At 35.3% G+C, this 72,089-nt stretch overlaps 3 protein-coding genes and 1 long non-coding RNA gene across 24 annotated transcripts in view; all 4 read left to right on the top strand.

The window, feature by feature from the left end:
* The first annotated feature begins 6,617 nt into the window (after positions 1 to 6,617).
* On the top strand, positions 6,618 to 50,306 carry LOC149987987 (uncharacterized). Its single transcript, XR_016505649.1, has 2 exons — positions 6,618 to 6,825; positions 50,097 to 50,306. It is a non-coding gene; the product is annotated as an uncharacterized LOC149987987 (long non-coding RNA).
* LOC112289656 (uncharacterized) lies at positions 16,709 to 21,496 on the top strand. Of its 4 annotated transcripts, none has more exons than XM_073537811.2 (3): positions 16,709 to 17,115; positions 17,989 to 18,069; positions 18,265 to 21,188. In XM_073537811.2, the coding sequence occupies exon 3, from the start codon at positions 18,363 to 18,365 to the stop codon at positions 20,460 to 20,462; it is 2,100 nt and encodes a 699-aa protein (XP_073393912.1). In that variant the 5' UTR covers positions 16,709 to 17,115; positions 17,989 to 18,069; positions 18,265 to 18,362; the 3' UTR covers positions 20,463 to 21,188. The 4 variants fall into 4 exon arrangements, 2 of the variants coding, with proteins under 2 accessions (XP_073393912.1, XP_024390805.1); XR_002971937.2 differs by lacking the exon at positions 17,989 to 18,069 and adding an exon at positions 21,246 to 21,496 and having other exon boundaries at positions 16,764 to 17,115; positions 18,265 to 20,937; XR_002971938.2 differs by lacking the exon at positions 17,989 to 18,069 and having other exon boundaries at positions 16,764 to 17,115; positions 18,265 to 20,937; positions 21,144 to 21,188.
* LOC112289518 (uncharacterized) lies at positions 24,321 to 34,801 on the top strand. Of its 18 annotated transcripts, XM_090254553.1 has the most exons (18): positions 24,737 to 24,876; positions 25,016 to 25,145; positions 25,341 to 25,453; positions 25,857 to 25,938; positions 26,210 to 26,274; positions 26,569 to 26,685; positions 26,925 to 26,972; positions 27,126 to 27,183; positions 27,335 to 27,535; positions 27,872 to 28,002; positions 28,192 to 31,247; positions 31,422 to 31,601; positions 31,710 to 31,790; positions 32,049 to 32,092; positions 32,258 to 32,550; positions 32,836 to 32,895; positions 33,027 to 33,537; positions 33,919 to 34,801. In XM_090254553.1, exons 1-11 carry the CDS (start codon positions 24,853 to 24,855, stop codon positions 28,291 to 28,293), a joined length of 1,071 nt encoding a protein of 356 aa, XP_090110679.1. In that variant the 5' UTR covers positions 24,737 to 24,852; the 3' UTR covers positions 28,294 to 31,247; positions 31,422 to 31,601; positions 31,710 to 31,790; positions 32,049 to 32,092; positions 32,258 to 32,550; positions 32,836 to 32,895; positions 33,027 to 33,537; positions 33,919 to 34,801. The 18 variants fall into 18 exon arrangements, with proteins under 18 accessions (XP_073393684.1, XP_090110679.1, XP_090110673.1 ...); XM_090254547.1 differs by having other exon boundaries at positions 32,049 to 32,550; XM_090254549.1 differs by lacking the exon at positions 31,422 to 31,601 and having other exon boundaries at positions 32,049 to 32,550; positions 33,027 to 33,243; positions 33,474 to 33,537.
* A 19,278-nt stretch (positions 50,307 to 69,584) lies between the features above and the next one.
* The window catches only part of LOC112289965 (protein HOMOLOG OF MAMMALIAN LYST-INTERACTING PROTEIN 5), a 3,427-nt gene continuing 922 nt past the window's right edge, over positions 69,585 to 72,089 (top strand). Inside the window, exons 1-6 of the mRNA XM_024535755.3 lie at positions 69,585 to 69,925; positions 70,179 to 70,279; positions 70,751 to 70,860; positions 71,291 to 71,366; positions 71,617 to 71,757; positions 71,900 to 72,089. The exon at positions 71,900 to 72,089 is cut by the window's right edge and continues 922 nt beyond it. Coding sequence (XP_024391523.2) covers positions 69,832 to 69,925; positions 70,179 to 70,279; positions 70,751 to 70,860; positions 71,291 to 71,366; positions 71,617 to 71,757; positions 71,900 to 72,089 — 712 coding nt within the window. The 5' untranslated portion in view covers positions 69,585 to 69,831. The remainder of the gene's footprint in view (positions 69,926 to 70,178; positions 70,280 to 70,750; positions 70,861 to 71,290; positions 71,367 to 71,616; positions 71,758 to 71,899) is intronic.

Below are 72,089 nucleotides of genomic sequence, written 5' to 3' on the forward strand. Positions count from 1 at the left end.
AGTTCCCCTATCAGATATGATATCTTTAGGTAATCCATGATAACGATAGATATTATCAATGAAAAGCTTAGTTGTTTCTTCACCTGTGATAGATTTTGTACATGGCACAAAATGTGCCATCTTGGTGAAATGATCTACTATCACAAATATAGAATCATAAGATCTTGAGCTTGGAAGATCTGTGATGAAATCCATAGAAACAGAAGACCATGGTTGTTCTGGTATAGGTAATGGCTAAAGAAGTCCATAAGGTCGATGACGAGGAATTTTTGATCTTGAACAAATATCACATGATTGTACAAAGTCTTTGACTGACTTCCACATTTGTGCCCACCAAAAATCTCTTGATATGAGTTCCAAAGTCTTATTATATCCAAAGTGCCCTGTTGTTGGAAAGTCATGACGTGCTTGAAGAACATGTAAACGTTGTCGTGTTGTAACACGAGTATACAGTGAAAATAAAAAGAAAAGGGAATTTTATTAATATTCAGTTACCTCGAATATTGGGAGCATCGACCAACTCCTGTACAAATACTGAGTGGTGAGGTTCAGTCACCCCGTTACAGTCATTCGGGACATACTGAAATGCTCCATTCAATTCCAATAACGGGAGTCAGCAGGAAGAAAAGGACCAATTCACACGACGGGTTCGAAGAGCCAATTGGATCCAATTTCGAGAATCCAATCCGGGTCCTCTTATCCAATATGAGACCTGAATTGGCCGGGCAACCCAATGCAGACCCAATTACGGGAACATCCAGGTTATTACGGGCATCTTATCCAATATGGGACCTGAATTGGTCGGGCGACTCAATGTGGTCCCGATTACGGGGTTTCGATTATGTTTCGGGCTGTCCTGTTCTCTGTGCCATTTCAGGGAACGTTGTTTTCGGTAAATGGATTTCTTAAAGGTAAAAACAGAGGAGAAAGCTCTGACATCGAGAGCCAATTTCGGATCCAAGCTTGACGGTGGGAGCCAATTCCGGATCTAAGACGGAAGATTGAAGAAATTCAAAGGATAAGGTTAGGGGGGATATAGTTTTGAAGAGGGGGTTTTTTTTTCCTCTAGGAATCGGGGGGAGCTTGTTTCAAGCTTTTGCAAGGTTACTAGTTTGGTTTTTATTGGAGGTTTTTGAAGATCTAGGGGATTAGAGAAGAAGAGCTTCATGCTTCGGGTCGGGAAAGGAAAGACAGAGAATTTGGATTTTTCTTCTTCGTAGAGTTTTGGGAAGACTGAGGCAATCGCTGCTGAAGTCAGTAATGTAATGGTGAATCGGGATTTTTAATGAAGTGGGTTTGAATACTCTTGACTGTTTTGTGAAATTGAGTTACGTCTGTGATTGAAGGATTATAGGGTGTCTATAGGATTGAGTATGCGGAGTGAATGAAATTTATTGGGTTAATCTAACAAGACAGTCAGTGGATACAAGATCGTAAGTACAAAGCGGTATTGAAGATTAACAGTTTGGGTTGTTCGGGGTTCTCTGTAACGTCTAGAGACCTACCGGCTGGGGCAAAAAGGACTTCGACAAGCAGTCGAAGAGCATCTGTATAGATTTACGATACATTGATTCAGTCATTTATATTCCAGCAGTCAAAACTGATGGCTTGCTTGACTATCGGCAAATCTCCATACTAACTTCTACAGCGAGACGTCCGGCACGTGCTCGAGTAGGAAAGCATGTAATACGACAAAAGTGGTGAACCCGACGTTGTCGTGTTGTAACACGAGTACACAGTGAAAATAAAAAGAAAGGAGAATTTTATTAATATTCAGTTACCTCGAATATTGGGAGCATCGACCAACTCCAGTACAAATACTGAGTGGTCAGGTTCAGTCACTCCGTTACAGTCAGCCTGGGCATACTGAAATGCTCCGTTTGATTCCAATAACGAGAGTCAGCAGGAAGAGAAGGACCAATTCACACGACGGGTTCGAAGAGCCAATTGGATCCAATTTCGAGAATCCAATCCGGGTCCTCTTATCCAATATGAGACCTGAATTGGCCGGTCAACCCAATGCAGTCTAATTACGAGAAATCCAGGTCTTACTACGGGTCTTAGCCAATCTGACGCGAGGACCAATTTGACCCAATTACGGGAACATCCAAGTTACTACGGGCATCTTTGCCAATATGGGACCTGAATTGGTCGGGCAACTCAATGTGGTCCCGATTATGGGGTTCGATTCTATTTCAGGCTGTCATGTTCTCTGTGCCGTTTAAATTACGTTGTTTTCGGTAAATGGATTTCTTAAAGGTAAAAACGGAGGAGAAAGATCGAACGGCGAGAGCCAATTTTGGATCCAAGCTTGACGGCGAGAGCCAATTTCGGATCCAAGCTTGACTATGGGAGCCAATTTCGGATCTAAGATGGAAGATTGAAGAAATTCAGAGGATAAGGTTAGTGGGGATATAGTTTTGAAGAGGGGGTTTTTTTTTCCTCTAGGAATCGGAGGGAGCTAATTTCAAGCTTTTGCAAGGTTACTAGTTCGGTTTTTATTGGAGGTTTCTGAAGATCTAGTGGATTAGAAAAGAAGAGCTTCATGCTTCGGGTCGGGAAAGGAAAGATAGAGAATTTGGATTTTTCTTCTTCGTAGAGTTTTGGGAAGACTGAGGCAATCGCTGCTGAAGTCAATATTGTAATGGTGAATCGGGATTTTTAATGAAGTAGGTTTGAATTTTCTTGACTGTTTTGTGAAATTGAGTTACGTTTGTGATTGAAGGATTAAAAGGGTGTCTATAGGATTGAGTATGCGGAGTGAATGAAATTTATTGGGTTAATCTAACAAGACAGTCAGTGGATACAAGATCGTAAGTACAAAGCGGTATTGAAGATTAACAGTTTGGGTTGTTCGGGGTTCTCTGTAACGTCTAGAGACCTATCGGCCGGGGTAAAAAGGACTTTGACAAGCAGTCGAAGAGCATCCGTATAAATTTACGGTACATTATTGCAGTCGTTTATATTCTAGCAGTCAAACCTGATCGACTGCTTGACTATCAACGAAACTCCATACTACCTTCTACAGCCAGCCGCCCGACGCGTTCTCCAGCAGAAAAGCACGTAATACGACAACGTGAAAGCTCGAGGTAGAAGGTATTGGATTTCGGTTGATTTTATATTTATTTTTATGGAAAACGAAAATAAAAATTTTAAAGGATTTTTGGGAGGAGTTTCTGGTGGAGAGACTTCTAAAGGACAAGGTATGCACAAGGATCCATCTATTGCTAGTTTGTTTCAAGCCTTCTCATTGTCAATGCAGCAACAGTAAAGCAATGATCGAAAGGAAGCTTTGGCAACCAAACCATTTCAAAGCAGTGGTCATTAAATTGATCAATTTGATGGAAGTAATATTTCAAAGTATTTAAGATGTTATGTTCGTGAAATGGAATTAAATCGGGTTTCTGAGAAGAAAATGGTTGCACTATTTGGACTTGTCACGATACCGGAGATAAGGGACCACATTACATCGATTACGGATCGTTGTGGGAATTCATGGGAGGATTTTTCACATGCATTGAAAGACGAATATTTCTTGGAAGATGCTGATCGCGTTACTAAGAAGCTGTTTCTGGGATGGATTGAACGGCCCAATAAGAATTTGCAAGCAACAGAGCTACTAAGGAAATTTGAGAGGCAGTACTCTCAATTATGGAATGTAGAAAAATTGACATTGGAGCCGAACAAAGTTGATCTATTTCTTCAAGCTGCTGATGGAGAGTTGCAAGGAAAATTTGAACCCCTTCTTGAAGACAAAGAAGAAGATGAAGGATTGACAACGAAGTGGAAGAATGTTGAAGATGCAGTGAAGTTGCTTACAAAAAAAGAAAGGAGGAAGGATAGGAGCAATATTCCGAAAACAGTACAAGCACCCAAAGCTCGAGTACGTACAACACCACCAACAATGCCTACAGTTCAACCTTCGACATCCTTGTGAAAGAAAGCAGATATGGGTATGGAAGAAATTATACGAGGAATGCGAGATCTTCAAATCAAATTGGCAAGACTTAAAGAGAATACTTCTATAAACAATTCAAAGAATGTTTCAAAACAAGGATATGTACAAAGATGCATTTGGTGTGATGATGCTTCACACACTAGAAAAGATTGCAATGAATTTAATAATATGATACGACAGGGAATTATTTGCTGAAAAGATGGGAAGATAGCATTGAAAAATAGAGAGGATCTTCTTCAAACCAATTTTGGCAAGGGAGGAATGAGAGCATTGGTTCAAGATTACTTAAAAGAGCATGAAACAGTAGCACGAGAAAGTCCAAGTTATGGTGCTAGAGTAGAAGATGAAATTGGTAGAAGTAACGAAACTAGTGAGTTTTGGGCTTCTGCCGTTTCTACAATGCAAGAAGGAAAATTACCTCGAGAAGCATTATTGAGAACTGCAGCTACAATACGAGGAAGAACAGGTTGGGAGGATCCTGTTGAGTCTCTTTCAGTTCATGCATATATTGCTAAGAGCCAACATGAAGCTTTGATGGAAGAAAAAAGACGAGGAAATTTTGATGATACTAGAGAAGGAAATTCTTTTAAGAGGTAAACTCGAGGAGACAAGGCTCAAGAGGCAGCTTCACAAGAATTGCCTATAAAGGATACTTCATCATCATTGGGAGAAAAAACAATGGAGACAAAAGATAAGGGCAAATCAATTGCTTATAAGCTACTTTCTGACATTGAAGCGGCAACAAATTTGAAAGGGGTGTTGGAAGAACGTATATTAAACGCTAAGGTGGAATTCACATTGAAAGAAGTCTTGGGAATTGCAAAGAAGGAGTTTCATGATGTTATCATTGACAGCATTAAGTGAAAGAGGCAATTAATGGGCGAAACTGGAATGAGTCATGCTATTGATGCAAAAATATGTAGAGATGAAGAAGAGGTTGATATTGGTTACAAGAAACCAACAAATGAAAAGAATGGCTATAATCAGCGAATACGTTTCGAAGATTCTAGTGATAAGGAAATAGATACTTTGAGCCATTATACTCGAAAGCATTGGGCAAGGGCAACTACTAAGGTATTGGTGAAGGTAGGAAATATAGAAGAACCAATAATTGCTTTCGTCGACCATGGTTCTGAAAAAAATCTCATGTCTAAAGATCTTTATAAGAAGCAAAAATGGCCAATTGATATGGAACATGGATGGGCAATACGAGCAGCTAATAACACACGAGGCGAATTATATGGAGCTTGTCCAGATGTCAAAATTCGGATTGGGGATGTTGCGACGGAGCAACATTTCTTCGTTCAAGATACAACGTCTTATCCGTTGATTTTATCACAACCTTATATCACGGCAATACGGATGGAAACAAAAGTACTTGACGATGGTTCTGCTTATGCAAGGGTACGGAGCGAAGATGGCAGGAAAGCTGTACAATTTCTAACAGTACCTCCTAACCATGAACGAAATCGAGATAGGTTGAGGGAGAAACCATTGCCAAAGATTGTTGAAGGATTTAAGGATTTTGGGGAGGTACCACTGTAAAGCGAGATTATGGAGGTACAAAAGAGGAGGTACTCTCGCAAGATGAAGGTGCCTTTGATGCGAGTTTTATTGGTATATTGGAGAATAGAAATATTATGTATAAGAAAGTTGATGATTTTAAAAGAAAAGAAAGAAAAAGATTATATAATATTGAAGGACAATTACGTAAGATAGGTACATTGCAAGATGATGAGAGGATTTTGGGTGTTTATGAAGAAAATGGACTGGAAGATTCATTGGAATTGATTACATCTATTGGGTTAGGGGATAATAATAAGATTGTTGAGATTCATTCGAGAGAGGTTTATACCATGCTTGAATCTTTTCAAGCACCAAAAGTCACAGTAGAGACGAGATATAAAACGGCAGATAAGAAGGTAAAGCTTGTTGCCGGACCATTACTAGAGGATTCTAAAGAACAAATGGGAGAAGCATCAAACAAGCAAGTTTAAGAGATCCAATGAGTGTTAGACATCAGTTTACTGAAGAGACTTTTGAAGAATTGAAGATTGGTTCTGATGGTTCTTTATTGCCGGAGGAAATTACTTGCTTCAAAAAGATGTTGGCTAAACAAGGTAGATCGTTTGCCTTCGGATCTCATGAAATTGGGTGTGTGGATCCAAATATTATAACACCTATGGTTATCTTCACTGTACCGCATGTACCTTGGAATCTAAGACCAATTCCAATACCGAGGACACATTTACCTAAATTGGTGGAACTATTGAAAGAAAAGATAAAGATGAAAATATTGGAACCTTCATTTGCGCCGTATTCTAGTCCATGGTTTACGGTACCTAAGAAGAATGGGTCACTACGGTTTATTCAAGATATGCAACCGATGAATGCAATAACTGTCAGGAATGCAGGAATTAGACCTATTGTGGATGAATTTACTGAGGCGTTTGTTGGAAGGGCGATCTATTCAATGGGTGACTTGTATTCAGGTTATGATCAATTTCAACTTACGGAAGAAAAAAGAGATATGACAACGATGAGGACACCGCTTGGATTGGTTAGAATGTACACTCTTCGTCAAGGCGCGATCAACTCAGTTGCGCATATGATGAATGGGATGAATAAGGTATTCAGAGATTTTATTCTGGAAAAGACTATGCCTTTTCTGGATGATGTTCCTATAAAAGGGTGCAGAGAAGGAGAAAAGGATGAAACTTTAGATACGAGGGGGTGTCGCAAATATGTTGTTGATCATATACAAGATTGTGAAAAGATTTTAACTCGGCTTGGAGAAGTTCATCTTACATTATCGGGTATGAAGTCCGTATTTGGAGTGCGAGAGGTTGTAATTGTTGGACATTTATGTGGATCTTATGGAAGAAAACCAGATCCGACTAAAGTTGATGCAATTGAAAGGATGAAAGAAGATTGTGATTCTTTAACAGAGGTTCGCAGGTTTTTGGATGCATGTGTATTTTATCGAATCTGGATCCCTCATTTTGCTCACATAGCGGATCTATTATATGAACTTTTACGCAAGGGTTACCGATTTAAATGGGAAGAAAGGCATATTTAGGCAATGCTTAGATTCAAGAAATTATTGATGTCACCTCCAATATTAAGGAAGGTTGATTATAAGTGCAATAGACCAGTGATTCTTACTGTAGACACTAGTTCAATTACCGTTGGATGGGCTGTGGATCAAGATGATTCATATGGGAGTAGATTTGCAGTTCGATTTGGGGCTAAAGTTTTAAGTATTCGTCAGCGTGCATATTCGCAAGTCAAAAGAGAACTTTGGAGAGTCGTTTCGGCTATGAAAGCTGAAAAGGACTATTTGATTGGGGCAGTAGTAGTAATTGAAACAGATTGCTTGCCATTGCTTGGAATGATTATTAACTGTTCAACACCAGATATTGCAATGTTGAGATGGATTGCTTATATTAAGTCACTAAATCCAGAATTTAAGCATATCACAGGGAAGGACAATTTAGTAGCAGACATGCTATCTCGAGCAAGATACGAGAGGGAGGACGAAATGGTTGAAGACATTGATGATGTCGGATTGAAATTCTATTCAATATCAAATCTCAACGGAGAAGACAAGCTATTTCTTGAAGAATCTTATGAAGGAGAATTATTGGATATTGGTCATTATTTGAATACCTTAACTAAGCAGGAGAATTGGCCTACAGAAAAATTCAAACAAATAAGAAAATAAGCATATGGATTTTTACTTCGAGATGGATTCTTATGGAAGAGACCAAAGAAAAGAATTGGGATGCCACAACGAGTGATAGGTAAAAGAGAAGAAAAACTAAAATTATTAAAGGAGTTTCATGATAGTTTATGGGCAGGGCATAGAGGAATCTGGGCTACTTTAGCTAAACTCAAGGAACGATATTGGTGGAAAAATATGTATCGAGATGTGCTCTCATTTGTAGAGTCATGTGAAATCTGTCAATCGTATTCTAATATCCGACACCGAGATGGTCTTCATCCTACGTATCCTCTGGCTATTCATTTTAAATGGGTTGTTGATTTGGTTATTATGCCGGTTGGGTTATGGCAGATGAGATATTTGGTTTTAGTTCGTGAAGATTTATCAAATCAAGTAGAAGGAAGAGCATTGAGGACAAAATCTACAGAGGGGATTTGTAGGTTTTTGCTTGAAGATGTCATTTGCCGTTACGGGTGCGTAGGAAAAATCACTGCAGATCGTGGAGAATTAAATGCACAAGAAGCTCGTAAGTTCTTTGAAAGATGTGGAGTTAAACTATCACTGACTACTGCTTATAGTCCAGAAGGGAATGCGAAAAGCGAACGTGGTCACCCACCGATTGTGAAAGCATTGGTTAAAGCTTGTAATGGGAAAGTTAAAGAGTGGCCACGGCTTTTGTCATTTGCATTATGGACTGATCGAACAACATATAGCTCGGTGACAGGATATATGCCAGTAGAACTTATGATAGGTCAAAAACCAATTATGCCGATTGAAGAAAAGGTACTTACTTGGAGTATGCTACCATGGGAAGATGGATTGACAAGAGAAGAACTTCTGGCTATAAGGATTCGACAATTGGAGCAGAAAACGGAAGATGTCCAGATAGCATTGGGAAGGTTAAAAAGAGCAAGGTTACAAAACAAGGCGCCATTCGATAAGCAACATCGATTGAGACCAAAAGCAATCGAGGAAGGTGACTGGATACTTGTTTATGACAATAGTCTGGATAATCAACATAGTACTTTGCGGAAATTTTCAAAACGTTGGTTTGGACCATATGTTGTAACAACTGTTCATGATTATGCGACTTACTCATTATGAGAGTTAGATGGTACAAAATTGAAAATACCAATTGCAGGGAAGCGAGTAAAAATATTTAAATGAAGACACATAGAGATGAATATGGAAGACCTTAATGAAGGTATAGAGATTCCACAGCAAGAAGATTAAAGTGATTTGGATAATGAAGGTGACGAAGACGAACTGAACAAAGTCGTAGAGGATATATTCTGAATCAAACAGCAATTGGGTAAATTGGTGCATACCGGAGGATGCACAGGTTCAGAGGGGGTGGATGTCGTGTTGTAACACGAGTACACAGTGAAAATAAAAAGAAAAGGGAATTTTATTAATATTCAGTTACCTCGAATATTGGGAGCATCGACCAACTCCTATACAAATACTGAGTGGCCAGGTTCAGTCACCCCGTTACAGTTATTCGGGGCATACTGAAATGCTCCATTCAATTCCAATAACAGGAGTGAGCAGGAAGAGAAGGACCAATTCACACGACGGGTTCGAAGAGCCAATTGGATCCAATTTCGAGAATCCAATCCGGGTCCTCTTATCCAATATGAGACCTGAATTGGCCGGGCAACCCAATGCAGACCCAATTACGGGAACATCCAGGTTATTACGGGCATCTTATCCAATATGGGACCTGAATTGGTCGGGCGACTCAATGTGGTCCCGATTACGGGGTTTCGATTATGTTTCGGGCTGTCCTGTTCTCTGTGCCATTTCAGGGAACGTTGTTTTCGGTAAATGGATTTCTTAAAGGTAAAAACAGAGGAGAAAGCTCTGACATCGAGAGCCAATTTCGGATCCAAGCTTGACGGTGGGAGCCAATTCCGGATCTAAGACGGAAGATTGAAGAAATTCAAAGGATAAGGTTAGGGGGGATATAGTTTTGAAGAGGGGGTTTTTTTTTCCTCTAGGAATCGGGGGGAGCTTGTTTCAAGCTTTTGCAAGGTTACTAGTTTGGTTTTTATTGGAGGTTTTTGAAGATCTAGGGGATTAGAGAAGAAGAGCTTCATGCTTCGGGTCGGGAAAGGAAAGACAGAGAATTTGGATTTTTCTTCTTCGTAGAGTTTTGGGAAGACTGAGGCAATCGCTGCTGAAGTCAGTAATGTAATGGTGAATCGGGATTTTTAATGAAGTGGGTTTGAATACTCTTGACTGTTTTGTGAAATTGAGTTACGTCTGTGATTGAAGGATTATAGGGTGTCTATAGGATTGAGTATGCGGAGTGAATGAAATTTATTGGGTTAATCTAACAAGACAGTCAGTGGATACAAGATCGTAAGTACAAAGCGGTATTGAAGATTAACAGTTTAGGTTGTTCGGGGTTCTCTGTAACGTCTAGAGACCTATCGGCCGGGGTAAAAAGGACTTTGACAAGCAGTCGAAGAGCATCTGTATAGATTTACGGTACATTATTGCAGTCGTTTATATTCCAGCAGTCAAAACTGATAGACTGCTTGACTATCAACGAATCTCTATACTACCTTCTACAGCCAGACGCCCGGCGCGTTCTCCAGCTGGAAAGCATGTAATACGACAACGTCCTTCTCCTTCTGGAACATATAGGCGTCCTTCATAATATAATAGATTATTCTTGAACTCGAACTTAGAAGGATCATGAGACTTGAAAGAATTATTCTCGATATCATAAACAAGAGGGTCTGAGGACATACTGGACTGGATTTGCTTGAAAAAAGTTGAATCAGCAGTCAATGTTGATTTCATTGCTCGGAGATGAAATTGCTCCGGTTTCAAGAGGACCGTTCTTTGTTGCTCAAAAGTTGCATCTCCTTCTTTTGGTGCAAAATAAGAACGTCTAGATAGGGCATCAGACAAACCTTGTTGTTTTCCTGGCAGATAAGTAATAATGAACTCGAATCTTGACAAAGACATACTCCAACAAGCTTGACGATGATTCAACACGCATGCTGACATGAAATACTCGAGGTTCTTGTGATCTGTATACACAGTGATTGGACTAGAAGCGCCTTCTAGATAATGACGCCATTCTTGAAAGGAATCCACGATCGTAAGAAGTTCTTTATCGTAGATCTCATAATTGATCTCGGCTGCTGAGAATTTTCTTGAATGAAAAGCTATCGGATGAAGTTTGTCATCTGATCCCATTTGTGATAAAACTGCACCCAAGGCAAAATCTGATGCATCTGTTTCCATAAAAAATGCCTTGGAAAAATCAACACGATATAAGACTGGTGCACAGACAAACGATCTCTTCAAGGCTTCAAATGCTGCTTCCGCTTCTTGATTCCATTGGAATTTATCTTTACTAGTCAAGCGTGTAAGTGGAGCTGCAACTCGTGAGAAATCTTTGATGAAGATCCGATAGTAATTGGCAAATCCCAAGAAACATTGGACATCTCTTACTGTCCTTGGAATCTTCCAATCCATGATTGTTTGGACTTTCTTAGAATCCATCATGAGACCATCATTTAAAATGATGTATCCTAAAAAGTCAACTTGAGTAGTGTGAAATACACACTTTTCCATCTTGGCGTACAATCCTGCATCTCTAAGTTTTTGTAATACTTGACGAACATGTATTTCATGTTCTTCGACATTCTTAGAATAGATCAGGATATCGTCTAGATAGCAGACGACAAAATTGTCTAAGAATTCACGAAATATATCATTCATGAGATGTTGAAAAGCAGCTGGTGCATTCGTGAGTCCAAAGGGCATGACATTATATTCGAAATGTCCATACCTGGTTCGAAATGCAATCTTCCATTCATCTCCTTCTTTGATCCGTACTAGATTATATGCTCCTCTTAGATCTATTTTTGTATAGATCTTAGCTTGATTCAACTGGTCAAGGAGTCATGATATCAAAGGTAATGGATACCTGTTCTTGATTGTGATCTTGTTGAGTCCTCGATAATCAACACACATTCGTAAAGATCCATCTTTTTTCTTTACGAATAGAATTGGAGCTCCTGTTGGAGATTTTGAATGGCGTATGAAATTCTTCGCTAATTTTTGTCAATATATGTCTTGAGATCAGCCATCTCATCTTGCGATAAACTGTAAATTGGTCCAAATAGTGGCTTAGTTCCTTCCTTGAGGTCGATTGAACAATCATATGGGCGATGCTCAGGAAGAATACCTACATTTTCTTTCTCAAAAATGTCTTGATACTCTTGATATTGACTTAGAATGCCACTTGAAGTCTTTACGTTTTCAGAAATAGGTGCAGCATAAATAGCAAAAGTTGATCATTCTTTTGCTGCGTGTATAAATGCTTTTGCACCTATCAGTACGGGTTTTACTATACTAGACTTATAATTTTTTACTTGGTTGGTAGAACTATTAATAATGCTCTGGAAAAAGTCAAGTTTACGCGAATTCCAATCTATTCGTGGGTTATATTTTTCTAGCCAGGATAAACCTAAAATAACTAGATTGGAGGGGGATTTAATTATGTTAAAAGCTATGTAGCTATCATGACCGTCTATTGTTACTTTTATAGGATGAGTTTCATGAGTGACATCTCCAGAAGACAAGGGACGACCATCTATGACTTCTACATGTATTGGTTTAGGTTTCTGTACAAGGGGTATTTTACGACTTTTAACAAATTGTTCATCTTAAAAACATGCTGAGGCTCCTGAATCTAATAAAGCAGAGGCTTTGTAATTCTTAGGTCTTAAATATAAGTCTATTATAAAACAAGGAGAGGGTTCTGAGGAGAGGATAGGACCTTCATTAGGAATTGTACAAGGTTCCAGCTGCATGGTCCCTATTGTAGCTGGACGAATCCATTTTCCGACATGTTGTTTTCTTTGACCGTCGTACCTCTCATTTTATAGTTGCGTCGTTTCTTTTGACAATGTTGAGCAGTGTGCTTAGATTCTCCGCAATATAAACATAATCCTTCTTGATGACGACGAATCTTTTCTTGCTAAGTTAGGAGTTTAAAACGTACCGCGTCAATTTACATGTCTTCTACTTTCGAATGTACGTTTGGCAAAGATGTTGATGTTGCCATTGAGTAATAACATTGAGGTTCCCGTGAATGATTCTCGGATCGAAATTTGAAAAGTCGATTATCACATTTTACCGCAAAATCGATTGCTTGACTCAAAGTTTGAGGATCAGGTAAGTTGAGCATCAATTTCTTTACTTCGTATTGCAATCCATAAAGAAATTGACTGATGAGTGCAGCATCATCCCACTTGATGTCAATTACAAGTTGTCAAAATTGTGAAGCATACACTGTTACTGAGCAATTTTTTTATCGCAGAATTCGGATCTTATTTGTTGCAACACAAGTTGCATCGTGTTCACCATACATAGATCAAAACTCCACCAAAAAAGCTTCCAAATTGTCCAATATTGGATTTCGTTGTTCAAAAAAAGACGAAAACCACGATAATGCAGAACCAGAAAGTAGAGTGTCAATAAACCTGACTTGTGATCCTGGAGTTGGATAGCTTTGTGGTTGAAGTTCAATTGCCAATTGTACTTGATTGATGAACCCTCGAAACTTAGATCTCGTACCATCAAATTTCTCGGGTAAGGCAATTCTTGGTTCTCTAGTGCTTACAGGGTGTTGTACAATTGGAGAAGGAACGTGATTTGTTGTAGATGTTGAAGCAGCTCCGATCATCTCTAAATTTCCATTTTGTGCTTTTTTTGTTCTTTCATGTGTTGGTGAATTGAGTTGATGCATTGCAAGCATTAACTCCCTCATTTGCTCTTGCATTTGTGCCATTGCACTCTTCATTTCAACAAGCTCTACCATAATGACACTAAGAAAAAAAAATTGTTTGATACTGCTCAAGACAAAAGAAAAGAAAGACTTAATAATAAAGAAGATACTAAGAACAATATCAATTTAGAAGTGGGTAATCCGCAAACTTCTAATATGCTTATGACTTGTCAAGAGAAAGGGGTAATCCACTTTCACTCAAGAAAAACAAAGCTCTGATATTGTAAGTGTACTCTTGTCAATCTGTCAAGGACAAAGACTCGATGAGGGAAAATATACACAAAAAGGCTATCTCGATATAATAAGTCAAAATATAAACAAGTAAGTATATTAAAAGGAAACTGGAATGGCTATTGCCACAAGACAAGAAACTAAAGACTCTTGAACCTAGGCTAGAAGCAAGAAAAGAGTTGACAAGAGTGAAGAAGCCTTCAATCTTGTCTCTATATATACTATGTAACTTGGAGCTACGTGGCGACGTTCTATAGGACCTCCAATATGTGTTGACTTTGTAGGACACATGCCTTGACTTATAAGGCAAGTTTTTCTACGTGTAGGCCACATAGTTAGCTTGATCTTCAAGTTAACAACATGTGTGGCACATGGCCAACTTGTTGACCACGTTTCTAATCCAAAAAGTCAATTAAAGACACCTATGAAGTCAAAGCAGTGTCTAGGAAGTTTCTAGGAAGCTTCTATATTAAATATTATAGAATTAACTTACTTTTATCTACTTTTACTTACTTCTACCTATTTCTATATGTAATTATTAGCTTACATGATTATGGCCGTGACATGGAGGCAAAAGTGAAGTCTTCTTCATTCTTGTTAACACCTTTCTAGTCTTTAGTTTTGTTTCAAGACTTTCTAGACTTCTTGTTTTTGGCAATAACCATTCTAGTTCAATATTATATCATCTTTGAGTGACTTTTTAGTTCTTTTCAATGACACAAGAGTATATTGAGGATTTTCTTTCTTCGAAATTCATATCTTTGATAAGTATAGTATTTTAAGTTTGAACTTTTTATCAACTCTTCTTTTTTTTCAAAGATATACATACATTTACATACACACATGTAAATTATTTTAACTATTCCATAGTTTAGATGTTTAAAACTATCAATCGTGAATAATTTGATAATACATTGTATATGTAATGATTAAATTTATATTATTCACACCTAAGTTATACATGTTTTTTTAATTTGATATGTATTTGTTAATTTTTGTAAATTTTTATATTATAATCCATATTCCATAAAAAGTATATTCATTGCTTAATCACTATTATATTATTGATTTTTTTATACCTATATTATTTTATAAATTTTATATAATTTTTGTTTTAATTTTAAAAAGTTATTTATTTTGACATTGAATTATATATATATATATATATATATATATATATATATATATATATATAATAAAATTAAAGTATACATTTTTATAGTTATTTATTATACATGCTTAAGATTTTTTTTGTAATTATCTTCTTATCTTGAATATATATATATATATATATATATATATATACATATAATTTGTAAGTCTATTATATTCTTTATATATTAAATTAATAATATTAATTTTTTATAAATTTATATTTATATTTAGTCAAAAGTATAGATTATTATATATGATAATTTATTTTTTGAATAATTGTGTATATATCCATTTCTAAATAACTTTATACTAATTAAGAATTATAATTTTTTAAAAGAAATTAAGAAAAAAATATAAAATTATTATATTAGTATAATTAATTTATTTCTTGGAACTAACCTTTTAATTCATCTTTAGTTTTTTTTTAACCATTTATGATCTATAGTAGTCTTTTTAGATGTTTTTATTGTACCAGTAAATATTATTAAAATTACATTTAGTTTTAAGGGTATTTTATACTTTTTTGAATCTATGTTGGAATTTTTTGTAAAATTTATTTGTTGTTGTATAAATAAGAAGATAAGATGATAAAATTATTAATCTTGTCAATATAGTTTTTAAAAAAATTTAAAAATTGGCTTGATCTCATTAATTTATTTTATCTTGATTCTAATTTAAAAACTTGTTACTCTTAAGCTTCTTGAATGATTGATTTATTTATCTCCTTGCAACCATGTCAAATATTGTAAATCCTAATTTTGTGACATTCATAAATTGGCTATATGAATAATAGCAATCTTATAATTTTTTTAAAGATCAAATACAAGAAGAAAGATTAATTTACCAATTACACATGTTGAAATGGTTTGAAAATTTTCAACAAATCTTTATTAAATTTTGGGAAATGATAAAGCAACCCAAAATTTTACTAATTCGACCCAAAATGTTTAAACCATCATTGTACATTTTTCCAATTATTCTTGTGTTTCCAACCATTGCCCTTGTCCTTAGCAACAATTAGAAACAAGGAACAATGGGAAGTTGCAAGGATGTAATGATGGTTAAGAGAGAGTAGGTTGCTTTATCATTCCTCTTAATTTTAGTCCTTAGATTATTAGAAAGTACATTTATTTTTATTGATATTAATATGGTTTATTTACAAAAGTTAGATTTGTATATAACTTTTATCTCTTTCATGATGGTCATGGTGTTGAAGTTTTTTTGGAACATCACAAAATTATTTTTGCTTTTAATTTTTTAAGAACTTCAATATATTGAGAAAAATAACAACGTGATACAATACGTTATACATGTACTGCAAGAAATAAGGTGCCAATCATAGAAGAGACATGTTATATTGCGAGGGTTTGCATTCAACAGCCACAAGTGCTTTTTAGTCTAATGGTATTTACATGTAAAAATATATTTGCATAAATTAGAACGATGACCTTAGAATATAAGGGGTCAGAATGGGATACGGAGAAAAGGCGAAGAGAAACGAGGGACTTGGGAGTGTAGAATGGAAGTGAGAATTGAGAAGTAAGAAAGGAGGAGGAGGAGCATGAGCAATGGATGATCGAGAAAGTGGCTCCCTCCCACCGCTGCATGCATCCATCTATCCAAAGTAGTGGTGACAGGTGTGCGCGTGGCCGTGAGGGTACGTTCCGTTCAGTTCAGTTTCAGGGGAGGAAGGCGGTCGGTGGGTGGCTGATTTAATGGTGCTCTGGGCTCGCTCGCTCGCAGGGAGGGGAGGGGAGATGAATTTTCGACCTCTCAAATACACTTGAGGACAGTACCTAATTTACCAACCCCCCTTTGACTCCCTCCCGCCACCAACAGAGTGAGAGGGCGGGGTCTTCCTCCAGGTTCGGCAGGTGCATCGCTGTTCCCTATCCCTCTCTTTGCTGCTCACAGGCCGTCCATCGCTTCGTCTGCTTCTGTCCTCATGGCCGCCTTCTTCTGGCCAGGTATTAGAAGAGATGGTGAAGGTATTAGGTCGAAGTGAGCTCTTTGGAATTGCATAACCTGAGGCGGTGGTTATGAGTGAGGAAGACGCATGTCTGTTGATTAGGGCTGGAGTGCGTAGTTAGGGGTTTTAAGTGGCTGATATGGCCTGTCGCAGTGTACCGTAAACAGTGGTCTGGGCTAGTTTGGCGTTTGAAGCGGAGGAAATTCACGTTGGAGAGAAGAGCTGGAATGTCCACAGAGATTTGGCGTGGTGGTGGAAGTCTGGTGCGTGGTAAAATAAAAAAATGAAATAAAAATAAAAATCTAGTCTAATGATAATCGGTGTGACTTTGACAAGGATAGGGATTGGTACATAAGTGTGTTCATTTTGTATCGCTATGTTTCTATGGGTGGATATCGCAGTCGATTGCAATTCTTGGGCATGGTAGCATTAGGGTTTGCGACGTTATTGGGTTAGGGTCCGTTCGCGGCCGAGGGAGTGTCGGGGTTTAATGGTTTTTGGTTTGACGTCGCACATCTCTCAGAGTCGTAGTTCTGTCTAATTTTCTTTCAACCCTTGAGATCGTCCTCCATCCTTTTGCAGTCTTCAGTACGAGATGGGCTGAAATAGTACTAGAATTCCCTGAACTCTTCATTGGATTTTTCTGCAAGGTCTCTCGTTGCTATGTAGTGTTCAGCTTTTGTGGGTCGAAAGCTGAAACAGTGAGTGGAAGGTGATGCCAAGGCCAGTTCGATTCATACGCTACTTGTGTTGATAACGGGTGTAGAAGTGGCCGGGCGTTATTTTCCCTGGTGTGCTTGCGAAGTGTGAGTTGTTGTTGTGTTTACATTTCGTCAACACTTGGGCATGTACATTGGGACAGTAGCAACTCGCGAGGCGGGGTTAGCTTCGCGTGTCTTCTTGAAAATCCTCCAAGAGGCATTATTCTCTCGTCAATTTTGCTCTTGAAGATTACTGACCTGCTCCTTGGGCTTATTGTTGAGTATCGTCTGCAACAATAGTTTTTTGGGGTCATTGGTCTCAGTAGATTGTGACCTTGTTTGTAACGTAGGGTTGATTTCTTGTGATGTCGCTGACGTTGCCCAGTACGTTACAAGGAGAATTGGCTATGTGGTCCTGTGGTCGTGGGTGTGCAGGCTTAACGGATGCGCTTGTCGTGTACTCACTCTTAGCCGTAGCAGGAGTTTCCTTTTCTTCCGTAGGCTGCAATGTGTCGGGTTCGGTTGAGATCCCTCCTGCATCTCGTTGTAGTGCTTATTATTGTTCGTGACTGGCACTGTAGGTTACATTTTGTTGGCTTGCTTTGGCAGTGAACAATCGGTGTTCTATTTTGGTGCGTGCTGTGAAATGTGTTTTGTTATACCTTTTGGCCGCCAACATAACTGTGTCACACCGTTGGTTCAAGTGTGCAGCGGCTGTATCAATATTAAATCAAGTGTTATAGACGGTTGACACAAACAAGGTGTGGCACATCTTCAAAGGGGGGGGGGGTGGGGCACAATCAGTTAAGATGCCGGGCACACAGGACCGGCTGTACATCACGTATTTTGCAGATGATATTCCTGAGGTGCTGCCAGAGTATGTTGCTTCGAATAGCAAATGCTATCCCCGGGTGGGACAGGAACCTGCAGGCATATGCTTCCATGAGGCGGCGAAGCGCGCTTTAGGTGTGGACAAAGAGTCCGTTGGGGCAGAGGAGGTTGTGCCAGAGAAAAAGGATAAGAGTGGAGAGTCCCCTGCGGTAGATTCTTACCAATTCAAGGGTAAGAAGAAGTCTAAAGACGGGGTTGAAAGTCAGGACCATTATGCCTTGTTAGGTCTGAGCCACCTGAGGTTTCTGGCTACTGAAGACCAGATTAGGAAGAGCTACCGAGAGTCCGCTTTGAAACATCATCCCGACAAGCAGGCCGCCCTACTTCTGACAGAAGAGACAGAGGAGAAAAAGGAGATTAAGAAGGAGGAGATTGACCGACACTTCAAAGCGATACAGTTGGCATATGAGGTTCTGATTGACCCTGTGAAGAGACGAGCTTACGATTCGATCGACGAATTCGATGACGAGATTCCTAGCGATTGCGCCCCTGGGGATTTCTTCAAGGTATTCGGGCCTGTCTTTGCTCGAAATGGTCGGTGGTCGACGATTCAGCCGGTTCCGTCCCTGGGTGACAATGAGACTGACATGGTTAGCGTGGATAGTTTCTATGTTTTTTGGTGGAGCTTCAAGAGTTGGAGGGAGTTCCCTCACGCTGATGAGTTCGATCTGGAGCAAGCCGAGAGTCGTGAGCACAAGCGGTGGATGGAGAGGCAGAATGCAAAGTTCCGCGAGAAGGCGAAAAAGGAGGAGAACGCTCGCATTAGGTTAATGACAGAGAACGCATACAAGAAAGACCCCAGGATTATACGCAGGAAGGAGGAGGAGAAAGCAGAGAAGTTGAGGAAGAAACAAGCGAAGTTCCAAGCGAGGCGCGACAAGGAGGAAGAGGCGGCACGAGCGCTGGAAGAAGAGAGGCTACGAAAAGAGGAAGAAGACAAGAGAGCCGCTGAGGAGGCTTTTGTGCAGAAGAAGTTGAAGGAGAAGGAGAAGAAACTGTTGAGAAAGGAAAAGGCAAGGTTACGGGGAGTGGCAGCAGGCGTGGTGGCGAAGGATGAGAGCGGGGTTTCTGATGACGACGTGGAGAAGTTGTGCACTTCGTTGGAGATATCTCTTTTACGAGGGCTGTGCGAGAAGCTGGAAGGAATATGTGAGGTGGAGGAACAGGCGGAGTACCTGAGAAAAGTGATAAGGGGTGCAGAGAGAATCATATCGTCAGATTCAGCTGCCTCAGGCACTCCCGTTCGAGTTGATTCGAGCTCATCTATCTCTAGCCTTGATGCTACTACATCAAAGACGCAAGACAAGTGTGGAGTGGAGGTACTCGGAGAAAAAGGCAAGAAGACTACTACTTCCGTGACGGAGGAGAGGCCCTGGTCGAAGCAAGAAGTGGACTTATTGAGGAAGGCCGTCCAGAAGTTTCCTAAGGGCACCTCGCAGCGTTGGGAAGTGGTTGCAAACTACATAGGAACCAACCGATCGGTGGAAGAAATCCTGAGAGGCGTGAAGACCGTGCTCCTACAGAAACCGGACTCTTCGAAAGCTTTCGACTCATTCTTGCAAAAGAGAAAGACAAGAAACGTGGTGATAGACTCACCTCTGTCGACGAGGGAGGACGGTGTTGGCAATGTTAATAGCGGGGAATTGCATGGCACGAAAGTAGCGGGCAATGGCACTGTAGGTGGTGAAAAGATCCACGAAAGTAACTCGAAGCAGACAACGGCAGCAGAACAGTTAGCGGGTGGGATGAAGAGCGAGAATGGAGCAGAGCCGACAAAGGCTTCTCTGCAGTCTGTCCAAAGCAATGGGGCAGCAGCGCATGGAGCCGCGGCGGAAGTAGAGGGATGGTCTGAGGCTCAAGAGGTGGCACTGGTGAAGGCCATCAAAGCTTTCCCAAAGGATACCGTCAACAGGTGGGACAGAATCGCAACGGCCGTTCCTGGGAAGAGTAAGGCCCAATGCTTCAAGAAGTTTGCGGAGTTGAGAGACAGTTTCAGGAACACGAAGAAGGCGGATTGATGCACAGTATCAGGAATCTTGTGAACTTGGTGAACCGCAGAAGCATGAGCGCGAGTAAGAAAGATTCTGGCAGTTTATTTTTTTTTTTTGTGTTCGACATTAGCCGTAGGAGTTGCATCAACAAGGACGTATGGATTGGGGGATGGGAGCGAAGGCCACAGTGTACAATCGCTCCCTTAAGGGTGGATGTCACGATGAAAGCAGTTACTCTTCCCATCTTGAAAGTTGCTACTCGGTACTACTGGGTGGTGAAGATTTATGCTGTTGCGAACAAACGCCCTAGTTTGAAAGCTGATAATTTTGTTAGGCGGTAGATTATTTCCACTCCACTTGGATCGAGGTGCAGAGAGTATATCGAAGTAGTCGTTATGCGATGCACCTTGTTCCTGTAATGCGTCGTCCTACCCTGCTCTCTAGATGGAACGAGGACGTGACTTCGCTTTTCTACGACCCGATGTCGGCTTATCTTATTCCTGTAAGTGTATTGGTATCTGGATGATACCTGATTCATTGGTAGACTGGAAAGAAGAGTTTACTCGAGCAGTTCACCCTTCAGCTTTTAGTAGATGGGTACTGTGGAAGGGATGTTGATAGTCGAGAATTGATGTGCTAGTGAAGAAAACTGAGGAGCCTGTTTATCATGGCTAGTAAGAGGGTTGATTGTACCATTATTTGCTGCAGGAGTGTGCACCTAATTTCAATTTTGGTGGGAGTACTGTTGATCCATTCTGCACTATGTTGCACTTTGTTTCTGTAAGTTTCTTTCATTTTTCTGTTTTACAGACCTGCGTCTGGAGCGTATTTCACGTTTTACAGGTGCTGGTTCTGGACTTCAAGGATACTGGTTTGCACTTTTCTTTTGACTTGCTTATTGCAGTGTAGATTCCGACTACTGTGATGTATCTAGCAATCATTTTTGATTGAAGGGCACAATTCAGATCGCCGAAATTGTGACTGCTAGATGTGGATGGTGGATCCAATTTCGACAGTTGCAAATGTAAACTACAAAGTTTGTTGTTGAATATTGGTAATGACACCATGTGCTAATGTGCTGTAATTGCAATTGGGATGTAGATCTTAAAACCAGTTCGTAGAAACTTGGCGCGTATTCGCATGGATCTTGGTGTGATGTGAAAATTGTATGCTTCCGAATGGTGGTGGCAACTAAATAAACAACGTGACAGATCCTGAAGTCCTAAGTCCAGTCAACAGTTCAGTTGTGGTAGACACTAGAGTTTTCATGACAAGTTTCTTGCTCGAACTCCAAGAAACTTGCACAATCAATCATTCAGGGCCTATTCACAAAAGGTCGTTCAAGCGATGACTTTGTTCCTTCGCCTCTTATTTTTTTTACAGTACAATAAGATTAGTTCGGGGTTAATACTCGTCTGAAAAATGTAGTAATTCATGAATAAGTTCAATCCTTGCACTGAAACTATCCTTATATACGTAAAGCAAAGTCTAATATTTATAAGAAGTCATAACCAATCAGAATTCCATTCCTCTATCTCGTCCTATTGAAAGTACCACATCAAATTCAATAAAATTAATGCTGGAATATTACTTTATTTAGTAAATGTCCTTTCTAATGACTCCTTTTTTTAATAGAATCATATGATTGGCTTTATTAACTTATATTTCAAAAAAAATTACATTAAGTTGATCTTGTTTTTATTAAGAAATTTCCTTACTGAAAAAAATTCCTTGGATTTAAGTGTAAATCACTTGATTCTATCTTTTTAACTTCATTAGATTTTTCATATTTTGCTTCTATTCATATATATGCATATATATATATATATATATATATATAATTTAGATGTACAATTAATTTTTATTCATACAATATAAGTCAAATTTTAATTCAAATCTAGCATATCCTTATTATATACATATATATATATATATATAGGGGAATGATAAAGCGATTCAAATTTTTACTAAAGCAACCTACTCTATCTTAACCATTATTGCACCCTTGCAATCCCCATCTATGTTTCCATTTGTTCTCTATTCTCAACCCTTACAAGCAATATCTAACTTATGGTCTTGAAGAACCCAATGAAGTCAAGGACTGCACTGAGACAATTCGTGTGTCTAATGATATCTTTGGGCAGTTCTTAAGTGCTAATGTTGAAAAGAGTAACAAGAGCATAGTTGCTATAAAGGAGCTATACGATACCTACAAGTACTGGTCAAAGGATATGTTTCCAACAATGAAAGTAAAAGATATATCATCTCTACGACAGTATCTAGTTAAAAACTCGTATACCATAGATGCTGTAGATCAGATTCAAGGATTATCTCTACTATAACTAACAGAAAAAAAAGTTTTTTTTTGAACTTACGCAGATTGTGGTACTACTTGTATGTTCAATGGAAAAAGTTGTTATTTTCTAATCTCTAGACCAGAGAACATACTGTTGCTGTGACAGTGCTTAGTTAAGAGCTTGTACATAAGCAGTATAGCTAAAGATAGAGGTGGGGAGTTGGAAACATCGGGAATGGAGTGATGGTTGGGAACAAGGGAACGATTGGGAATGAGGATAGGGTTGAAAAGGTACAATGATGGTTAAAACATGTGGATTGATTTTGTAAAAAATTTGGTTGCTTTATCATTGCCTTATATATAATTGTACTTTTACTATTGATATGTGTAAAATAAAATCATTATATTATTATTGAAATTATTATTAGATTTAAAACATCAAATGCATAAAAAACTTATTTAAAAACATCACGATTACTTTTCATTACCTAGTTTAAAATTGGATTTTTTAATTAAAATATTTAATGAAAAAAGATTATGTAAGTAAAAATTAATTACAATATTTGTATTCACCAAATTACAAGACTATTATAGTTGAGAAGAAACTTTAGTTTTTATAGAAAGTATAAATAATTTTATAACTTATATAATAAATTAAAAGGTGTAGGTTTATGTACAAGACAATCTCATGTTAGAAAACAGTATTATGATTATAAATAGACAATACTAGCACAATTGACGTTGATGTTGAATGTCCCTAATTGTTGCAAATACAAGCAGTTACATTGTCATTGCTAGTTGCCAATAATTGCCATTGCTGCAAATCCAAATATCTTTGTTGTTTCTGTTATTAAGCAATAAGTGATGCAACAAAACATGTGTGGATTATGTCAAAAATGAGTATTATGTCTTTATAACTACAAACAATTAGTGTTTTAATTTTTATTTTATAATTCAAATTTAAATATAAGAAATTATAAAAGATTCCTGAATTTTACCTTCATAATTCAAATTTGACATTAAAACTATTTACAAAAATCTGATTTATAATGAGAATTAAAAAAACAATGACATGTTATATTACAAATTATTGTAATCATTTAAAAATATGTGCTTTTATGTTAAACTTACTTATGAAATAATTAATAGATTTTGAGTTTTAAATTTGACATATATATTATGCAATAGTTTACAGTATTTTATATGTTAAAATTATTTTATTTTATAAAATATATAATTTTAATTTACATCACAAAATATTATTAATTGATTAATTTTCTTTGTAGTATTTATTTATATATTATTCAGACATTTAATATATTTAGAGTCTAATAATTTGTCATAAAATATATGACAAATTATAAAATTATTTATCGTATGATTAAATATTGTAAAAACTTAATAAAATTTTAAACTATGGAATATAATAACATTTTTATATATTCTTTTATTTTTGTGTGGAATGTTTACTAATTTTCTAAAACTTCATGTATGTGTGCTTTTAGTATTATTATTATTATTATTATTATTATTGTAAATTTTTTATGTAATACTAATCAAAAATGTTTGTGTGATTTTTAGCTACATTGTTTGCATTGCAAACCGAATAGCCTACAAAAAATAAAAATCAATGTTATGAGCACGATATATAGTTTTTGTTCTATGTTTTAAATCAGCAAGGTATGAAATGTTTTACACATAAACAAAACTGTAAAAGTTAAGAACAATTACTTTTATTTTTAATTGTCTTCTTAAAGATCTGTGGACTAAATTCATCTATGAAAAATAATAAATATTTTTTTTGGTTCTAAGAGTTATATTAAAATTTGAAAATAACTCTTCTGCTTGCTTCGTCTCTCACATGAATGTCAGTCCACCAGTGAGTGGGGTTGCTCCTTCTGCTTTGCCAACTCGCTTCACTTGACAAGTTTGCCCTCATTTTTGGTTTCAACCTTTCCTTTACTCCATAGACAAGGAATCCATCCCAATACAGTGCAGGCATCTCCTTCATATTCAGTTGCTCTCTTGGACCCAGTTGGGATCACTCTCCTGTGCACAGTTAGTGTTCCTTGATCATTTTGTGGAGTTCGAGTTCCACCTTCAGAAATATTTGCAACAAGAATGTCCAACGCACAAAGTGCACATGTAGATCCTAAAACAGGAACCTTGTACACAGCACAACATTGGATATATATATATATATATATATATAAATGAATTGATTATTCTCTTACTCCTGCCAATTTTACTGTGGCTCAGTGTGAAATGGTTCTGTGTGACACAGGCTACACTTCAAAAGCTGTCTGTGGCAAGTTGGTTGCGAGCACATGGCAAATTTGTTCGTCCTGAGTTGACAAGGCAGCAGAAACAGGAGTTGAAGGAGTGCTTTGAACTTATTGATGCTGATGGATCTGGTATAGATAGACCTCCTCCTCTACTTTGTTGTTAGTCCTCCATTCAAGGAATCTATATACAAAGTTAACTAGAATGGGTTCACGAGGAGGAGGAAGAGGAGGAGGTTAGGGTTCAGACAAAAGAAACAATTCAAACAAATTATGAATTGGGAAAATGTGGGAACCCTTTGGAATGGCTGGCTGGCTGGCTGGCAGGGGCAATTGATGCATCCGAGATGTTGACGGCATTCAATGTATTGGGGATGCATGCAAAGAAAGCAGAGGTGGAAGCCATGCTGGCTGAGGTGGATGCTGACGGTTCTGGCGAGGTGAGGTGAAAGGATAAGGAAGGGAAGGGATGGGAAGGAAGTAAAACTCCCACCATGCCCACTCTACAAACAAACAAGCATTACTTACTTACTTATTAAAACTAAAAACTATTCTTCATTTACTTTTTGTTGATTATGTTGGATGATTTTGTCACCTGGTGGAGCAAGAAACAGTATTCATAAGTTGCATCACGCTCCTCCTTCTGGATATCACCCCTTTCCAATCAAAACAAATGAATGAGCTGCATCACATTCATGTCCTGATGTGTCATTCACAGTGATGCCTACACTCGTATCTGGGATGATGATAGTACCAATTTCAACTTTTGAAGGGTCTTTGTGGGTTGGAGATTTCATTTCACAATTTGTCTTTCAATTTATTTGAAAGTGGTTCAACTTGTAGGTAGAATATCCAGAATTTGTGCAAATCATGACCACCAAATTAGATCAAAGAGTGGATCAATCTGTATATTCAACTTTACCAGGTTACTTTTATATCAATATAGAAGTCCTTTTGATGCTCAATTTGTCTTTAAAAAATTATAGAATTAAAGAACCTTTCTCCCTGGTTAAACGTTAAAATGTGGAATAAGAAGAAATTGACATCTTTATAAACATTCTACAAGTTTTTTTTTTTTTTTTTTTTTTTTTTTTTTTGTGTGTGTCTGTACATATTATTATTATTATAATGACACAATCTTCAAGAAATTAGTTATGTTTTTAACAAAGGCTATAAGCAACAATGTTGAGCTGCAGAAAAACCTGCTAAACAACAAACACTTCCCTTCCCACTTTTGGCAAGAGCATACAGAAGAAAAAAGGTTACTTATTTAAGATTAATGAATATTAAAAATTAAACAATATTGAATTTTATTATTTTATTATTTTCCTTCAACTTGTGAGTATGACTAAGAAGACAAAAGATGTACAGAGTACAAATTGGTTGTAACATAAGATATCCAAAAATGATGACAGACAAATTTTGAGATATATCTAATCAATCCATGTAGGAGTGTTGTATCATCCTGTTTGTGTTCTGTTGTTGTTATGTTGATGTGTGCATAAACAAATCACCCAATTTTCCAGTAATTTTCAAAGACATCGGGTGGATGTAGTTAATGGAAGCAGTGATGGGAGGAGATAAAGCAAGCCAAGAGAGGCTTCAAGCACGAGCTGATGCTGCCGAGCTGGAGCGCCAGGCTTTGAGGAAAGAAGCAGCAAGCCAAAAAGAAGTGATTTTATTCTCTAATCCTACACACACAGTTCATCATTTTGGTTTGATTCCAACATTGTTACATTAGTGCATGTCTCATCTCACAATCTACAAACTGATATCCATATCAATGATTGATTGATTGATTGACTGAATACACATTGTAAAGAGCACCTGAAAACATATTGATTTTATATTTCTAACATGATGAATTACATGACACGGCAATCTTCCTGATCACATGTATGAATGATTCAGATTCTCAAAAACATTCAACAGAAAGCCTTCACAAATCTTGCCAGTCAGGTTTGAAAAGAGTTGTGCAATTGTTCTTCCTCTCTCTCTCTCTCTCTCTCTCATTCTTACAGAAGTGATTTTACACAAAATGTGATTCTAAAAATGACAGTACTAAATATCAATTCTATTAAATTGTGTATTTGATGACAACAATTTTTGCAGAGAATTAGGAAAATTGCAGGGCTTAACAGAAGAGATTTTGCCAAGATAAAAGCATCTAGTAGCTTTCATGTTGTCATCTAAAATGATGAAGAATAATTATGTTGAAAAAATATATATTTCAAAATTAATTATTAAGCTTCTGAATCTAAAAAATATAACATAAATCAACAGCTATTTTTTCAGATTATTTTAAATTTTGTTTGTATTAGGTACATTGCTACCTTCAAATGTTGTGGAACATATCAATGATAATGTTGAAAACATGTTAAATGATATTCATCAGCAATCATCTCAACCTGGTTCAACCATGCAAGCTTCTACTGGCACAAAAGTTGATGCATTATCCATGGCCAGATCTACCAAATTGGTGAAGTTCAAAACAATTCCACAAAAAGATGCTAATGTACAAGGTATACAATAGTCTTTTAATCAATCAAGAATAGTTTTTATGAGTATGTAACTTATTTGGATTATTATGTTGATATTTTAAATCACATGACTCATATCAATACTTAGTATTTATTATTTAAACTTAATATAAACATGTTTCCAATTGTATTGAATTTTACATCTTATGGGATTAAAAAATGTTTTCAAACTACATCAATATTCAAAAAGATGTATTTGAATGCATAAAGAATGTAGAACATTTTCAATACAATAATTATTAGCACAAAGCAAAATCTTGTATTATGTAATACATTGTAGTCTGAAAAATGTTTTAATATATTACTGAATTTGTGTAGATGAAGTGAAAGAGATATTGAAATGCATTAAAATAAATGAAAAAGATAATTTAACAAATTCAATGAATAAAATTAATGCCAATGTAAGTAATAACCTTGATAAGAAAGAGCCTCATGCATTCCGGAACAAGGTGAGCATTTTATTCTGAGAGTTTTTGTAATTTATTGATGTGTGATAGCTGATAAATTATAGTTTTTTGGTTAATGTGTAATTTATTATCAGAAATCATCTTCAAAGATATAATTTTTAATCACAAAATTATTTTTATTGCTTTACATGAATTTGCATTTTAAGATTGTAACCAGTGAACAAAAAACAGGTTCAGCATAAGCCTGTAATGGAACAACAACTTCTCCATCTCCAAGCATTACAATCACTTCATAAGTACTTTAAAGAAAAGAATGGAATACAGAAGTTCTGAAGGAGATGTTTCAAATGGATCTACAAAAGATTTGAGTCATTGAAACACACAATGGTTCAGAATAAAGTGTTCCAGTATCATATTAATCTATATTTACAACAAAGGAATAATAGACAAATAAAATATGATATAATTAATTTTCTTTTCTTTCTTAATAAATTTACTGCAATATTATTACTGAATATTCAGTAATATTATTGTATTTCTAAATATTTATTACATATATGTACAATATTAAAGTTAGAGATTTGTTAATGCTATATCCCCAATTGATATTGCTACACCCATGTGACCTCTTTGTAAACAAATATCTAATTATATACCTCTTTCTTTTGTACATTTGTTTCTTTCTTTGCTTTAAGAAAGGAAGGTGATTGAGAAAGATATAGTGAATATTTTAAGAGTTATATATGTATGTATGTATGTATGTATGTATGTATATATATATATATATATATATATATGCCTCCAAAATTATTTAACTAAAAAAAATTGTTTTGTTTTGTTTTGTTTTGTTTTGTTTTTTTTTTTTGTTTTATTTGTTTATTTGTTTTTTTTTATTTTATATTTCTGCTAAAAACAAATAAAAAAAACATTTTTAACTTTATTTTATTTTTGAGCCAACATTGGAGTTAAATGTTGGACTACCTAATGCATCCTAAGCATAAAAGAGCCTTTTTTAGTAAATTTAAGTTGTGTAAAGGTGACATGGGATGTAGCAATATAAATTGGAGATGTAGCATTAATAATTCTCTAAAATTATAGATATATGTTTATGTATTTTTCTATCCATCCAAAAGTTTGTTCATCTATTTATGAGTTCATTCAACCATTCTTGTACATATCTATGTAGCAGCTTTTTGAGGATGGCAACTACTTGCATCATAATTTTTTAACTATTTAAGTACAAGAAGTAAATTAAATCAAAAATATGAATTTACAATCTAAATTTTAGTATTGCCATAAATTTAGTATTGTAAAAAGTCTTACATAAATATTTCGAAATTGAAAAAAAGAATTAATTTATTAGAAATCTAAATTTTATTACCATATATTTATAATTAATAATTATAAATTTATATTATTATAAAATATGTATGAATTCTTAAACTACCAAAATTTTAATTAAATATGATAGTCTAGAAGAAATAATTATAAATTTAAAAGCATAATAGAGTATTTTATTAACTAATATAAGAAGATTTTTGTTTCTATTTGTTTATCATTCTAAACATCTATTAATTTATCTATATATATATATATATATATATATATATTTTGTTTTTTATTATTTTTTGAAAGCTTTTTATTTTTATTTATTTTTAAAGCAAGATAAGATGTTATAATTTTAGAATATATATCTATGTATATAGATGTGAAAGTTTTACAAATAATATATGTATGCATTTAAAAATTAGAATTAGTTTATGGATTACAATATTAAGATTAATATAATATTTTTAATTTATAAAATCAAGTACTTTTTTTATAATATAAGATTAAATTAACTAAAACTCTTGAGTATTTTCTTTTTATTCTTACAAAATATTTTTTATATTCCAAAAATTTAGATGAAATAGAAACGTATCAAATTATTAAAAAATAATTACAATCATTATAATTTTCATATTTATGTTTTAATATTCTGAGTATTTAGCTTATAAAACTGAAGCATCAAAAATTGCTTAGTTTAGTGGCAACAAAGTGCTAAAGTAAAGAGTTTTACTAATCTTGCAAAATAGATGCATGAGATTTGAGTTCTTATGTTTTAGAAACCGTTTTCAATATCTTTTTCAAATCTAAGGTTCTCTATAAATATAAATTAATTATTTATTTTAAAATTAAAAAAATAAAAGTGTTATATATTATAAATTATCATCAGTAAAGCAATTGTAAGTATAAAACAATGAGCTAAATGTAAAAAATCCACTATGGTAATTCTTTTACTATTGCTTATCAATAGGTCTTTTAAACATAATTTTTTTTGTGGTGATGTTTTTAAGGTATTTTTACCATTGTAAAAAATTTTGAAAGCTTAATATTGATTTCAAATCTATATTAGATTTGAAGAAAAAATATAATAAAATAGATATAATCTAAGATTTTAAATAAAAAGAAATTCAATTTGGATAGTGATTTAAGGATCAAAAAAGAATTATAGTTAGATTTGAGATTAGAAATTGAATAAATTTTATGTTATTATACATCTATAATTTTTGTAATTAATGTAAGTTATATTACTATGTCATTACATAAATAAAATTTGGATTTTGTAGTTTTATAATTTTTTTGAGCAATTAGTGGCAATAAAATTCCAATATTTTTTTAAACCAATTCTTTTTATTTTAAAAATGTGATTTTAAATAATAATAAAAATAATATTTAGAAATGCTAGTAAGATATGTTTGTGAAATACATGGTTTGTTACAAAGTATTATTTAATAATTTCTTAAATATTCTATGTAAAGATAATTCAATGTATAGAGTTTTAAAATTTTATGTTATATTTTTACTATTATTTAATTTTTTAAAAAATAAATAAACCAAAAATATATTAAACATTTTTTTATGTTCATAGACAAAAATCTAATGTAAAAAAATTTAAATTAAAAAACATTGTCTTATTTTGCAAACTAAAATTAATAAGTATTTATCATAGAAGAATTGTTTTTTAAAAATACATTTAAAAAAGTTTTATTCAAATAAACCATGTTGCTATGTTAGAAATAATGATAAGATACTTGTTTAAATAAACTATAGTAATTTTATTCTTAACATAAACAGATATATATATATATATATATATAACAGCATAGATATAAAATAAAGGAACAAAAATGTATTGGCTGTTGGCTGTTGAGTTAGCGATGGACCATTTTTTGTTATCTGACATCTTACAACCTACGGAGCTCTTTCCATTCTTTACTTCTTTTACAACACGTTGGCGAACCTTGGTACGTTTAATTTGTTCAGACAAGTCTGAAGGTTATTTTTTATAACTGAAGTAAGATCACCAATTAGGAGTTTTGGTTCTCTCATGATAATTAATATTTAAGCGTTGATTATTTATTGCCATCTCAGGCGATGAACCTCGGCTTATAATCAGAGTTATCTATTTGCTATTGTAGATACCTCAAAAACGGTAATGGGGATTACATCCGCCTCAACAGTCTATAACAACTGTAATAGAAAGTGGGTTATGGGTCGTGCAAAGTGGTAAAGCTCTACGTGTATTACGGAATCCAAGTTTGATGTTTAAAAGTCAGGTTTCAGGATCTCAACGAGCTTCTATGCAACAAGATCTGAAGGTTTCACCTTCATATGACATGTTTCACGTCATAACTGTTCAAGTATTTGTGCATCGATTTCCAGTCATGTTTTAGGGGCTGATTGATTGGCTGTCGTTGTTGGTACAGAAAGCCCCAGACTTTCAAAATCTCACGTTCGAGCGAGCAGTTGATTCTATTCGGTCTGCAGCAACAATTCATCTATGGAAGGTAAATAGAGTCTTGATGGCTGTTTCTGATGGCATGTATAAACTGAAAGGGTAGAATGTTTTTTTGACTACTCAAAAGAGAGGTTGATGTCAATGGGTTTTCACTGTGTACTCAATGGTTTATTTGGGCGAGGAGAAGACTTCGTATCAACTTTGTAGAACATATACCATAAAGAGAGACGGAGAAAATAGAACACCCACAGTAATGCTATCAGTTTCATGTTGGTACACAACATTTGGGTTCTCTGTGTCAATGCAGATTGTGACAAAAGAACCTAAAGCAGCATCAATCGAGCGAATGAGGTCAGAAGTTATAGAAGCTTATCGACAATGAAAATGAACGAAATCAGGGCTTGGGAGAGGGTTTCCTGTATTGGTGCCAAATGCTGATGAAAAAGATTAATAAAGTTTTGATTGTTCTCTCATTCACCGTCTATAGTGCCTTCTTAATTTGACTTATTGTTCCAGAATCACGGAATTTGGTAACTTTTATTTGTCATTAGAAGAGTTACCAGCAAACCAGGTGTGCTTATTCTTCGTAGTCATGTGCTACATCCTGCCGCATATATGCTCAAATGTAAATTGAATGCTCGCCCACTGTGCATTCTTATTAATTATTTAATTTTGTTGAAACCTCTCTATGAGAATGCAAAAATTTGAATCGGAATTTTACACCCGGCTTAACAGTGGGTTGACTTTGTGTTGTATAGATGACTGTAAAAGTATAACCATGTGAGCAGCTCAAACATGTTTCTGTTCAGGTAAGGATTGAATCGATCTTGCACAATTTCATGTCTGTTTTCGTATCTTTCGAAATGACTGAGATAGCACAGATTGAGATCGTCACAATCCCTGGCAACTGTGAAATTCAACTGTGACCTTGAGTAACTAGGAAATTGTTGAAAACATGGCTAATTCTATTCTTGCACTGTACATTTGCACTCTTGACATTTTGACATTTGTGATTAAGTGTACGTTCTGCTATGCAAACATCTATACATTCTTCTTGCATCTCTAAGAAGTGAGGTTTGGCAACTGAGATTCAGGCAGTTGAGTTTGATCTCCGAGATGAAAGGGTTGTTTTGTGAGCGAGCAATATTGTCAAGGTATGTTGCATTCCTAATCTGTCTATTCTTGCGCTCAATCTGATTCAGATGTTGCGTGTTATGGCATTGCTTTCGTTGCTTGCTTTCGTTGACATAGTCTTCTGTAACTACGAAAAAAACACGCATTGTAGCTGATGTAGCTGATGGTTAACACGTCAGTCCAAGCCCACGCCTGCGTGAACAAGCAGAGCAGGGCGACTGTAGCGTAGGAGTGACCACGCGAGCGAGTGTTTGCTGCAGTCGGCGATAGCGTTGGGGTGCGCTGCTGGCGGGGATCGCTACGAAGAACCTGCCACCTTGCCACTTCGCAAATTGTTACTCACAGCTCTTGTTTTTGCTGAGACGAGGGTGTGTTTCATCGAAGTTGGACCATTTTGAGAATTTTTCTTTCTTTCTCGCGCCTCCTATTCCTGACCTTTTTACTCTGAAGTTCGCATGTTGCTCGGAAGAAGTTTTCAGTTGTTGCAAAGACTATGCAAGGTCAGAGGTTCTACTGAATTTCGGGGATGCTTTGTGATGAGTGTGCGCGGATTTCGTGGTCCTAACTCTGTAGCTTTTACTTCAAATCGTGAATGCAGTTGAAGGAGCTGAAAGCCGAGCTCGCTGCCTTTACCGGGGGTGCGCCGAACATGTTGTCTAGATGTATGTTTTCTACTTTGTGAAGTGGTTCGGTCGTTTATTCCTCCCAATTGCAATTTTGTTCTTTTCCATGGGTTTTCGGTCGCCTGGGTCGGGTTTAATTTTGAAATGTTTGATGGCTATCGTGCCAGTGGTTGTAATTTGTAGTACTTTATTGTGTTGGGGCATTTTCTTTTCTTTCTTTTTTTTTTTTTTTTTTTTTTTAAGTGCTACTCTTTGTTGTTGTGAGCGTCCTGTACATTGCAAGCAGAGTTTGATTGTACGGTTAGTAGGCGTGAAGGGTTTGGCTGCCTGTATAAGAGTTGTAAGTTCCATCTATTTCGAAGAGTTTCATACTTGCCCTTATTTTTTGACCCTGAGCCGTCTAAATGTTTTCTTTTCCAGTTGCGCAGATGTGATCAGTCTGGATGTTCGTGGTCTGGGTCCTTTCTTTGCGAGTAGATATATTTGTAGCCAATTGATACCTTTTGTGAATGCTCCAACCCGAGCATCATGGACGTGATTTTTGTTTATTTTTTGTTCTTTCTCATGTTCTGTCGTGAGTCCAGGATTACAGAGCACTGGATTTTTTTGTGTGCTGTTAATTTATCACGGTAGCTCAAAGAATTTGTTTGACTGAGGGTTCATTGCAATCTCTCCCGATAATGCCAAGTTTTTGTGGGGATCTTGGATGTATGTCTTTGCAACAACTGAAAACTTCTCCCTAGCAACATGCAAACTTTAGAGTACAAAGGTTAGGAATAGGAGGCATGAGAAAAGAAAGAAAAATTCTCAAACTAATGGCCAAATGGAGTGGGTCAACCAAATTCTTGAGCAATATTTGAGGTGCACCATCAACTATCAAGAAGACAAGTGAACTTCCTACTTGTCATTGGCAGAGTTTGCATATAACAATACAATCTATGCATCTATGCAAGAAACACCATTCTACTCAAACTACAATCATCATCCAAAGTTGGATGTAATAGAGCATTCAAAGTCGACAAATCTAGTAGCAAAGGAATTTGCTACAAAGATGGCCAAACTTCAAGCAACCATAAAGACTCACCTTGAAAAGGCTCAACAACGTTATAAGCTAGTAGCAAATGAATTGAAGAAAGAACATCCTCCATTCCAAGTTGGTGACAAAGTATGGCTTCTTTGGTGCAATATAAAAACCAACATGCCATATGATAAGTTAGACTACCAAAGGTTGAAACCATTTGTATTTCAAAAATAAATCAATAACATAACTTATCACATGGAGTTACCTTCATCCATGAAGATTCATCCAATCTTTCATGTTTCACTTTTAAAAATATATAAAGAATCAAATATACTAGGTCAAAGACAACCACTACATCCTATGGTTGAAATAAATGATCATGTTGAATTTGAGGTAGAAGAGGTATTAGATTTAAGTATAAGACGTAGAAGGCTTGAATATTTGGTCCATTGGCACAAATATGATATCAATAATTGCACGTAGGAACCAGGTGGCAATCTTGTAAATGCTTAAATGAAGGTTCAAAAGTTCTATCAACAACATCTATCTAGACCAAAAACAACAAAATGAGGAATAGTAGCTTTGTAAGATGGCTTCACCATGAAGATTCTTAGTTCTTGGCCTCATAAAGAAGGGAAGGAGGCAACTTCTAAAGATGCAATTTTTTTAAATATTTAGAACAATATAAGTCAATAGTTTAAGTTCATGACCATAGCTTATTTATATTCTTGTGGTCTTCTCTACTTTATATGATATGGATAGTCAAGAGATAAACACCTTGTCTGTTATACCATCTCAACCAAGTAGCTCGCGGAGACAACTCTGAGATGAAGAGCCGCCTAAATCACAAAGACATTGAAGGATATCCAGTAATAGGTCACTAATAATTGTGTTTGAGATAGAACCTACTTATGAAGGACACTGTCATATTACGTGTCATCTTATTTAGGAATGCATTAGGCATTTGGCTTTAGAAGGTGGCATTGTATTTTACAAATATCCAAAAAAATCCTAATATGTTTCACCCTTATAAAAAGAATGCAATTCGAATTTTAATTCAAAAGTACTTAAATCTAATAAAAAGTGCTCAAAAATACTCTTTTTAGTAATCTCAACCATATATAAATTCTAATTGCCTTATTACTTCAATAACTACGTAATTTCAAACTTTCTTTGCAAATCTTACTCCTAATTAGCAAGCTTTAACAAAATGTAGCTTATGATTTAACTATTCATCTGGAGCAAAAAATTTCATTCAAATGCCACTATAAGTCTTCTAAGTACTTTAAAAGAATTCACTCCAATTCAACTTATAGATTGTGAAAAAATGCTCAAAAAACACACTCATGTTACTTAGCGACCAACTTGAAAGTTGATACAAACATTCTTATAGTGATTTCTCCTTCTCCAACTATTAACTTCAACTCAAAATTGGTATGTAGCTTGATCTTTAAGTCTTCCAACACTATACTAAATTTCACCTTGATTCAACTAATAGATCTTAAAATATCATAGAAATCCTATCCAATCCCAAACTGCCAATTTTTGATATATTCTTATACCAAAACTCAAATATCTCTCAATTGCATCATTAGGTTATTACAAAATTTCATATATACTTTAGACACCTAATTAACCAAACACTTTCAAAACTAGAACCGTAGATGTAATACCAATTTTACAAACTATCTAAGAGTGCTAGTCCTAATTGTATGATATAAATCCCAAATTGCTAATACAAACCTTGATTTTCAACAACAATTGTAAAGTTCAAATAAATTCTACCAAAACCAGCCTTATGTCTTTAAAAAAAGCTCTAACCTAGTTCTCAAATCCTAATCTTTGATCTTCAAATGAAATCCTATTTTGTCCTAATGGATCATTTTAGGGGCTAGAGGTTTGATTTTGACTCTGTCTCACAAATAGTCGATCCCTGGGTAACAATATAACCTATCTTAGGGATTTTTTAGCCCAATTCTATCCTCAACTTAATATAAGTATCAACCATAGTAATTAATTATCTCTTCCAATCTGATTTTATCAATTTATGGTCTCTTTAAAGTAGTAAAAGAGTCTCTATAGCCTAGAAGATGAAAGTACTAACCAACCTTCAACCTACTAACTATTAAGATAACAAAATAAACTAAGAGGCTTTTATAAAAGCCATATTTAGATACCTTGAATTATTATTGAACCAAGATAATTAGATATTAATTAGAAATTTAACTTCGATTATAGTTTATTATATAGTCGTATTACATCTCAACAATATTCAAAAAGAGTGTTTTTAAGTCAATTCCATATCAAAGATACCAAAGTTCATGCTTAGTCATAAATAGAAGGTTTAGAACACAATCGATGGCTATAAGGGCCTATAAATTATTTGCCTCATAAAAAACAACTTGAATATATAGCAAACACCATGCAATAAATCTTCAACTTCTTGCACATATATTGACTTGCAGCAACATTGCTTCTCGGAGACTTCAAAGCTAGAGGAGGAGATGATGTTATGGACATATAACTCAAGAAGGTTCAAGAAGGTTCGAAGAGGTTCTAGAAGGTTTTAAGAAGGTTCTTGTAGATCCTAGAATATTTCAAAAGATTCTAGTAGGTTCTAAAAAAGTTCTAGAAGGTTATAGGAGATCTTGGAAGGTTCTAAGATCCTTTAGATGATTTAGGAAGTTGTCAAAGTAGGATCTTAGGCTTGATTTATTTCCAAGCTTCATAGAAACTTTTCAAGAAGCTTCCTAGGACCTAATATATATAGGAGTCGAGGTTGAGGGGATTCTCAGTCTCAACAAGTTACTTCTTGTGGTCTAGCCAGGACCTGCTTGCCTTGTATCTAGTTATTTTTTTAATATCAAGTTAATTCTATTTCTTGGTCTTGAATCCTTGTCTTGTATACAATCCCTAATAGATTATAAAAAACTAATATCAATAGATGGTAATGGATATCTTCAATATCATAGTAAATATGATGGAAGGACTCTCAATATTAGCAATCATATTGTAGACAATCAAGATGTTGTTCCATACAATCCTATTCTTAGTAAAAAGTATAACTATTTCATCAATATTAAAGTTTGTACATATATTTGTACTATAAAATATATTCACAAGTATATCTATAAAAGGTATGATTATACAACTATGCAAATTGGAATGAGCAAGATGAAGTCAAGAAATATATTGATACATGATATATTAGAGTTTCTAAGACAGTATGGAATTTGATTAGAATGAAAATACATGAGAAAATTTGAAATAAGATTTAATTTGCATTGCATCTTTCTAAAATGTATTAAATAATTTTTTATCCAAACAATGAAGTAGCTGAAATCTTAGCCTAAAGAGAGCGGCAAAAAATAACTTTGAGAATATTTTTTGAAATATAAGAATCTATAAAAATTTCTTGGCAATATAAGTATTAAGAATTTTCATAATATTTTGTATAGAATAAGACTTCAAAAGAAGAGGATAATAAAAAAATGTGAATTTGTAATTGAACATTATATTTTATTGATCATATTGCAAGAAAAAGATTCTATCTTTGGCTTCTTTTAATGGTAGCATATGGACCATATTCATTTAAAGATCTATGTATTGTAAACAAAGTGCTTCCATCAAATTTTAAGAGTACATGGTTATAAATGGAATTATTAGAAGATGACAATAAGTAGAATCAATGCTTAAAAAAAGCCTCCATAAGAAAAATGGAGAAGCAATTAAGAAAATTATTTACTATCATTCTTCTTCAATATTTACTTGTATATCTACATATTTTGATATTCTTGCTTCAGTGGATAATAATCTTAGAAGGATATATTTTTTGAAAGTTTTAAGAGGAAGTGAAAAAACATTTGTTTATAATACAATAACAATGAAGTTCCAAAATGATGGAAAAATTATTTTAAATATTGCTTCTTCTAGAATTGCAGTATAACTTTTAAGTGGTCGACAAATTTGATATTCTATGTTTAAAATTCCACTCAATCTTCATGAAGATTTGTTTTGCAATATTACAAAGAATGAACTACATGCAAATGTATTAAGAAAGATAATTCTTATCATTTGAGATGATGTACCAATGTAACATCACCATTGTGCTAAAGTAGCTAATAGAACTCTCCAAGACATAAATCATACTAACAAGTTATTTGATAGAATTACTATAATCTTTGGGGGAGTTTTTTGGCAAATTCTTTTTATTTTCGTTAAAAGCTCAAGAGGAGAGATTTTTGATACTTCTTTGCAATGATCAAATATCTATTCTAATATTAAATTATAGCAAGTTGAATAAAAACATATGTCTAAAAGGTGTATCTAATGAAAATTTATTATTTGCTAAAGAACTTTTGAAAGTATGAATTATATAAGATTATTACTTTTAGAAGTTTTTTTATAATATAATTATTTTTTAATATATCTAGTATTATATTTTATTTATAAGTTAGAAATAGATCAACAATTATAGATCTATTAAAAAGTATCGAGATTCTTTTAGAATATATGAAAGTAAGTTTAACATCAAATGATTTAATTCAAGCTGTTTTTTTGAAATTGAATAATAAAAAAATACTTAGAGATGATTATTTTATTGATAAATCTATTTTATTTGCTCAAAATTATAATATTGATGATTTAAATAAGCATGATATGCAAAGACTTTTTAAAGTTTTATGTATTTATTTCAAAGTAGATGTAGCAATTGTAGAAGATGGTACCAATAATAGTAATTATTATCCAATCAAGTATTTGAATAGTTTCAATATATCTAGATTGCCACCATTTAGCTTAAAACTCCAGATTAGATGTCCTATTATGTTATGGCAAAACATTGCTTCATATTAAAGAATTTGCAATGGATCACATGTGATCATGATATAACTAAGTAATTGAGTTATAAAATTAAGACTTTTATCTGAAGACTATAAAAGATAATTGGCTTTTTGTCCTAGGATCTGATTATGCCCATCATCTATTGACATTCAATTCAAGTTGCAACAAAGTATTAAGGACATGAATCTTAGAAAAGAAGAATCTAAGTACACTCTTGTGTCATTCAAAAATACTAAAACATTACTCAATGATGGTAATACATTGAATTAGAATGGCTATTACTAAAAAAAAAAGATTAGAAAGTTTAAAAATAAGACTAAAGACTAGAAAGGTATTGATAAAAATGAAGAAGGCTTCACTCTTACTTCTATGTATACTCTCTCACTAAGAGCTATGTGGCAATATTCTATAGGACCTCCACTACATGTTAACTTTGCTAACTACATGTCTTAACTTGCAAGGCAAGTTATTTATGTAGGTGCCATATAGTCAGCTTGTTCCACAAGCTACCAACATGTGTGGTAGGTAGTTAACTTGTTGACCAAGTTTTTAACCTATCAATTAACTATAAATATGTATAAAGTCTAAAATACATCTATAAAGTTTTTAGGAAGCTTTTCTAGAAGATATTATGAAACTTATTTATATTTATATGCTTCTATCTAATCATATAGATTATTATTAGACTATATATATATATATATATATATATATATTTGTGATATTACCCTCTTTTTTAGGAATGAATCCTACATGAAGTAGTCATCATTTTTTTATGAATCTTACTATTCTTCATTTTGATTTTGATGAATGTCATTGATAAAAAGCCTCAACCATCTTTGCTACATTTACAAGATTCTTTGTTGGCTCCCATATGTATTCATTAATATTATATCTATGCCAATGAACAAGATATTCCAATCTATTTTGGCACTGTCTTCAATCTAACACTTCTTCCACCTCAAACTCTTCATTATTATCTATTTCTATAGGAAGAAGTGGCATTTGTCTTCTTCCTAAGATATTCACTGTCTTATATGGCTCAAAAAATGACATGTGAAATATGAGATGGATCTTCATAGACTCCGACAAATATATTTGATAAGAAATAAGATTGACTTATTTACAAATAGGAAAAGATCTAAGCTTATAGTAGTCCAGCTTATCACAAGAACAAATAGTCTTGATATTATGATGAAGTAATCATACCTTGACTTCCACATTAAACTCTGGTTGTTTCTTATAATAGGCATCCCCATTAATCTTTTGTCATTCTTGAGCTCCTTTTAAATATGCCTTGATTGTTGCATATAGCTCTGAAAAATGATTTATTAAATCTTCTACCATATAATTATCAACTTTTGAAAATTTAAAAATATCAAGTTGTAGATGATAACCAAAATTGGTAAAAAAATGTGTTTGTTAAATGGAAGAATGTATCAAATTATTATACACAAACTCTACCAATGACAAAAGAATTGTCCAATCATCTTCATAATAGTTGATAGAACACCTCAAATATTGCTCCAAAACTTGATTCACCTATTTTGTTTATCTATCAATTTGAAGATAAAAAACTAAAGAGAGCTTTATATCAATCTTTAAAATCTTGAAAGGGATTCTCTAAAATCTTGATATAAATTGAATTTTCCTATTTGATATAATATCCTTAGATAATCTATAATAGCAATAGATGTTGTCAAAAAAAAAACTTAGCTATTTCTTTACTTGTGATATATTTTTTACATGGTACAAAAGAAGGACAAAAATGATCCTATAAGAGGCAATATTGGTTTATAGGAGGGTAATCCACAACCTATAAAATGCCTTAAGAATTTCAAGAAGAGGGATAATCCACTCTCTCCAAGAAGAATAAGACTCCAATATTGTAATAGAAGAAGTATCAGTTTAGACGAGGGTAATCCGCAACCTCTAAAAAATGCTAGTATACCTTCAAGTAGAGGGGTAATCCACACTCTACTAAGAAAGAACTAGCTCTGATATCTCAAGTTAGTGTAGTCTCGACAAACTGTCACGGACACAAAATACAGACTTGAAATCTAACAAGAAGTTCAAGAAGAAGTGGCAAAACTAGATTAAACAGATGAGTACAAGAACAACACCAAAAAGGTGAGCTAGAACTCCAAGAGATGTGTTGTCGAGACTGAAGAACTCTTCACCCCGATTCCTATATATACTCCTACTTAGGAAGCTTCTCGAGCTACTTCTATTAACTAGGAAGCTTCTAGAAGGTTCCAGAGGCTTCCTTTCTAGAAGGTTCTAGAAACTTCTCGAGCTACTTCTATTAACTAGGAAGCTTCTAGAAAGTTCCAGGGGATTCCTTTCTAGAAGCTTCTATGAACTTCTCTTCTAGAAGGTTCCAGAGACTTCCTTTCTAGAAGCTTCTAGAAACTTCTTTCTAAAAGATTCCACAGGCTTCTCTTGTAGAAGGTTCCAGAGGCTTGTTTTCAAGAAGGTTCTAGAAACTTCTCTCTAAAAAGTTCTAAGGAATATGTCCCTAACATCACCCCCTCCTTTAGCTTCGAGGTCTCTGATAAGCAATGTTGTTAATCAGTACCAACGCAAGAAAATGAAGATATGTCACATAACTTCTGCTATGAACTCCAACTGTTGTTCACGAGGCAAGTGGTTCATCGACCCTTGAAGCCAACGGTAGTGGCCCACACCTTTGATTTCTGACCAAGCATGAACTTCCGTGTCCTCATTGTGAAATTGTCCTCCAAACACGCCTTCTGGTTGACCATCGTAAGCAGGCTTGATCTCAAATACGATCACCAGTGATCGGTTACTTGATATCCTCCGTCGTCGTCGTGGTACATGTAGTTCTTCATCTCGGGGTCGCCTTCGTGAGCTACTCGGTTGCGATACTCTGACTGGCATAGTATCTATCTCTTGGCTATCCATATCAAAAGACCAAACTACGATCTATCTTGCAAAAAATAACTACATCAACTATGAATTTTGCTGGTGCTCTCTCCTTTTCTTATATTGTTGGGAGAACAAGCTTCAGAAAGAAGCTATCATCAAATTGATTTAGGTTTATCGGGATGTCGTTGATAAAACTCCTGTACCTTTTGTGGCGCATTCGCAAGATTTTCAGCTGGCTCCCACGTTCGCTCATTAATGTCATAGCAGCACCAATGAACAAGATATTCTAACTTTCCCCACCTTTGCCGTGAATCCAATACCTTTTCAACCTTGTATTCTTCGTGGTTCTCGATTTCAATACTAGGTGGCGGATATTACACTCTTCCAGGAAAAGATGACTCTCGATAAGGTTCCAACAGGGAAACATGAAAGACTGGATGTACCTTCATAGAAGCCGATAACTCCAGCTGATATGCCACTGGATTAATTTGCTTCTGGATGATAAATGGTCTCAATCTTCGATAGTCCAACTTATCACATAGTCGCTTGGTCTTGATATTTCGTCGAAGAAGCCAGGCTTTGTCTCCAACTTTGAAAGTAGGTGTTGGATTCCGAAATCTATCTGCAGACGTCTTATAGGATTCTTGAGCGGATTGTAATTGAAGCTTCAACATAGTTTGAAGCTCTGATAGTTGCTTCGCAAATCCTTCAGCTGCTAGATTGTTATTTGTTGACGGACTCAATAAATCAAGCTTCGGATGATACCCATAGTTGGAAAAGAATGGTGTTTGTTGAGTGGACGCATGGAGGGTGTTGTTATATACAAACTCGGCTAGCGGTAGATATGCAGTCCAATCGTCTTGCTGATAGTTGATGCTGCATTGTAAGTACTGCTCCAAGACTTAGTTCACCCGTTCCGTTTGGCCATCAGTTTGAGGATGAAAAGCTGAAGAAAGCTTGATATCCACCTTCAATATCCCAAAGAGAGATCTCCAAAACTTTGACACGAACTGGGTACCTCGATCTGATATGATATCATCTGGTAGTCCATGATATCGATACACATTATCGAGAAAGAGTCTTGCTATGACTTCACTGGACGATGTCTTCTTACAAGGAACAAAGTGTGTCATCTTCGTAAGCCGATCTACCACGACAAAGATGCTGTCAAATGAGTTTGATGATGGCAAGTCCGTGATGAAGTCCATAGAAATTGAAGACCATGGTCGACGTGGAATTGGCAATGGCTGTAGAAGTCCATAAGGGCGATGCCGAGGATTCTTAGATCTTGAACAGATGTCACAAGAGAGGACAAAATCTTTCACATCCTTCCACATTTAGGGCCACCAAAAATCTCGAGAAATAAGTTCCAAGGTCTTGTTGAATCCAAAATGTCGCGCAGCTGGAAAATCATGGCGAGATTGAGAACTCGGAGTCGTGCTGGTCCTTTTGGAATGTACAATCGCTCTTCAAAGTATAAAAGATCTCCCTCTACCTTGAACTTGTCGTCATTGGTACGTTGCTTGATATCAATGGCTACTGAATCTTTAATGGTCATAGCACGTACCTGGTTTAGGAAGTCAGCATCAAATGTCACAATAGTAGCACAAAGTTGAAATCTCTCTGGCTTCAATAACGTTGTACATTGTTGATAAAACGCTGCTTCTCCAACCATTGGTGCAAGATACGATCTCCTTGATAAAGCATCGGATAGTCCTTGCTGCCTTCCAGGTCGATAAGTGATAACAAAATCGAATCTAGATAGCGACATATTCCATCGAGCTTGACGCCGATTTAAAACTCGAGCCGTCATGAAATACTCCAAATTCTTGAGATCCGTATATACGGTTAGTGGATGTGCAGCTCCTTCAAAAAAGTGATGCCATTCTTCGAAAGAATCCACTATAGCAAGAAGTGTCACGGCCATAATCATGTAAGCTAATAATTACATATAGAAATAGGTAGAAGTAAGTAAAAGTAGATAAAAGTAAGTTAATTCTATAATATTTAATATAGAAGCTTCCTAAAAACTTCCTAGACGCTGCTTTGACTTCATAGGTATCTTTAATTGACTTTTTGGATTAGAAACGTGGTCAACAAGTTGGCCATGTGCCACACATGTTGTTAGCTTGAAGATCAAGCTAACTATGTGGCCCACACGTAGAAAAACTTGCCTTGTAAGTCAAGGCATGTGTCCTACAAAGTCAACACATATTGGAGGTCCTATAGAACGTCGCCACGTAGCCCCTAGTTAGATAGTATATATAGAGACAAGAGTGAAGGCTTCTTCACTCTTGTCAACTCCTTTCTTGCTTCTAGTCTAGGTTCAAGAGTCTTTAGTTTCTTGTCTTGTAGCAATAGCCATTCCAGTTTCCTTTTAATATACCTACTTGTTTATATTTTGACTTATTATATCGAGATAGCCTTTTGGTGTATATTTTCTCTCATCGAGTCTTTGTCCTTGACAGATTGACAAGAGTACACTTACAATATCAGAGCTTTGTTTTTTCTTGAGTAAGAGTGGATTACTCCTTTCTCTTGACAAGACATAAGCGTATTAGAAGTTTGCGGATTACCCACTTCTAAACTGATATTGTTCTTAGTATCTTCTTTGTTATCAAGTCTTTCTTTTCTTTTGTCTTGAGCAGTATCAAACAAATTTTTCTTCTTAGTGTCATTATGGCAGAGCTTGTTGAAATGAAGAGTGCAATGGCACAAATGCAAGAACAAATGAGGGAGTTAATGCTTGCGATGCATCAACTCAATTCACCAACACAGGAAAGAACAAGAATAGCAAAAAGTGGAGATATAGAGATGATCGGAGCTGCTTCAACTTCTACAACAAATCACGTTCCTTCTCCAATTGTACAACACCCTATAAGCACTAGAGAACCAAGAATTGCCTTACCTGAGAAATTTGATGGTACGAGATCAAAGTTTCGAGGGTTCATCAATCAAGTACAATTGGCAATTGAACTTCAACCGCAAAGCTATCCAACTCCAGGATCACAAGTCAGGTTTATTGACACTCTACTTTCTGGTTCTGCATTATCGTGGTTTTCGTCTTTTCTTGAACAACGAAATCCAATATTGGACAATTTGGAAGTTTTTTTGGCAGAGTTTCGATCTATGTATGGTGAACACGATGCAATTCGTGTTGCAACAAATAAGATCCGAATTCTGCGACAAAGAAATTGCTCAGTAACAGTATATGCTTCACAATTTCGACAACTTGCAATTGACATCAAGTGGGATGATGCTGCACTCATCAGTCAATTTTTTTATGGATTGCAATACGAAGTAAAGAAATTGATGCTCAACTTACCTGATCCTCAAACTTTGAGTCAAGCAATCGATTTTGCGATAAAATGTGATAATCGACTTTTCGAATTTTGATCCGAGAATCATTCACGGGAACCTCAACGTTATTACTCAATGGCAACATCAACATCTTTGCCAAACGTACATTCGGAAGTAGAAGACATGCAAATTGACGCGGTACGTTTTAAACTCCTAACTGAGCAAGAAAAGATTCGTCGTCGTCAAGAAGGATTATGTTTATATTGCGGAGAACCTAAGCACACTGCTCAACATTGTCAAAAGAAACGACGCAACTATAAAATGAGGGGTACGACGGTCAAAGAAGACAACATGTCGAAAAACGGATTCGTCCAGCTACAATAGGGACCGTGCAGCTGGAACCTTATACAATTCCTAATGAAGGTCCTATACTCTCCTCAGAACCCTTTCATTGTTTTATAATAGACTTATATTTAGGACCTAAGAATTACAAAGCCTCTGCTTTATTAGATTCAGGAGCCTCAGCATGTTTTTTAGATGAACAATTTGTTAAAAGTCGTAAAATACCCCTTGTACAGAAACCTAAACCAGTACATGTAGAAGTCATAGATGGTCGTCTCTTGTCTTCTGGAGATGTCACTCATGAAACTCATCCTATAAAAGTAACAATAGACGGTCATGATAGCTACATAGCTTTTAACATAATTAAATCCCCGTTCAATCCAGTTATTATAGGTTTATCCTGGCTAAAAAAATATAACCCTCGAATAGATTGGAATTCGCGTAAACTTGACTTTTTCCAGAGCATTATTAATATTTCTACCAACCAAGTAAAAAATTATAAGTCTAGTATAGTAAAACCCGTATTGATAGGTGCAAAAGCATTTATACACGCAGTAAAAGAATGATCAACTTTTGCTATTTATGCTGCACCTATTTCTGAAAACGTTGTCGTATTACGTGCTTTCCTGCTCGAGAATGCGCTGGGCGTCTAGCTATAGAAAGTAGTATGGAAATTTGCCGATAGTCAAGCAGTCTATCAGTTTTTGACTGCTGGAATATAAACGACTGCAACAATGTACCGTAAATCTATACGGATGCTCTTCGACTGCTTGTCGAAGTCTTTTTTTTTTACCCCAGCCGATAGGTCTCTAGACGTTACAGAGAACCCCGAACAACCCAAACTGTTAATCTTCAATACTCCTTTGTACTTACGATCTTGTATCCACTGACTGTCTTGTTAGATTAACCCAATAAATTTCATTCACTCTGCATACTCAATCTTATAGACACCTCTTTAATCCTTCAATCACAGACGTAACTTGATTTTACAAAACAGTCAAGAGTATTCAAACCCACTTCATTTAAAAATCCTGATTCACCATTACAACACTGACTTCAGCAGCGATTGCCTCAGTCTTCCCAAAACTCTACGAAGAAGAAAAATCCAAATTCTATGTCTTTCCTTTCCCGACCCGAAGCATGAAGCTCCTCTCTCTAATTCCCTTGATCTTCAAAAATAACCTCCAATGAAAATCGAACTGATAACCTTGCAAAAACTTGAAAAAAACTAGCTCCTTGATCCCAAAAAAAAACCCCTCCACTCAAAACTATATCCCCCCTAACCTTATCCTCTGAATTTCTTCAATCTTCCGTCTTAGATCCGGAATTGGCTCCCACCTCAAGCTTGGATCCGAAATTGGCTCTCGCCGTCAAGCTTTCTCCTCCATTTTTACCTTTAAGAAATCCATTTACCGAAAACAACGTTCCCTGAAACGGCACAGAGAACAGGACAGCCTGAAACAGAATCGAACCCCGTAATCGGGACCACATTGAGTCGCCCGACCAATTCAGGTCCTATATTGGGAAAGATGCCCGTAGTAACCAGGATGTTCCCGTAATTAGACCACATTGAGTCGCCCGACCAATTCAGGTCCTATATTGGGAAAGATGCCCGTAGTAACCTGGATGTTCCCGTAATTGGGTCAAATTGGTCCTTGCGTCAGATTAGCTAAGACCCGTAGTAAGACCTGGATTTCCCGTAATTAGACTGCATTGGGTTGACCGGCCAATTCAGGTCTCATATTGGATAAGAAGACCCGGATTGGATTATCAAAATTGGATCCAATTGGCTCCTCGAACCCGTGGTGTGAATTGGTCCTTCTCTTCTTGCTGACTCCCGTTATTGGAATCGAAGGAGCATTTCAGTATGCCCCGGCTGACTGTAACGGAGTGACTGAACCTGACCACTTAGTATTTGTACTAGAGTTGGTCGATGCTCCCAATATTCGAGGTAACTGAATATTAATAAAATTCCCTTTTCTTCTTATTTTCACTGTATATTCGTATTACAACACGACATCCACCCCCTCTGAACCTGTACATCCTCCGGTATGCACCAATTTATCCAATTGCTGTTTGATTCAGAATATATCCCCTACGTCTTTGTCCAGTTTGTCTTCGTCACCTTCATTATCCATATCACTTCCATCTTCTTGCTGCGGAATCTCTGTACCTTCATTAAGGTCTTCCATATTCATCTCTGCGTGTCTTCGTTTAAGTATTTTTACTCGCTTCCCTGCAATTGGTATTTTCAATTTTGTACCATCTAACTCCCGTAATGAGTAAGTCGCATTATCATGAACAGTTGTTACAACATATGGTCCAAACCAACGTTTTGAAAATTTCCGCAAAGTACTATGTTGATTATCCAGACTATTGTCATAAACAAGTACCCAGTCACCTTCCTCGATTGCTTTTGGTCTCAATCGATGTTGCTTATCGAATCGCGCCTTGTTTTGTAACCTTGCTCTTTTTAACCTTTCCAATGCTATCTGGACATCTTCCGTTCTTTGCTCCAATTGTCGAATCCTTATAGCCAGAAGTTCTTCTCTTGTCAATCCATCTTTCCATGGTAGCATACTCCAAGAAAGTACCTTTTCTTCAATCGGCATAATTGGTTTTTGACCTGTCATAAGTTCTACTGGCATATATCCTGTCACCGAACTATGTGTTGTTCGATCAGCCCATAATGCAAATGACAAAAGCCATGGCCACTCTTTAACCTTTCCATTACAAGCTTTAACCAATGCTTTCACAATCCGCAGATGACCGCGTTCGCTTTTCGCATTCCCTTCTAAATTATAAGCAGTAGTCAGTGATAGTTTAACTCCACATCTTTCAAAGAACTTACGAGCTTCTTGTGCATTTAATTCTCCACGATCTGCTGTGATTTTTCCTATGCACCCGTAACGGCAAATGACATCTTCAAGCAAAAACCTACAAATCCCCTCTGTAGATTTTGTCCTCAATGCTCTTCCTTCTACTTGATTTGATAAATCTTCATGAGCTAAAACCAAATATCTCATCTGCCATAATCCAACCGACATAATAACCAAATCAACAACCCATTTAAAATGAATAGCCAGAGGATACGTATGATGAAGACCATCTCGATGTCGGATATTAGAATACGATTGACAGATTTCATATGACTCTACAAATGAGAGCACATCTCGATACATATTTTTCCACCAATATCGTTCCTTGAGTTTAACAAAAGTAGCCCAGATTCCTCTATGGCCTGCCCATAAATTATCATGAAACTCCTTTAATAATTTTAGTTTTTCTTCCCTTTTGCCTATCACTCGTTGTGGCATCCCAATTCCTTTCTTCGGTCTCTTCCATAAGAATCCATCTCGAATTAAAAATCCATATACTTTTTTTCTTATTTGTTTGAATTTTTCTGTAGACCAATTTCCCTGCTTAGACAAGGTATTCAAATAATGACCAATATCCAATAATTCTCCTTCATAAGATTCTTCAAGAAATAGCTTGTCTTCTCTGTTGAGATTTGATATTGAATAGAATTTCAATCCGACATCATCAATGTCTTCAACCATTTCGTCCTCCCTCTCGTATCTTGCTCGAGATAGCATGTCTGCTACTAAATTGTCCTTCCCTGTGATATGCTTAAATTCTGGATTTAGTGACTTAATATAAGCAATCCATCTCAACATTGCAATATCTGGTGTTGAACACTTAATAATCATTCCAAGCAATGGCAAGCAATCTATTTCAATTACTACTACTGTCCCAATCAAATAGTCCTTTTCAGCTTTCATAGCCGAAACGACTCCCCAAAGTTCTCTTTTGACTTGCGAATATGCACGCTGATGAATACTTAAAACTTTAGTCCCAAATCGAACTGCAAATCTACTCCCATTCGAATCATCTTGACCCACAGTCCATTCAACGGCAATTGGACTAGCGTCTACAGTAAGAATCACTGGTCTATTGCACTTATAATCAACCTTCTTCAATATTGGAGGTGATATCAATAATTTCTTCAATCTTTGCATTGCTTGAATATGCCTTTCTTCCCATTTAAATCGGTAACCCTTGCGTAATTGTTCATATAATAGATCCGCTATGTGAGCAAAATGAGGGATCCAGATTCGATAAAATACACATGCACCCAAAAACCTGCGAACCTCTGTTAAAGAACCACAATCCTCTTTCATCCTTTCAATTGCCTCAACTTTAGTCGGATCTGATTTTCTTCCGTAAGATCCGCATAAATGTCCAACAATTACAACCTCTCGCACTCCAAATACGGACTTCATACCCGATAATGTAAGATGAACTTCTCCAAGCCGAGTTAAAATCTTTTCACAATCTTGTATATGATCAACAACATATTTGCGACACCCCCTCGTATCTAAAGTTTCATCCTTTTCTCCTTCTCTGCACCCTTTTATAGGAACATCATCCAGAAAAGGCATAGTCTTTTCCGAAATAAAATCTCTGAATACCTTATTCATCCCATTCATCATATACGCAACTGAGTTGGTCGTGCCTTGAGGAAGAGTGCACATTCTAACCAATCCAAGCGGTGTCCTCATCGTTGTCATATCTCTACTTCCTTCGGTAAGTTGAAATTGATCATAACCTGAATACAAGTCACCCATTGAATAGATCGCCCTTCCAGCAAACGCCTCAGTAAATTCATCTACAATAGGTCCAATTCCTGCATTCCTGACAGTTACTGCATTCATCGGTTGCATATCTTGAATAAACCGTAGTGACCCATTCTTCTTAGGTACCGTAAACCATGGACTAGAATACGGCGCAAATGAAGGTTCCAATATTTTCATCTTTAACTTTTCTTTCAATAGTTCCACCAATTTAGGTAAATGTGCCCTCGGTATTGGAATTGGTCTTAGATTCCAAGGTACATGCGGTACAGTGAAGATAACCATAGGTGTTATAATATTTGGATCCACACACCCAATTTCATGAGATCCGAAGGCAAACGATCTACCTTGTTTAGCCAACATCTTTTTGAAGCAAGTAATTTCCTCCGGCAATAAAGAACCATCAGAACCAATCTTCAATTCTTCAAAAGTCTCTTCAGTAAACTGATGTCCAATACTCATTGGATCTCTTAAACTTGCTTCTTTTGATGCTTCTCTCATTTGTTCTTTAGAATCCTCTAGTAATGGTCCGGCAACAGGCTTTACCTTCTTATCTGCCGTTTTATATCTCGTCTCTACTGTGACTTCTGGTGCTTGAAAAGATTCAAGCATGGTATAAACCTCTCTCGAATGAATCTCAACAATCTTATTATTATCCCCTAACCCAATAGATGTAATCAATTCCAATGAATCTTCCAGTCCATTTTCTTCATAAACACCCAAAATCCTCTCATCATCTTGCAATGCACCTATCTTGCGTAATTATCCTTCAATATTATATAATCTTTTTCTTTCTTTTCTTTTAAAATCATCAACTTTCTTATACATAATATTTCCATTCTCCAATATACCAATAAAACTCGCATCAAAGGCACCTTCATCTTGCGAGAGTACCTCCTCTTTTGTACCTCCATAATCTCGCTTTACAGTGGTACCTCCCCAAAATCCTTAAATCCTTCAACAATCTTTGGCAATGGTTTCTCCCTCAACCTATCTCGATTTCGTTCATGGTTAGGAGGTACTGTTAGAAATTGTAAAGCTTTCCTCCCATCTTCGCTCCGTACCCTTGCATAAGCAGAACCATCGTCAAGTACCTTTGTTTCCATCCGTGTTGCCGTGATATAAGGTTGTCCTAAAATCAACGGATAAGACGTTGTATCTTGAACGAAGAAATGTTGCTCCGTCGCAACATCCCCAATCCGAATTTTGACATCTGGACAAGCTCCATATAATTCGCCTCGTGTGTTATTAGCTGCTCGTATTGCCCATCCATGTTCCATATCAATTGGCCATTTTTGCTTCTTATAAAGATCTTTAGACATGAGATTTATTTCAGAACCATGGTCCACCAAGGCAACTATTGGTTCTTCTATATCTCCTACCTTCACCAATACCTCAGTAGTTGCCCTTGCCCAATGCTTTCGAGTATAATGGCTCAAAGTTTCTATTTCCTTGTCACTAGAATCTTCGAAACGTATTCGCTGATTATACCCATTCTTTTCATTTGTTGGTTGCTTGTAACCAATATCAACCTCTTCTTCATCTCTACATATTTTTGCATCAATAGCATGACTCATTCCAGTTTCGCTCATTAATTGCCTCTTTCGCTTAATGCTGTCAATGATAACATCATGAAACTCCTTCTTTACAATTCCCAAGACTTCTTTCAATGTGAATTCCACCTTAGCGTTTAATATACGTTCTTCCAACACCCCTTTCAAATTTGTTGCCGCTTCAATGTCAGAAAGTAGCTTATAAGCAATTGATTTGCTCTTATCTTTTGTCTCCGTTGTTTTTTCTCCCAATGATGCTGAGGTATCCTTTACAGGCAATTCTTGTGAAGCTGCCTCTTGAGCCTTGTCTCCTCTAGTTTGCCTCTTAAAAGAATTTCCTTCTCTAGTATCATCAAATTTTCCTCGTCTTTTTTCTTCCATCAAAGCTTCATGTTGGCTCTTAGCAATATATGCATGAACTGAAAGAGACTCAACAGGATCCTCCCAACCTGTTCTTCCTCGTATTGTAGCTGCAGTTCTCAATAACGCTTCTCGAGGTAATTTCCCTTCTTGCATTGTAGAAACGGCAGAAGCCCAAAATTCACTAGTTTCCGTACTTCCACCAATTTCATCATCTACTCTAGCACCATAACTTGCACTTTCTCGTACTACTGTTTCATGCTCTTTTAAGTAATCTTGAACCAATGCTCTCATTCCTCCCTTGCCAAAATTGGTTTGAAGAAGATCCTCCCTATCTTTCAATGCTATCTTCCCATCTTTCCAGCAAATAATTCTCTGCCGTATCATATTATTAAATTCATTGCAATCTTTTCTAGTGTGTGAAGCATCATCACACCAAATGCATCTTTGTACATATCCTTGTTTTGAAACATTCTTTGAATTATTTATAGAAGTATTCTCTTCAAGTCGTTCCAATTTGATTTCAAGATCTCGCATTCCTCGTATAATTTCTTCCATACCCATATCTGCTTTCTTTCACAAGGATGTCGAAGGTTGAACTGTAGGCATTGTCGGTGGTGTTGTACGTACTGGAGCTTTGGGTGCTTGTACTGTTTTCGAAATATTGCTCCTATCCTTCCTCCTTTCTTTTTTTGTAAGCAACCCCACCGCATCTTCAACGTTCTTCCACTTCGTTGTCAATCCTTCATCTTCTTCTTTGTCTTCAAGAAGGGATTCTAATTTCTCTTGCAATTATCCATCAGCAGCTTGAAGAAATAGATCAACTTTGTTCGGCTCCAATGTCAATTTTTCTACCTTCGATAATTGAGAGTACTGCCTATCAAATTTCCTTAGTAGCTCTGTTGCTTGCAAATTCTTATTGGGCCGTTCAATCCATCCCAGAAACAGCTTCTTAGTAACGCGATCAGCATCTTCCAAGAAATATTCGTCTTTCAATGCATGTGAAAAATCCTCCCATGAATTCCCACAACGATCCGTAATCGATGTAATGTGGTCCCTTATCTCCGGTATCGTGGCAAGTTCAAATAGTGCAACCATTTTCTTCTCAGAAACCCGATTTAATTCCATTTCACGAACATAACATCTTAAATACTTTGAAATATTCCTCCCATCAAATTGATCAATTTTATTGACCACTGCTTGCAAAGCTTTGGTTGCCAAAGCTTCCTTTCGATCATTGCTTTGTTGTTGCTGCATTGACAATGAGAAGGCTTGAAACAAACTAGCAATAGACGGATCCATGTGCATACCTTGTCCTTTAGAAGACTCCCCACCAGAAACTTCTCCCAAAAATCCTTCAAAATTTTTATTTTCGGTTTCCATAAAAATAAAGATAAAATCAACCGAAATCCAATACCTTCTACCTCAAGCTTTCACGTCGGGTTCACCACTTATGTCGTATTACGTGCTTTCCTGCTCGAGAACGTGCCGGGCGTCTGGCTATAGAAAGTAGTATGGAGATTTACCGATAGTCAAGCAGTCTATCAGTTTTTGACTGCTGGAATATAAACGACTGCAACAATGTACCGTAAATCTATACGGGTGCTCTTTGACTGCTTGTCGAAGTCTTTTTTTTTACCCCAGCCGATAGGTCTCTAGACGTTACAGAGAACCCGGAACACCCCAAACTGTTAATCTTCAATACCCCTTTGTACTTACGATCTTGTATCCACTGACTGTCTTGTTAGATTAACTCAATAAATTTCATTCACTCTGCATACTCAATCCTATAGACACCCCTTTAATCCTTCAATCACAGACATAACTCGATTTTACAAAACAGTCAAGAGTATTCGAACCCACTTCATTTAAAAATCCTGATTCACCATTACAACACTGACTTCAGCAGCGATTGCCTCAGTCTTCCCAAAACTCTACGAAGAAGAAAAATCCAAATTCTATGTCTTTCCTTCCCCGACCCGAAGCATGAAGCTCCTCTCTCAAATTCCCTTGATCTTCAAAAAAAACCTCCAATGAAAATCGAACTGGTAACCTTGCAAAAACTTGAAAAAAACTAGCTCCTTGATCCCAATAAAAAATCCCTCCCCTCAAAACTATATCCCCCCTAACCTTATCCTCTGAATTTCTTCAATCTTCCGTCTTAGATCCGGAATTGGCTCCCACCTCAAGCTTGGATCTGAAATTGGCTCTCGCCGTCAAACTTTCTCCTCCGTTTTTACCTTTAAGAAATCCATTTACCGAAAACAACGTTCCCTGAAACGGCACAGAGAACAGAACAGCCTGAAACAGAATCGAACCCCGTAATCGGGACCACATTGAGTCGCCCGACCAATTCAGGTCCTATATTGGGAAAGATGCCCGTAGTAACCTGGATGTTCCCGTAATTGGGTCAAATTGGTCCTCGCGTCAGATTGGCTAAGACCCGTAGTAAGACCTGGATTTCCCGTAATTAGACTGCATTGGGTTGACCGGCCAATTCAGGTCTCATATTGGATAAGAGGACCCGGATTGGATTATCGAAATTGGATCCAATTGGCTCCTCGAACCCGTCGTGTGAATTGGTCCTTTTCTTCCTGCTGAATCCCGTTATTGGAATCAAACGGAGCATTTCAGTATGCCCCGGCTGACTGTAACGGAGTGATTGAACCTGACCACTTAGTATTTGTACTGGAGTTGGTCAATGCTCCTAATATTCGAGGTAACTGAATATTAATAAAATTCCCTTTTCTTTTTATTTTCACTGTATACTCGTCTTACAACACGACAACGTAAAGACTTCAATTGGCATTCCAAGTCAATATCAAGAGTATCAAGACGTTTTTGAGAAAAAGAATGCAGATATTCTTCCTGAGCATCGCCCATATGATTGTTCAATCGACCTCAAGGAAGGAACTCAGCCACCATTTGGACCAATTTACAGTTTATCGCAAGATGAGATGGCTGAACTCAAGACATATATTGACGAGAATTTAGTGAAGAATTTCATACGCCATTCAAAATCTCCAACAGGAGCTCCAATTCTATTCGTAAAGAAAAAAGATGGATCTTTACGAATGTGTGTTGATTATCGAGGACTCAACAAGATCACAATCAAGAACAGGTATCCATTACCTTTGATATCATGACTCCTTGACCAGTTGAATCAAGCTAAGATCTATACAAAAATAGATCTAAGATGAGCATATAATCTAGTACGGATCAAAGAAGGAGATGAATGGAAGACTGCATTTCGAACCAGGTATGGACATTTCGAATATAATGTCATACCCTTTGGACTCACGAATGCACCAGCTGCTTTTCAACATCTCATGAATGATGTATTTCGTGAATTCTTAGACAATTTTGTCGTCTGCTATCTAGACGATATCCTGATCTATTCTAAGAACGTCGAAGAATATGAAATACATGTTCGTCAAGTATTACAAAAACTTAGAGATGCAGGATTGTACGCCAAGATGGAAAAGTGTGTATTTCACACTACTCAAGTTGACTTTTTAGGATACATCATTTTAAATGATGGTCTCATGATGGATTCTAAGAAAGTCCAAACAATCATGGATTGGAAGATTCCAAGGACAGTAAGAGATGTCCAATGTTTCTTGGGATTTGCCAATTACTATCGGATCTTCATCAAAGATTTCTCACGAGTTGCAGCTCCACTTACACGCTTGACTAGTAAAGATAAATTCCAATGGAATCAAGAAGCGGAAGCAGCATTTGAAGCCTTGAAGAGATCGTTTGTCTGTGCAACAGTCTTATATCGTGTTGATTTTTCTAAGGCATTTTTTATGGAAACAGATGCATCAGATTTTGCCTTGGGTGCAGTTTTATCACAAATGGGATCAGATGACAAACTTCATCCGATAGCTTTTCATTCAAGAAAATTCTCAGCAGCCGAGATCAATTATGAGATCTACGATAAAGAACTTCTTACGATCGTGGATTCCTTTCAAGAATGGCGTCATTATCTAGAAGGCGCTTCTAGTCCAATCACTGTGTATACAGATCACAAGAACCTCGAGTATTTCATGTCAGCACGCGTATTGAATCGTCGTCAAGCTTGTTGGAGTATGTCTTTGTCAAGATTCGAGTTCATTATTACTTATCTGCCAGGAAAACAACAAGATTTGTCTGATGCCCTATCTAGACGTTCTTATTTTGCACCAAAAGAAGGAGATGCAGCTTTTGAGCAACAAAGAACGGTCCTCTTGAAACCGGAGCAATTTCATCTCCGAGCAATGAAATCAACATTGACTATTGATTCAAATTTTCTCAAGCAAATCCAGTCCAGTATGTCCTCAGACCCTCTTGTTTATGATATCGAGAATAATTCTTTCAAGTCTCATGATCCTTCTAAGTTCGAGTTCAAGAATAATCTATTATATTTTGAAGGACGCCTATATGTTCCAGAAGGAGAAGCACGTTTACGTGTTCTTCAAGCACGTCATGACTTTCCAACAGCAGGGCACTTTGGATATAATAAGACTTTGGAACTCATATCAAGAGATTTTTGGTGGCCACAAATGTGGAAGTCAGTCAAAGACTTTATACAATCATGTGATATTTGTTCAAGATCAAAAATTCCTCGTCATCGACCTTACGGACTTCTTCAGCCATTACCTATACCAGAACAACCATGGTCTTCTGTTTCTATGGATTTCATCACAGATCTTCCAAGCTCAAGATCTTATGATTCTATATTTGTGATAGTAGATCATTTCACCAAGATGGCACATTTTGTGCCATGTACAAAATCTATCACAGGTGAAGAAACAGCTAAGCTTTTCATTGATAATATCTATCACTATCATGGATTACCTAAAGATATCATATCAGATAGGGGAACTCAATTTGTGTCAAGATTCTGGAGGATCCTTTTCAAGATTTTAAAAGTAGACATAAAGCTATCTTCGGCTTTCCATCCTCAAACTGATGGACAAATAGAGCGCGTAAACCAAGTCTTGGAGCAATATTTAAGGTGTACTATCAACTACCAACAAGATGATTGGACAATCCTTCTGCCATTGGCAGAGTTTGCTTATAATAATACGGTACATTCTTCCACGCAACAAACACCGTTCTTTGCCAATTATGGCTATCATCCACGACTTGATACTTTTGATTTTTCAAAAGTTGATAATCCTGCAACAGAAGATATGGCAAATCGGTTGTCAGAGTTACATGCAATAATGAAGACGCAATTGAAGGAAGCTCAAGAACGACAAAAGATAAAAGCAGATCTATATCGTAAGGAGCAACCACAAATCAACGTGGGTGATAAGGTATGACTACTTCGTCGCAATATCAAGACTACTCGACCTTGTGACAAGTTGGACTATCGTAGGCTTGGCCCCTTTTCTGTTTCTGAACAGATCAACCCAGTTGCATATCGGTTACATCTACCGGAGTCAATGAAGATCCATCATGTATTCCACGTGTCTCTTCTTGAACCCTATAAGACAGTGGATATACAAGGAAGAAGACAAATGCTACCGCCTCCTATAGAAGTAGATAATAATGAAGAATTTGAGGTGGAAGAGATATTAGACTCAAGGCGGCGCCGAAATAAGCTGAAATATCTTGTTCATTGGCGCGGATATGATATTAGTGAACGCACATGGGAGCCATCCAGGAATCTAGCAAATGCATTAGCTAAAGTCAAAGTTTTTCATCAACGACATCCATCAAAACCAAGATGAAAATCTCTCTTATAAAAGAGACAAGATTGAGGCAAGATAACATTCAATTTCCTATCCTTGTTTGTAACTTCTTTGCATTTGTGACGCTAATTAGATAGAGAGCCAACAACCGGCGGATTCAACTCAAGAACCTTTGTTTGCTGACCTGTCGGACGAGACATTACGATTGTCACAACCTTTAAGACGATGCAATCGAGATGAACATCTTCAAAAACGACATGTTCTTCCTCGAATAGATGGTGAGATACAACGCGTTTGGTATCACGATTTGGGAAGGGACTCCCGATGTTCCTTATCGTGGATCTCATAATTGATTTTAGTAGCAGAGAACTTTCGAGAATAGAATGCAACTGGATGGAGCTTCTTATCTTCACTCATTTGTGAAAGTACAGCTCCCAAAGCAAAATCTGAAGCATCAATTTCTAAATAGAAGGCCTTTGTAAAGTCTGGATGTACCAAAATTGGAGCTGTAGTAAATGCTGTCTTCAAATCTTGAAACGCCTTCTCCGCCAAAGGTCCCCATTCTAACTTATCCTTGCATGTTAATCGAGTGAGAGGAGCAGCAACTTGAGAATAATTCTTGATGAAGATCCGATAGAAGTTAGCAAAACCAAGAAAGCATTGTACATCTCTAACAGTCTTCGGAACCTCCCAAGACATGATTGCTTCTACTTTCTTGGGGTCCATCTTTAAACCTTCTGTAGTCGCAATGAACCCCAAAAATTCCATCTCCGTCTGGTGAAATAAACACTTTTCTAATTTGGCATATAGTCCTCGCTTGCGTAGTTTCTCCAAGACCAAACGAACATGCTCCTCATGCTCTTCCTCGTTTTTAGAGAATATTAGAATATCATCCAAGTAGATGACAACAAAATCGTCGAGGTGTTCTCAAAAGATATCATTCATCATATGTTGAAAAACCGCTAGAGCATTGGTAAGACCAAAAGGCATGACATTATATTCGAAATGACCATACCTTGTACGGAATGCTGTCTTCCACTCCTCTCCTTCTTTGATTTGTACGAGATTATAAGCTCCCCTTAGATCAATTTTTGTAAAGATCTTCGCACATCCAAGTTGTTCTAAGAGACTAGAAATCAAGGGTAATGGGTAACGATTTTTCTTTGTTACCTTGTTGAGGCCTCGATAGTCCACACACATCCGTAATGATCCATCTTTCTTCTTCACAAATAAAATGGATGTTCCAGCTGATGATTTTGAATGACGAATGAAGTTTTTGGTTAGATTTTTGTTGATGTACTTTCGTAACTCTGCCAACTCCATTTGCGATAGATTGTAGATTGGGCCAAAAGGTGGTTGTGCTCCTTCTTGCAAGTCTATGGCACAATCATATGGTCGGTGTTCTGGTAGTATGTCGGCGTTCTTCTTTTGAAACACGTCTTCAAAATCTTTATATTGCTCCGGTATACTTACTGTTGAGATCTTCTCCTCGGTAGTTGGAGCCGCATAAATGACAAATGGAGTGCCTTCCTTAGATGATCTTATAAACGCTCTTGCTCCAATGAATAAGGATTTCTTTTTTCAAGGTTTTTTACTAGGTTTTTTCTTGGGTGGTTTTGTGGAAAAAGTCATCTTCCGCAACCTCCAATGTATCAATGGATTTTATTTTTCCAACCAAGAAAGACCAAGAATAATAGGATTTGATGGGGTTCTAATAATATTAAAAATAATATGACTACTATGGTCTTTAAACGTTACTTCTATAGGTTTTGATTCATGGGTGATGCTACCAGACAATAAAGGTCGTCCATCTATGACCTCAACATGAATAGGTTTTGATTTTTGTACTAAAGGGATCTTATGACGCTTTACAAATTCTTTGTCTAAAAAACAAGCAGATGCTCCTGAGTCTAATAGTGCTAAGGTTCTCAGTTTTTGAGGGCCGATAAACAAAGGGATTGTAAAACAAAGTGCAGGTTGGGCAGAAAGAAAGGAACCTGATTGTTGTTGGGATATTTCATTGTCCAGCCGCACGGTTCCTACTGTGGCTGGGCATCCTCGTTTTCCTGAACAAATACTCCCCTAGTCTTGACTATGCCTCGATTTTTCTTTTTGGGGCAGTTTCCGACTTTGTGGCCTTCTCCACAGCAATACAAGCATAAATTTTCCTCCATACGTCGCTTTTTTTCTTCTATAGTAAGAGATTTGATACGTACCGCATCAATTTGCATGTCTTCCACCTCTGAATGCAAATTCACACCGCTTGCCGACATAGTTGGAGCATGGCGAATTGTATGTTGTCTTGAGCGTTGATCTTGGCGACGTTGGAATAGGCGATTATCGCACTTCACAGCTTGGCTAATGGCTTCATTGAGCGTTCGTGGATCAGGAAGAGTTAACAGCAAATCCTTCACATCATCTCTTAAACCCCAATAGAATTGACTCATCAACGCTTCTTCATCCCAATTGATGTCGCATACTAATTGCCTGAAATCCGAAGCATAGACTGATGTAGAACGCATCCCCTGTCGTAGCGACCAGATCTTTGTTGTAGTCCATCGAACCTTATCGTGTTCACCAAATGCTTCCGCAAATGCTTCCAAAAAGGTTTCGAAGTTGTTTAATATGGATGATCATTTCTCAAACAAAGGAGCAAATCTTGATAGAGCTTGTCCTGTAAGTAAGGTTCCAACAAGTCCAACACGTGACTCCTGCGTTGGATATCGTTTGGGTTGTAAAACTGTTATCAACCTGATTTGATTGACGAATCCTTGAAACTTGGAACGTGTTCTATCAAACTTATCTAGAAGGCTAACTCGAGGCTCTTTATGTTGTAGAACTAGTGGTTCTTGTCGAACCTGAGGTAAAGTTGTTTCTCCAAGTGCCGAAATTTGAGGCTGGTGTAGTTTAGATTGTACTATCCCAGATACTCCATCATTATGAAGCCTTGCCACCACTCCTTCAATCTCTGTAGTTCTTTGTGATAACGTAGCGACGGCATTCATAATAGCAACTAACTTAGACTCCAAACTTTCTGTCATACTAATGTCTTGACCTCCGGCCATTCTAAAAGAAGGACAAAAATGACCCTATAAGAGGTAATATTGGTTTATAGGAGTGTAATCCACAACCTATAAAATGCCTTAAGAATTTCAAGAAGAGGGGTAATCCACTCTCTCCAAGAAGAATAAGACTCCAATATTGTAACAGAAGAAGTATCAGTTTAGAGGAGGGTAATCCGCAACCTCTAAAAAATGCTAGTATACCTTCAAGTAGAGGGGTAATCCACACTCTACTAAGAAAGAACTAGCTCTGATATCTCAAGTTAGTGTAGTCTCGACGAACTGTCACGGACACAAAATATAGACCTGAAATCTAATAAGAAGTTCAAGAAGAAGTGGCAAAACTAGATTAAACAGATGAGTACAAGAACAACACCAGAAAGGTGAGCTAGAACTCCAAGAGATGTGTTGTCGAGACTAAAGAACTCTTCAGCCTCGATCCCTATATATACTCCTACTTAGGAAGCTTCTCGAGCTACTTCTATTAACTAGAAAGCTTCTAGAAGGTTCCAGAGGCTTCTTTTCTAGAAGGTTCTAGAAACTTCTCGAGCTACTTCTATTAACTAGGAAGCTTCTAGAAAGTTCCAGGGGATTCCTTTCTAGAAGCTTCTAGAAACTTCTCTTCTAGAAGATTCCAGAGACTTCCTTTCTAGAAGCTTCTAGAAACTTCTCTCTAAAAGATTCCAGAGGCTTCTCTTCTAGAAGGTTCCAGAGGCTTGTTTTCTAGAAGGTTCTAGAAACTTCTCTCTAAAAAGTTCTAAGGAATATGTCCCTAACACTTAGATTCTATTTTCAATCTACAGAAGAACTCCAAAATCATCGTTGAGGCTTAGTTTTGTGCCTCAAGGTCTGATTTCAATCCTAGTTGGTAACTGGTCCTCTCCGGGTATCAACTCTTAGGTTTCTAAGGTAATTTTTTCTAAAAACTACTCTTAACTTCTTTCCAAAGGTGCTTATATTTTTTATTTTTCTAATTTATTTTATTTTGTTCTATTTGTGGTCTTACAAAGTAAATAGAAGCCTATTTTGTAAAAAGGCAGTATTAGCACCTTTAATTTTTCTATCCCTTGATTATTATCTATTTTTCCAAGATAATTTTTTATAATATATTTGAAATAAAATCTTCAAAAATATTATATTTTCTTCATCCTTTACTTATTAGCTGTTTTACATCATGACAATATAATGCCTTATCTTTTAGAATGTATAATCATCCCTTCAAATAAAGAAGAACTTAAACTTAGAAGTATTATGAAACTTAAAAGAAGTATTTTTAATATCATGAAAAAGAGGATAAGAAGATATACTAGATTGAATTTGCTTGAAAAAAGTTGAATTAACAGTCAATGTTGATTTTATTGCTCGAAGGTGAAAATACTTTGGCTTCAAGAGAATTATTCTTTGTTGATCAAATGATGCATTTTTTTTCTTTGGATGTAAGATAAAAACATCTAAAAAGAAAATCCAACAAACCTTGTTGTTTTTTAAGTTGATAAATGATTTTGAAATCATATCTTGATAAAGATATGTTCTAATGGGCTTCGCCATAATTCAAAATACATGCCAACTTGAAATACTTAAGGTTCTTGTGATCTACATATATGGTGACTAGACTCAAGGCGCCTTCTAGATAATAATGCCATTCTTGAAATGAATCCATGATTGCAAAGAACACTTTATCATAGATCTCATAATTAATTTCGATTGCTAAAAATTTCTTAGAATAAAAAACTATTTAATAGAATTTATTATTTACTCCTATTTATAGTAATACTTCACCTAAGGCAAATTTTGATACATTTTTTTCCATGAAAAATGAATTAGAGAAGTCAACACAATATAAGATTAATATAGAAGTAAATTCTTTTTTTAAAGCATCAAATAATATTTTGACTTCTTTACTCTACTTAAGTTTGTCTTTATAAGTCAAATGTGTAAGTAAGGTTGCAATTTGAGAAAAAAATCTTGATGAAGTTTTGGTAGTAATGGCAAAGCTCAAAAAGTATTATACATTTTTTATTGTTTTTAGAATCTTTCAATCTATAATAGTCTCAATCTTCTTTGGATTCATCATTAATTCTTTGTTGAAAATGATATATCTTAAGAAGTAAACTTGAGTAGTATGGAATACACTTTTTTAATTTAGCATATAATATTTCATCTTTTAGTTTTTATAACATATGACAAACACAAACTTCATGTTCTTCTGTATTTTTAAAGTAGATTAAAATATCATTGAAATAACAGACAGAAAAATCATCAAGAAACTCACAAAAGATATCATTCATTAGATGTTGAAAAGCAATTGGTACATTTGTGAGTCAAAAAGGCATGACACTATATTTGAAATACCTATACCTAGTTTGAAATATAGTTTTTTATTTTTTTATTTTTTTATTTTTTTAATACGTACCAAATTATATGTTCCTCATAGATCTATTTTTGTATAGATCTTTGATTGATTCAATTGATCAAAAAGTCCTAAAATAAAAAATAGAGGATATTTATTATTGATGGTGATCTTATTGAGTCCTTGATAATTTGCACACATCCGTAGAGATCCATCTTTTTTCTTAACAAATAAGATAAGAGTCCTTATTGGAGATTTAGAATGGCATATAAATTTCTTAGCCAAGTTTTCATCAATATACTCCTTAAATGCAACTAACTTTTTTTGTGATAGGCTATAAATTGGTCCAAATGGTGGTTGAATTTCTTCTTGAAGATCAATGGAACAATTGTGAGAATAATGTTTTAAAAGAATATTTGTATTCTTCTTTTCAAAACATCTTTAAAATCTTGATATTAGCTAAAAATAATACTTGATATCTTTTTACTATCAAAAATAGGCATAGCATATATAACAAAAGATGATCTTTCTTTTGCAGCATGCATGAACATTCTTGCATCTATCAATAAGGATTTGGATGTATTAAACTTATGTATTTCTATATGACTAATGAGATTTTGAATTAAACTATCAAAAAAGTTAAGATTATAAGAAATCTAATCTATTTAAGGATTATATTTTTATAACTATGATAATCTTAAAATAATTAGATTTGATAGAGATCTTATCTTATTAAATATTACTATACTATTATGATTTTTAATTACTACATCTAAAGAAACAGTCTCATGAGTAACATCTTTAGAAGACAACAAACAATAATTTATAACTTTTACATGTATAGATTTAGTTTTCTTGAGTAAAAGTATTTCTTGTATTTTGATAAAAACTTTGTTTATAAAACAAGCTAAGGCTCCTGAATCTAATAATGCAAAGACTTTGTGATTTTTATGTCTTTAATACATATCTATTATAAAAAAAGATGAAGGAACTAAAGAGAGAATAAGACCTTGACTAAGTATTGCACATAATTCAAGCCGCATAGTTTTTATTGTAGCTGGAAAAATCCATTTTTCAACACATTATCTCCTTTGGTAATTATACTCTTTATTTTGTGATTGCATTATTTCTTTAGATAATATTAAATATTATACTTAGTTCTTTTATAATATAAGCATAAATCCTCTTTTTGTGCTTTTTGAGGGTTTTAAAATATATTGTATGAATTTATATTAGTTTTGGCCTTAATGAATAAATTTCAAAAAACTTGGAAGCTACTATCATTACTTGACTTATTCTTCTCAAGCCAAGTCTTTATTCTTAATACCTTTCAAATAATCAATTGTCATAAGCAATAGCTTGAGCAATAAATTATTCCAAAGATTTTGTTTTTGGCATTATTGATAACAAATCTTTGATGTTGTCTTTCAACTCATATCAAAATTGATTGATAAGGGCTTTGTCATTCCAATCAATATTGCAAGTAAGGTTTTGGAATTCAATATTATATATGGTGGTTAACCATCATCCTTATTGTAAAGATAAGAACTTGGTCTCTACTATTCTTTTTCAATCACTTTCTCCAAATGTAGCCATAAATACTTTTAGGAATGAATTCAAATCAGAAAAGAGTTACAAATCCTTTTTCATCAAAGGTAAAAATTAAGAAAAAATACTTTTAGATAGAAGAACATTTATGAATCCAACTTCTATAAATCCATTACGATATTGGAGAGATGCAACTTTAGATAAAACTTGACTTGTTACAAAAATCTTCAAAATTTTAATCTTGTTCCATCAAACTTTTTGGGCATACTAATCCTTGTCTCTATTGTACTTATAGAAAAAAAAACTTTTTAGATTTGATTATGAGGTTGATCCACTTGTTTCCTTCAACTACACAACTTCTTAACATAGATTTTGAATCTCTTTTATATGCATAAGAATGGTATCTCCATGATTTATATTAGAAATACATGAAATTTCTATTCTTAGAATGTTGACAAGCTTATGAAGATTTGCAATAGTTGCAAATCTATTCACACTTCTACTAAGAGTAGCATCCATAATGTTTTCTTCCATAGACAACTCAAATAAATTCAAAAAGTTAAATTAGATGAAGATAATTCACAACCTCTAATATCAAATGATTTTTTTTATAAAGAGGAGTAATCTAATCTCTTTAAAGAAAAAATTAGTGTTAAAAAATAAGATTATTTATTTAAAAAAAAGATAGTCAAGAACCTTCAAAATATAATAATAAAAGTGGAATAATTCACTTACTTCTAAAAGAAGATGAAAAAAATAAGTTAGCACTCTTGTCATAGTACAAAAGACATAAATCTCAAAGAGAAGGAATCTGAGTACACTCTTGTGTCACTCAAAAATACTAAGAAATCACTCAAAGATGGTAATACATTGAACTAGAATGGCTATTGTCAAAGATAAGAAGACTAAATAGTTTGAAAATAAGACTAAAGACTAGAAAGGCATTGATAAGAGTAGAGAAGGCTTCATTCTTGCCTCCATATATACTCTTTTACTAAGAGCTATATTACAATATTCTATAGGACCTCTAACATGTGTTGACTTTGCTAGCCATATGTCTTAACCTGTAAGGCAAGTTATTTATGTATGCACCATATAATTAGCTTGTTCTATAAGCTATCAACATGTATGGCACATGGTTAACTTGTTGACCAAGTTTCTAACCTATCAATCAACTACAAACATGTATAAAGTCAAAAATACATCTATGAAGCTTTTATGAAGCTTTTTTAGAAGATATTATGAAAAAAATTTATATTTACATACTTCTACTTCATTATATAGGTAATTATTGAAATAAATATGTATAATCGTGATACAAAGGTATTTTCTAATAAAGATAGAATTTGTAATGATTATTAACAAATTTCAAAGACAATCATTGAAGAACATAAAAATAGATTTTAGAACCCCAATATTTGCACATAAACAGTTGTATATTGTCCCATCACAATGTACTTCTCTAAATATAATTAAGATCATATATCTTGAAAATAATGAAGATAAAAATACAATAGTAAATATAATTTATCTAGAAGTTCTTTTAACTTAATTATTTTAGCTATTGTTTACATGAAATATGAAAAAATGCATTTGTCAATTAAAATGAAGAAACATTAATGGATCTATTCTTATGTATATACTCTTTTGCTTATATATATATATTTTTTAAGAATGGCTAATTTTTAGCAACTACAAATTAAGTTTTTATAACTTTTTTGTAGCCAAAAATATGGATTTTTACTAGTATAAATATATGAATAAGATCTACTAGACATAATAATTAAATGCAAATGATTGATTGACATATTTTTATTTATTAACAATTTTTAGTCCTATACATTAAGTAATAATTAATCAATAGCTGTGATAGTCTAATAAGTTATTTTATTTGATAAATTTATTATAAAAAATAATTTATCTCTAAGAATTAAAGAAAAAAATTATTAGAAATAAATTATTCTTTATTACCATATACAACTTTTTTAGAGAACCATTAAACTAAAACTTGAATATATATTTTTAATTTTAAACAATCTTATTATAATGTAAGACAAAAATCAAATACAAAAAAATATTTTACAAATATGATAACATATATGTATATTCAAATCTTATATATATATATATATATATATATATATATATGATATTAAATTAATCCATCTAAATTAAGGCTCTATATGGCCACAATGAAGAATATATAAAAATCTTCCTTTTGTGTCCAATTAGATTGATTTTCTAGTTAATGTACAACCTTCTATTTCAATACATTCCGGTTTTCATTTACAGCATTTAGATTGGAATGCCACCAAATCACATCCTAAACTCTATAATATGGGATATAAAATATATTGATGTATTGTAAGCTAACAATTAGTGGAGAAAAGATTTGCATGGCATTGTCCATTGTATTCACAACTTTATTTGCTTTTCAATTGAAAAATGAATTATAAAAATTAAGTGAATCAAATTAAGATATAAGTAGGTTAATATAATAATTATTCTTTATATATATAATATACAAAATATATTATATTTTACAATATAAATCCTTAATTATATAAATATTTTAAAATTATAAATATATATTTTATTATTATTATTATTATTATTATATAATTATATATAAATATTTGTGTTATAACAGGAAGATCCACATAGTTTTTTTAAAATTTGAAATTATATTATAGTTTAAACTTATGAGTACAAAAACTAAATGTAAAGATTTTATTTTTTATAATATGTTGGAACTAACTACTAATAATAGTAAATTTTAATATCTACATATATATATATATATATATATATATATATATATATATATATTAGAATTATGTATATGTATATATAAATAAATGTATGATTAAGAAGACAAACTAGACTAATAGAAATTTCATATGTTTTTAATTATTACAATAGTGCTTTAAGAAATTTGATTAAAATTTGATTATTAAGATATCTTAAATTAATATAGACTATTGAATTAAAATAGCATGCAAATGATAAAATAGACTTGAAGGTGCCTTGTCAAAGAAACTAAAGAAAGTCGTCACTGTTAAAAAACCTGATTAAATTGGATCTTAGAAGTTGTTTGAAATGATCTGTTGTAGTATGTATATATATATATATATATATATATATTTCAATGAAAGTTCCTTAGTCTACAATTATTTTGTAATTTTGATTAACTAAATGTAACATGATTTTAAGATAAAATTATATATGCAACAAGTAATTGCTGATTTGTTTACTGCTTAAATTCTTGTATCTATTTATATGACTGATAACAATATTTTGATTAAAATTATTATTTAAAGATTGTTTGATTTTAATTTTGAAGTATATATACATAAATATTTTATAATATAAAACATGTGTAAGAAAGTAATCTAGGATTTTTAATTATTAATGCATGTATTACTTTTAATATGTATAATTATAAGCAAATTTTATGCCATAAATTGAACATTTTAGTAAATCAAATATTTGTAACAACCTTATATCATAAATTAATGAACTACTTTTAGAAATGTTATTATAAGTCTTAGTGAAGGAGTATGGAGTTTATAATTATAAGTATTATAATAAAAAAATTATTAAAATTTACATATTTTAATCAAATCTTGTTTTTTTTAGACACAAAAAAATTATTCATATATTATTTTCAAAATAAAATAAAAACAATAGAAACATAAATACCATTTATAATAAAACATGAAGTAGGATATAATTTAAATTAAAATTTTACAAATTGAACTAATGTCTGATATCAAAGCCTTTTCAGGAATTCAGAACTATATTATCTAGTTTGTAAATATCTACAATCATAAAAAGTATCAAATTAAATCTTTAATTATTACATTCTTTAAATTTATTTATTATATTTAATAATAACAAAACGTTTGGTATTTTATATATATATATTAAATAGATATAAAAATAATTCACAGAAGGTCTATTAATTCACCTGTTTGTTCATGTTTCAGGTGATTCATTTTCTTTCACCAATGGAATTTGATTTTTTTGCTGCAAAGATGATTCGATATGCAGATTTATAGTTTTTTTTTTTTTTTTTTTTTTTTTTTTTCATGTGTGTGTAAATAATAAAACTATAAAGGAACTAGCATAAAACACGTGATTAGAAATATTACAGTTAATCATTGTAATTTTAGTTGGATTTTGCAGGATAATCTTTTCAAAGTTACTTATACTAATACAAAACGGGCGAGGACGGGCCGGGTCCTGAGGGGAGCAGGGGCCAGCGGGGGCCCGGAGACGGAGAAAAAGGAACAACGGAGATCATCCACGACTAAGCCCCCTCCATTGCTTTCTTCCTTCCTTTCTTTTCTTTCCATTCCTTTTCCTTTTTCCCTCCGTCCCCTCGTCCGTCCGTCCGTCCGTCCGTCCTCTGTCTCTGTCTCTGTCTGTCTCTCTCTCTTTCTCTCTCTCCCTCTCTCTCCATGATGAGCATGACCGAGGAACGGCATCTACTTCTTCTGTTGGAAGAGAGCGAGAGTTCTTTGGTGTATTTCCAGACCAGGATTAGGGTTCTGCTGGGCTTGGGCTTGGGCCAACTGTCGCCGGTGCCCCCCCGCCTGTATTGTGAACAGCGAAACAGTCACACAGACACAGACACAGAGCGAGCGAGAGAGCGAGGAGCAGAGAGGCCGCGAGAGCAGGGTTGGAATCTCTGCCTAGGTCTGGTCGGTGTAGGACGACGACGACGACGCAGGGAGACTCTCAGAGCCATGACGATCGATGGAGAACCTGCCAAGGTGTTGCTGCCGTACTTGCAGCGTGCCGATGAGTTGCAGAAGCATGACCACCTCGCGGCTTATTATTGTGAGCTCATACTTGGAGTTTGTTTGATTCAATTGGGTCATTGGCTGATTGGTTTGTTTCGATTTGCTTATCTGGTCTGTGCTCTCTCGGAGACTGTTGGCAGATTTAATGTCTCTGAGATTGTTTTTCTAGTGGATTTTCGTGGATTTGTGGAGTTGATCTTATTAATTATGTGCAGTTTGTTTTTTTCGGTTGCTGAGTTGTACTTCGTAGGGCTTTGGATTTGATTACTTCTAAATTATGATTATCACAGGCCGATTGTATGCTATGGAGAAAGGGTTGAAGATTCCGCCGAAGGAACGCACGAGTGAGACAAAGGCGGTTCTCATTTCTCTTATGAATCAGCTAGAGAAGGCAGGTCTTCGTTCATCTGAGAAATTGTAATGGTTCCTTGTATTCGTTTCGGTCCTGAGTAATTTATGGGTAGACCAATACGTATGGTGGGAATCAGCTTTTGAAGAACAAAGGAGTTGTGAATTTATATTTAGAGCTGTGAACTCTATCTGAAGATTTAATTACTTAATTTCATACATCTTGGTAGATATGAAGCATGTTGAATATCTACGTGGACGAAAAATGCTTTATTGCTCTATTCCTCGGCGGCTGTTGTGTAATTTGAAGTAATTATATGTGGTAAATTGCTTTTGTGATTGCAATATCTTTTGTGATGACATGGTGACTATCGATTCAACCGATTTCAGTGTTATCAAACTTTGGTAAAGTAGGGAAGTGCTGATTGTTTTAATAAAAGGTGGGGCAGGCAAATTTCGAAGGACTGTATATTCCTCATTACATCGTTGCTTAGACTAGCATGTGATTGTGCAGGACAAGAGGGTTGTGAAGCTGAGCACCGATGACAATATGTACATGGAAGGTTTTGCCCTTCGTGTGTTCGCCAAGGCTGATAAGCAAGACCGAGCCGGGCGTGCTGATCTGTATGGCTTGTGATCATATTTCTTAAAATGCTTTTTAGTAGAGGTTTTCGTTTAGTGCTGCAATGATTTTGGAGTAATGCTTTTTTATAAGTAGTTTAAAGCTGGGAGACGCTGGTAAGTGGTAATCGTCCGGAGGTTTGGTTGATAGGAGTGTACCCCAGTTGGTGGTAGCTTCAGCGAGAAGAAGTGAATTTTTACAAAGCTCTAGAATTTAAGTTGTAAATTAAGTTACCAGTTCGCCCCCGATGCTGTTAGGTAGCTTCTGTTGTGGTAAGTTATGCGTTATTGGTTTCTGGTGCAGGTTGGAAGTAGTCGTTCAGAGGTGCATGTTCACTGTGCTAGTGTTCAGTTGAAGTTGGGTATTTAGATTTCCTTGTGTTTGGGAAAGAGTGTGAGAAAGAAAACTGATGCCATTTTTATTGAATGTCAGGAAGACCGCCATGACTTTTTATGCGGCGAGTATCTTCTTCGAAGTCCTGCTTCAGTTTGGTGAATTGCCTCCGGATGTAAGTTAATTCCAACAATCTGTCTCAACCGTGGGGTATGAGATAGTGGCAACCTGTAATTATGGATCTTGCGTGTTCTTCAATATATTGGATGTCGTTTATTTGTCATCTGCCTTTTTTACGTCCTACCATATCTAGCTTGTGAACTCTGAATTATTGCAATCTAGTTTACACATAGTTTTGTTGACTATTTAGCAAGTTTTTAGTGACACTGTTACCTACTTGGGCTGACGGATTGTGGTATGAACAGATACTGGAAAAACAGAAGTACGCAAGTTGGAAGGCCGTGGACATTCGTAAAGCATTATCCGAAGGTAGGAAGCCGGTTCCTGGACCCCCTGTTCCTGACAAAGATGCACCTGAGGAAGAGTATACGACTTGGAGCACGGAGGTTCATTTTTTCTTTTGACCAAGCCTCGGTTGTTCTTTTTCTGGCTATTGTGCAGTCACGACGTATTCTTGCATATCTTTTCACAAGTGTGCGTGGATCAGGTGAAAATTGTGGTGATCGAAGGTTTTCTTTTATTTTGCAGGCCAACAACATCAATGCACCCGAAACCCAACAACCGAAGTCGTCTTCGAACAGGGATTCATTTCTCGGATCTTCGGATCCGAATACCGTTCCTCACAGAAGCTATACTCAATTGCCGCCTTCAGAACTCCCTTTACAGCCTTCTCATAGTAGTTGCCCAGAAGACCTTCCGTCTGCGCCCTCAAATTCAA

Source organism: Physcomitrium patens, chromosome 12 (assembly GCF_059467195.1).
Source record: "Physcomitrium patens ecotype Gransden chromosome 12, ASM5946719v1, whole genome shotgun sequence".
Classification (NCBI taxonomy): Eukaryota; Viridiplantae; Streptophyta; class Bryopsida; order Funariales; family Funariaceae; genus Physcomitrium; species Physcomitrium patens.

Excerpts from the sequence above, each read along its gene's own strand:
- LOC112289656 (XM_073537811.2), top strand. The coding sequence starts at position 18,363 with ATGCCGGGCACACAGGACCGGCTGTACATCACGTATTTTGCAGATGAT.
- LOC112289518 (XM_090254547.1), top strand. The coding sequence starts at position 24,853 with ATGTCCAACGCACAAAGTGCACAT. Across the intron at positions 26,973-27,125 it reads TCACAAATCTTGCCAGTCAG|AGAATTAGGAAAATTGCAGG; the intron begins GTTTGAAAAGAG and ends CAATTTTTGCAG. Across the intron at positions 28,003-28,191 it reads CTCATGCATTCCGGAACAAG|GTTCAGCATAAGCCTGTAAT; the intron begins GTGAGCATTTTA and ends AACAAAAAACAG.